Source organism: Carettochelys insculpta, chromosome 2, assembly GCF_033958435.1.
Source record: "Carettochelys insculpta isolate YL-2023 chromosome 2, ASM3395843v1, whole genome shotgun sequence".
Taxonomy (NCBI): domain Eukaryota; kingdom Metazoa; phylum Chordata; order Testudines; family Carettochelyidae; genus Carettochelys; species Carettochelys insculpta.
The window spans coordinates 141,077,839-141,149,927 of NC_134138.1; positions in this window are offsets into that span (position 1 = coordinate 141,077,839).

Sequence of the window (72,089 nt, forward strand, 5' to 3'; positions counted from 1 at the left end):
GGTACCTGAAAACCGCTATCATTTCTTCTCTTTTCGGAGCCCAGTTCTTTCATTCTTCCCTCAAAGCTCATGTTCTTTAGACTATGTAGATTATACTTATTGCTCTTGTCCAGATCTTCTCCAATTTCTCTGTATCTTTCTTGAAATACGGGGCCCAGAACTGGCCAAAATACTCCAACGGAGACCTTAGTAATGGTAAGTACAACAGAAGAATGTCTTGCTCTCAACACTCCTTTTACTGTTTGCTTTTCTTTTTTTTTTTTTTTGCAACAACATCACACTGTTGACTGAAATGTAGTTTGTGGTCCACTAAAACCCCTAAACCGCTTTCAGCACTACTCCTTTCTAGACAGTCACTTCCCATTTTGTATGCATAAAGCTGATAATGCCTTTCTAAGTGGAATACTTTGCATTTGTCCTTATTAACCTTCAACTGTTTACATCAGACCATTTTTCTGGTTTGTCCAGATCATTTTGAATTCTGACCCTATCCTCCAAAGCAGTTGCAACCCCTCCTAGCTTGGTATCATCTTCAAACTTAATAAGCATACTCTCTATGCCAATATCTAAATCACTGACGAAGAAATTAATAGAACTGGTCCCAAAACAGACCCGAGGAGCCCTACTTGTTATGTCTTTCCAGCATGACTGTGAGCCATTAATAACTATATCTGAGAGTGGTTATCAAGCTAATTATGCGTCCACATTGCAGTAGCCCCATGTAAGATGTATTTGTCTAGTTTATTGGTAAGAAAATCCTGCAAGACCATATCAAATTACTTACTAACATCTAGGTATACCACATCAACTGGTTCTCCCTTATCCACAAGACTTGTTACCCTGTCAAAGGAAGCTATTAGATTGGTTTGGCATGATTTGTCTTTCACAAATCTATGCTGACTGTTACCTTTCACCTTATTTTCTTCAACATGTTCACAGATGAATTCCTTAATTACTTGCTCCATGATCTTTCTCAGTACAGGAGTTAAACTGACTGGTCGGTTTCCCTGGTTGTTCGTTTTCCCCTTTTTATAGATGGGAATTATATTTGCCCTTTTCCAGTCTTCTGGAATCTCTCCAGACTTCTAGGAGTTTTCAAAGATGATAGCTGAAGGTTCCTATACCTCCTTGATCACCTTCTCAAATATTCTAGAATGAATTTCATTGAGCCCTGGTCACTTGCAGACATCTACTTTTTCTAAGGAACTTTTAACTTGTTCTTTTGTACTTTATCCTCTAGACCTATCCACTTCAAACTAGCATTCACCATTAGGCATTTCTGCATCAGATTTCTTGGTGAAGACCAAAAAAACAGAAGTCAGTAAGCACCTCAGCCATTTCCAATTTTCCTGACATGTTTCTCCCTCCTCACTGAGTAGTGGACCTATCCTATTCTTGGTCTTCCTCTTGCTTCTAATATATTTATGCAATGTCTTCTTGTTACCCTTTGGCTGTGTCTACACGTGCCCCAAACTTCGAAATGGCCATGCAAATGAGCTCATGGGAATAAGGGGACTTCGAAGAAGGTGGCGTCCTTTCGAAAAGGAGCCCCGTCTGGACGCGCTGCGCGGCGGCAAGGCTTGTCAATTTCGAAGCGCCGCTGCCGCCCGCATGCTAATGAAGCGCTGAATATGCATTTCAGCGCTTCATTAGTAAACTTCAAAATGGCCATTTGCATGGCCATTTCGAAGTTTGGGGCATGTGTAGACACAGCCTTTATGTGTCTAGATAGTTTGAGATCATTTTTGCCGTTGCCTGTCTAATCTTGCCTCTGCATACAGGCATTGCTCGCTTATATTCATCCTTTGTAATTTCTCCTAACTTCATCTTTTTGTATTATGCTTTTTTTTGGAGCATATGCAATATCTTTTGGCTAAGCCAAGGCATTCTTTTACCATATTTTCTCTCTTTCCTATGCAGCAGTATAGCTTGCCTTTAAGCCCTTAATAATGTCCGTTTGAAGAACTGCCAACTCTCTTCAGTTGTTTTCTGTCTTATGTTGCTTCCTTTGGATCTCACCTGTCATGTCTCTCAGTTTACCAAAATCTGCCCTCCTGAAATCCATTGCCTCTATTTTGCTGCTCCCCTTTTCTCTATTTCTTGGAATTATGAGCTCTGTGATTTCAGGATCACTTTCTCCCAAGGTACCTTCCACTTTGAAATTCTCAACCAGTTCCTCCCTATTTGTTAAATTCATATCTAGAACTGCTTCCCCCAAGCAGATCTTTCTACCTCCTGAATTAAAATTTGTCAACAGTGCACTCAAAGCACTTGCTGGATAGTTGGTGTCTTTCTGTATTAGATTCCCAACATACATCTGAATAGATGGAAATTCCCCAACACCATCAAATCCTGTGCTTTGGATGATTTTGTTAGTTTCTTATAAAAAAGCCGCATCCACCTCTCCTACCAGGTAGGTGGTCTGTAGTAGACCCCTAGCATGACATCACCCTTGTTCTTCTACCCCTTTTAACCTAGCCCAGAGCTTCTCACTAAAGCTTACAGAAAAGAGAGAAATGGAGAAATGCGGAGTAGTGTTCTGTTTTGGCATGGCTAATTCTTTGCTTAGGGTTTGAAAACTAAAAGAAATTGTTATTGGGCACCAAACTGACAATAGCCCTCACCCCCTTCATTTTTGTTAAAAGATAGTGAAGAATAAGAGTTTATGAGCATGGAGAAAAAATAGACTTGATGGCATTCCCATTTAAAAATACTAACAAAAATAAATGGTCAAATTTTAACAACCAAAATCCAAAATAAAAATTAACTTCATAAAATAATACGGTATTTTTTTTAAAAGAATACAATCAATTGAAAAAGCACGTGCATTTTCCTTTTCTTAAAAAATACCTCAACTGAGTTCAGGACGTTAACAATTCCAGGTAAATCTCCTGGTTAATAATAATAATAATCATCATCATCATCTCCAGATGCTTTATGACCTAATATTTCTAGATGCTGAACGTCTCCTGAGAATTGCTGTTTGCTCCCCATTAACTTCTCTAGTTGATTGAGGGACTCAGTTTCTTTCAAATGATGCTCAGAATGTTGTGGATCCTTTGACAGAATAAATGGTATTGTTATGTTCATTCTCTCTCTCTCTCTCTGACCTTTAAACTACCCACTTGAAATTTACATAATTAGCATATCTTATGCACCCAGCTTTTTTCATTTAAAAATAATGTACAAAACTATATTGTAGACTTGCTATTCACTACATAAATTGCTTAAGTAATTACTGAATCTGATATTTTCCCATTACACATGTAAATAGTGTTGGGTGGCAAGTATTGCAAATTCAATATGTCTGTGGTATTAATTAATTCTCTTTTAAAACAGGCCATGTTCCAACAGTGTTCCAGCTGAATTAAGCAGTCAGATTGGCTTCTTCAAGAGTGAACATTTCTAGACTTACTAAGGCCTTTTCTACACAGGACACTTCCTTCGGAACTGGCATGCTAATACACGGAGTAAAAGATGCTAATGAGGCACAGATGCAAATTCCCTGTGCCTCATTAGCATAATGTCATGTGATTTGGAGTCCGGAAGACTTTTTTCAGGAAAAAGGGGCCTGTAGAAGAAGGAATTCCTTCAAGAAGCCCCACCGGGGGCCACACTTCTACACAGCACTTTGGAGTCTGGAAGAACAGACCTTCAGAAGTGGCCTCTGCCGAAACAGCCTAACAGTCTCTGAAGTGACCATTGATCTGGGAGTTCAGACAGAGCACTTTGTCTCCCATCAAATAGAGACCCGATTACCTCTAATAACTGAAAACAAAAGCCTTAACATAACAGAGTGTATGTCTACACTACTGTAGTACACCTGATTTTTTTTCAGTTGCTGCAGAAAAAAACATGCCCTCAAAATGCAGTAGCTATATAGTCAAAATAATTTTGCATACTTAGCAATGCCCACCCTGGGGCTTAGCTCAGTTTAAGTATGTGTCACTTCATGTGAATTTTTTGTCATCCCTTAATGACATAGCTAGATTTTAGGTATAGGCAAAACCCAAACATGATAGCTTGAGCCAACATTTTTGAACTTTCGAACTCTTTTGAGCTTTTGAACTCTTGACTGTATGTTGCTGATGCTTCTGTGTTGACAGCAGGCAATGTAGTGGTGTGAAAATGTTTCTTCAGTAACACGCAAACTCTTAAGTCATTAACGGAATGGTCCACTCCATTAAAATGTTGACTAACCGGTTTGTGGATCTGGAGCGTTTTTATGTCTGTTTTGTGCCCATTAACTCTTTGTGTAAGGGAGTTTGAAGTCTGTCCAATATACAAAGCATCTGGGCATTGTTGGGACATGATGGCATATATGATGTTAGTTGAGGAACATGAGAATATGCCCATGATTCTGTGAGCATGTTAATGAGGAATTTCGGGAGATGCTAATGAGGTGCTGCTATGACTATGCAGTGCCTCATTAACATAATGGTGGCTGCACATGATTTGAAAGTGCCACTTTTGAAACACATGCTGCCTGTGTAGCCGGGGGCCTTTTGAAAGGACCCCCAGATTTCAAAAGTCCCCTGTCATTTGACTTTGGGAAGAAGGGGCTTTCAAAATCAGAGGGTCCTTTCAAAAGGCCCCTGGCTGTGTGGGTGCTCTGCATTTTGAAACTGGCACTTTCAAATCATGTGCCGCCACCTTTATGGTAATGAGGCACTTCATAGCCATAGCAGCACCTCAACAGCATCTGCTGAAATCCCTCATTACTATGCCTCTTCTGAAAGAAGATGGGCTAGTGAGGCCACAGCCACTCTGAAATACCTATTTTGAAATATCTTATTTGAAAATAAAATCACACACAAACTGCATTTTGAAATAGCATCCACCTCTTTTGAAATAGCATTTCCAGGCCCATGGAGCTATTTCAAAAGAGTGCTATTGGACACCATTAAGGCTTATTTCAAAATAGCACTATTTTGTGTCTTAATAGCACCTCCTGCAAAATAGCAATTTTGAAATAGGCATTATTCCTTGTGGAACCAGGTGTACCAGAATCAAAATAACACACTTGTTATTTCGATTTTATTTCAAAATAACATATGTATGGTTTAGAGGTTGCCAAAGTTATTTTGAAATAACTGCTGTTATTTCCAAATAACTTTGCCATGCAGACACAGCCTTATATTGTCTTGGTTGACTTTAAGAAAGCATTCAACAGAGTATGATACAAAGCTTTCTTGGCAGCCATGAAGAAGTTGGTCACAAATTTTTCTTAACATTAAATAACAGCATGCCAAGACCAGAAGTATGATTTCATCTATGGCACAATAGGAGAGTGGTTTCACACCACTGTTGGAATCCAGCAAGGGTGCCTTTTTTCCAATCTGCTTGATGCGAATAATGTCTCATGCCATAGAAGATCTCCAATACACAGCACTGGAGGAGGAACAATCTCAAATTTTTAGTTCATGGATGACTCTAATGGCCTGGCAGTGAGTGAAGATGAATTTACCAAACTTGGAAATGATTAGATGACACTCCACAAAATACAGCAAAGAAATCAGTGCAGAGAAAAGCAAACTGAAGACAGACACACATTATGAGATTGGCTGACATATCACTATCAGCAGACAATAGCTGAAGACAAAGAAACAGTTCATGAATTTGCATTACTTAAGAAGAATCAAAGGCAGCAAATCTGGGAAGCACTGCACAAGCAGCAGTGGCAAAGTTAAAGCCAGTTTGGGGGAACAAGAACATCTTTCTGGAATACAAACTGAAACATCAGCGTACTTTGGTCATCTGTATACTTTTTCTGTATGCATGTGAGACATGAACCCTTACAGCAGAACTTGAGCAGAAAATACAGGTAGAACACATGAGATTCTCCCATAAACTTTTGGGCTTCTCTGATTCTGACCATATCTTTAATGAAGAGGTCAGCAACATCATGTGCAGGGCCATATGAAGATTTCCTGATGACCATGGAAAAATGAAAGCTGAAGTGGTACACCCATGTAACAAGATCTGGCCTATCCAAAATCATGCTCCAAAGGACAGTACAGGGGCAGAGACAAAAAGGTAGAAGACATCATAGATTGACAACATGAAAAGGTGGACAGGAATGGACTTGACAGACACCTAAGGCTTTATCTTCCTGAAGTGTTTCCTCAAGAATGACCATCGCTGCCTCATTCATTACAGTATTGACATTTTTGGTTATTCTCAATCTTTCTGTAGTGCAAACCCTAGACAGTTATTTCCCATTTTGTTTATGTGCAACAGATTCTTCCTTCCTAACTGGAGTACTTTGTATTCCTCCATCTTAAATTTCATCATATTTATCTCAGACTTCTCCACATCATTTCAAATGTTCGAACAATCCTCCCAAGCACTTAAAGCATTGTAATACAATTGTCAGAGGTGGAGAAAAGTAGTTGAATACTCATTATTGAAGATTCTCCAATGACCAACGTGATTGTGGGAGTGATGTTGATGAAACTTCAAAATATATTCTCCTGAAGTTACTGTCAGCATGAATGGAGAAACATTAAAAAGAAGTGAGTGATTTTAGCTACGTAGGGAGTGAGATTTGGATGATAATAGCACCATCTTAGATGTTAAGCAACAAATATCAAAAGCAGTAAACAAGCTCCATAAAACTGGAAAAAGATTTGGAGAAAGTAAGTAGCTTGATTGGTTAGTGATAAAAAAACCATGAACTTTGACATGTTCCTTCTCCTTTATGGAGCAGAGTCAAAGAACTCAACAACATAAATTGATGAGGCTTTCAACTAACCTAGGGCAATACTAAGCTAGGGGAGAGGTAGATGCATTGGAAGGTAGGCATAGGGCCCAGAGTGACCTAGATACATTGGAGGATTGGACCAAAAGAAATCTGATGAGGTTCAAAAAGGACAAGTGCAGAGTCCTGCACTTGGGATAGAAGAATCCCAAGCAATGTTAGAGGCTGGGGACTGACTGGCTAAGCAGCAGTGCAGCAGAAAAGGACCTGGAGATTGTGGAAGAGAGGCTGGATATGAGTCAGCATTGTGTCCTGTAGCCAAGAAAGCTAACAACTTATTGGGGTGTATTAGGAGAAGCGCTTCTAGCAGATCTAGAGAAATTATCATTCCCGTTTATCCTACATTGGTGAGGTCACATCTAGAGTACTGTGTCCAGTTCTGGGGCCCCCAATATACAAAGGATGTGGATGTATTGGACAGAGTCCAGCAGAGGGCAATAAAAATGATTAGGGGGTTGGAGCACATGACCTACAAGGAGAGGCTGAGGGATCTGGGCTTATTTAGTTTGTAGAAGAGCAGAGTGAGGGGTGATTTCATAGCAGCCTTCAACTTCCTGAAGGGGGTCCATAAAGAGGATGGAGATAGACTGTTTTCAGTGGTGACAGATGGCAGAACAAGGAGCAATGGTCTCAAGTTACAGAGCAAATGTCATGGGTTGGATATTAGGAAAAAAAATATTTCACTAGGCAGGTAGTGAAGCACTGGAATGCATTACCTAGAGAGGTGGTAGAATCTCCGTTCCTAGAGGCTTTTATGTTCTGGCTTGACAAAGTCCTAGCTGGAATGATTTAATTAGGGTTAATCCTGCTTTATGAAGTTGGCTGGACTCACTGACCTCCTGAGGCCTTTTCCAGCCCTAGGATTCTATGATTCTACAACTCATTCCAAATGAAATGCCTGCCGAAGGTCTTTAAAGACTGTTGGAGAGTTTCTTGTAACAGCAGGAAACCTGAGTACAGCAAACCAAGATAAAATATCAGAAGTGGTCAGAAGGTGAAGATGGATGTGTTTAGGGCATGCTTTTAAAGAGACCACCAAGACAATTTCCTTGTCATGTGATAATATGGATGTCACCTGGGAACAGAAAAAGCAAATCATTAAACTGAATAAAAGAGAAAAAAGGCAGATCCATCAACATGACACTGAGAAACCTGAACAGACCGGAACACAACCAAAATAAATGGCAGAAAGTGATGAATGGGATGGTGCATGAAATAAATAAACAAATAAATAAATAAATAAGAACAATCTGCCCAAGAAGATCAAGTTCAATGTGTAAATGATTTTCTAACTTTCCACCCTACCCCTGTCGTGATGCTCAATTCATTCTGAATAGGTCATCAATTCCTTTCTATTATATATTTTTCTTATGTGTTCTGAGAAAGATTTTACAGGAGGATATAGTTAAGGGCTAGTATTTTCATTTATTATGAAGCTGATGAATGCCAATCACTTATTGATATCCGGGGTAACATTTTGTCCCTGACAATTTTTTTTTATGGTGGAGTTTAACACTTCCATAATCAAAACTTTAATAACTTGATAGTTAGATTGCAAGAGAACTCAAGGGAATCATACTTTTTTCTTTCAAATGTAAGTTTGAAATCATTTCCCCACGGCATTCAGGGAAGCAGGAGTTGCAAGAAGTTTACACCAAAAGTATTGCCATTATGACTGTTTGGTTGAAATATGACCTGGTTGACTGCTAACATTGTATCTTCTGCTAAACATCATCCGTTCATGTGCAGACTTATTTTTCTTAGAAACTAAGCACCACCAGCTCCTAGTGAAGTCAGTGTGAACTGTGGGGCCTCAAGTCACCTGTTTAAAATCAGACCCACCAAAGGCCAGATCGTATGCTGGTGAACACTACCATAGCTCCATTTACTTCCCTGATTTCATTATCCTGAATGCAGCTGTAGGGATTAGCCAGATGAGAATCTCACAGGCTGTGAATCCAGCCTCTTGCCATTAATGTCGGTGGGCCCAACGTAGATCAGCTCACATGGGCTACGCCTACACGTGAAGCCTACATCGAAGTAGCTTATTTCGATGTTGCGACATCGAAATAGCCTATTTCGATGAATAGCGTCTACACGTCCTCCAGGGCCGGCAACGTCGATGTTCAACATTCGACGATGCTCAGCCCAACATCGAAATAGGTGCAGCGAGGGAACGTCTACACGCCCAAGTAGCACACATCGAAATAGGGATGCCAGGCACAGCTGCAGACAGGGTCAACGGGCAGACTAGTGCTTCCGGGGCAACAGCTAGCCGCTCCCTTAAAGGGCCCCTCCCACATACACTCAGCCTGCACAGCACGCGGTCTGAGGAGCCATAGGCACACAGACCCCGGGCGCCGCAGTCATGGACCCCCAGCAGCAGCAGCAGCAGCAGCAGCTAGAGGTCCACCCAGCCCTCCCGGCAGGAGCAGGGCTTTCCCTGACCCATGCCATGTGGGAGGCAGCTGAGCACCTCCTTGCCCCAGGGGAGGAGATGCCCCCAGGGCAGCAGGGCTCAACCCCTACCCCTGCAGCACCCCGCTCCACCCCCCGCCTCACACGCCAGCGGCTGTGGAGCTAACCCACCAGCACCGACAGGTGGGAGCTGCTGGTGCTTGGGGAGCGGGACGACGACCAGTGGCTCAGGAACTTCAGGATGACCTGGCAGACATTCCTGGAGCTGTGCCAGTGGCTCACCCCCGCACTCAGGCACCAGGACACTGCCATGTGGCGTGCCCTCACGGTGCAGAAATGGGTCGGCATCGCTGTCTGGAAGCTGGCCACTCTGGACAGCTACCAATCCGTGGGGCAGCAGTTTGGTGTCAGCAAGGCCACCATCGGGGCTGTCTTCATGGAGGTAAGAGAACCCACAGGGGGAGGCCAGGGCAGGGCAGGGGGGCCAGAGCAGGGCAGGGGGGCCAGGGCAGGGCAGGGCAGGGCAGGGCAGGGCCAGAGCAGGGCAGGGGGGCCAGGGCAGGGGGGCCAGAACAGGGCAGGCCAGGGCAGGGCAGGGGGGCCAGAGCAGGGGGGCCAGAGCAGGGCAGGGCAGGGCAGGGCAGGGGGGCCAGAGCAGGGCAGGGGCGCCAGGGCAGGGGGGCCAGGGCAGGGCAGGGCAGGGCCAGAGCAGGGCAGGGGGGCCAGGGCAGGGGGGCCAGAACAGGGCAGGGCAGGGCAGGGCAGGGCCAGAGCAGGGCAGGGGGGCCAGGGCAGGGGGGCCAGAACAGGGCAGGCCAGGGCAGGGCAGGGGGGCCAGAGCAGGGGGGCCAGAGCAGGGCAGGCCAGGGCAGGGCAGGGCCGGGCCACACACACCCTGCTCACCCCTCATTGGGGCTGTCCCATGTGCTTTCTCTGCAGGTTGTGCATGCCATCAACGCCATGCTCCTGCACAGGCTCGTGAGACTGGGGGACCCAGATGCCACCATTGCCGCCTTTGCCACCCTGGGCTTCCCCATCTGCTTCGGGGCTCTGGATGGGACTCACATCCCCATCCGCGCCCCGCATCACAGTGGCGGACGATACCTCAATCGTAAGGGCTACCATTCTGTCGTCCTGCAGGCCTTGGTGGACAGCTGGGGATGTTTCCAGGACATTTACGTGGGCTGGCCTGGCAGCACCCACGACGCCCGGGTTTTCCGGAACTTGGGCCTGTGCTGCCGGCTGGAGGCGGGGACCTACATCCCCCAGCGGGAGATCACTCTGGGGGACACCACCATGCCCTTCTGCGTCATTGCAGATGCAGCCTACCCCCTCCAGCCGTGGCTCATGCACCCCTACACGGGCCATCTCTCCGCTATCCAGGAGCGCTTCAACGAGCGCCTGAACCGTGCGCACCAGGTGGTGGAGCGCTGATTTGGCCGCCTGAAGGGACGCTGGAGATGTCTCCTGACCTGCCTGGATGCGGGCCCCAACAACATCCCCCAGATTGTGGGTGCCTGCTGCACCCTGCACAACCTCGTGGAGAGCAATGGGGAGACCTTTCTGCAGGGCTGGGCCGCGGAGGCCGGCAGGGCACACGTCCAGCCACCTGCTGCCCCCAGTCGGCAGGTGGACCCCGAGGGGACCTGGGTCCGAGAGGCCCTGCGGGCCCACTTTGACCAACAGGCCATGGGGTGAACTCTGCCCACGCTCCCTACTGCCCGCCCCTTCCTCCCCCACACTCCTGCCCCAATGCCCACACCATGGAGAACCCCACCGCCCCCCCCGCCACTTGTACTGGACAAATGACAGCACGAACTTGTGGCTGAACGTAAATTTTTTTTTTCTGGCCGAACCTTTTTTTTTGGGTGTAAATAAATATGTGAAGCACAAACAGAAAACTAGGTACAAACGTTCAACCAAAGCAATATGTACAAAAATAAAACAATCCAAAGAAACAACTGTGTGCCATACATAATAAAAAGAAAACCAGGGAGGAGAAAGGGGAGAACTATTTACATGGGGGGGACGGGGCAAATGGGGGGACCAAAAAAACAGGGTCCAACTATATACAAGGGGGGGGCCACGTCCCGGGCCCCTCGCCCCTATAGCCCGGCACTGGGCGTGGCCGGCCGGGAGCCCCGCCGCGCTCGCAGCCTGGTCCGTGGCTGGGTGGGAGTGGGCTGGACCAGAAGGTATCGGGGCCGGCGAGTTTCAGGTGGCTCCAGGGGTCCCTCGGTGCTCTGGCCCTCGCGGGTGTGTGGTGGGGCGACGGCGGACGGGCTGGCGACGGGTGGAGCAGCTGGTGGTGGGGCTGCAGGAGCGGGCAGGGAGGGCGATGGGTCGGCTGGAACAGCATGGGGGGCCAGGTAGTCCACAAGCCGGTTAAATGTCTGCATATAGGCCCCCCATGCCTCGTGGCGCCAGGCCAGCGCCCGCTCCTGCAGCTGGAGGTAATGCTCCAGAGACCTCCAGCTGCCGGCGGATGATGGCCAGCAGCTGGGGGTCCGTCGCCGTCGGCGGTAGTAGGTGCGGGGTCCGCCATCTAGCCCTCCGCGGGGCCGGTCGTTCCTTGGCCGAGGGGCTGCCCTGGAGCGATGGTCCCGGAGGGCTCTCCGGGGCAACTGAGGCCTCGCCGGCGCTCTCTTCCGGTCCTTTTGATGGTGCAGGTGCAGGTGCAGGACACAGGAGAGGAGGGGGGAAAGAAGAATGGAGACAGGCGTTAGTGTGGGCCCCGATCCGTGGCCTTTGTCCCCCCCGCCCTGTGCTGCAGGTTCCCCATCCCCGTCCCCAGGAGATGCTGCTGTGATGGATGGGGTTCAGGGGTCCCCCTGCACTGCACCCCGTCCCCTGGTGGGAGCGACTCTCACTTCACCCCGCAGGTTCTGAGAGCAGGACAGGTTTCTTAGGCCACAGATGCCCAGTTTCTCCCAGGAGTGACAGCACCAGCTGTCGGAAGAGACAGTCCTTCCAACCCGTCGTGGGGAGAAGACCCCAAGGGGGGCCCCTCTGGGATGCAGCTTTCCTCCTCCTCAGGCTGGCTGCCTTCCAGCTCTCCCTTCCCCTAGCCTCTACCTGTGGCCCCCGCCCTCGCCGCCCAATTCCAAGCCAGCTCGGCTCCTCCCTCCTCTTTGTTCAGGGCAGAGGTGTCATCTGCCAGCTGTAGCGCCAGGATCCTCCTTTGGCCCTGGGAGCTCTTCGGCTCTTGTGGCTCATATGTAGCCTGAGTCACCCTTTGGCACTCCCCCCACTCCATCACATGCTGCTGCTGCGGGGTGTCCCACCCACTCCGCCCGGGGGCCCCTCGAGGTTCCGCTCCCCCCGGCCCGGGGATGGGGCATAGCACTGTCATGCAGGGTGGGGGGGGCAGGGGCTGATGGCTGCAGTGCTGTGAGGGCCATGGCCCTGGTGTCCTTGGGGCCATGGCCATGTGAGCGTGTGGGGGGCCCTGGACAGATCTCTGTTACCCCCGCCCCTTAAGCCCAGGGGTTTCCACCAGAGAGGGGTACCTACCTGTGGGTCTGCTCCCACGGTCCAGAGATCCCTGGGGGTCGGAGGCCCTGCTGCTGCTCCAGGATGGCAGGAGGAGGATCTGCAGGCTGGATTCTGTGGAGGAGGAGCCCCCCTCCTCCTCCTCCTCCTGCCGCGATGTCCCAGGGATGGCCTCTGGGGGGGGACCCCCCGGGGTGCGGGGCTTGCCTCCGGGGCGGACTCCGGCTGCAGGGCCTGCTCGGGCTCGTCAGCCGAGGTGTCAAGGGTGGCCGGAGGGGAGGAGGTGTGCCGGGAACCCAGGATGTCCCTGAGCTCCCTGTAAAAGGGGAAAGTGACGGGGGCGGCCCCAGATCGGCTGGCCGCATCCCGGGCCTGGGCATAACCCTGCCACAGCTCCTTCACCTTACTCCTCACATGATCAGGAGTGCGGGCAGGGTGACCCCAGGCAGCCAGGCCATCGGCTAGCCGAGCAAACGCATCCGCGTTCCGCCTCTTGCTCCCCATTACCTGGAGCACCTCCTCCTCGCTCCAGAGCCCCAGCAGGTCCCGCAGCTCGGCCTCCGTCCAGGAGGGGCCCCACTGCCGCTTCCCAGCCTGGCTGGCCCTCTGGCTGGGCTGGCTGCCCTGGCTCCCCTTGGGGGGGTCCCCTGGGGGCGCTGGGGGCGCTGCCAGCTAGCCATCACCGCTGGGTGGGTGGCTGAGGGTGCTGCAGGCTGCCTGCATGTGCAGGCTGCAGCCTGCACATTGTCTCAGCTTCCTGCAGAGGCAGGGAGCGGGAGGGGACCTTTAAGGGGCTCTCCACGCGGCCACCAGTGAGGTGAGGGGCTGGAGAGAGCGTCTCTCAACCCCCCAGCTGATGGCCGCCATGGAGGACCTGGCAATTTCGACGTTGCGGGACGCGGATCGTCTACACTGTCCCTACTTCGACGTTGAACGTCGAAGTAGGGCGCTATTCCTATCCCCTCATGGGGTTAGCGACTTTGACATCTCGCCGCCTAATGTCGAAGTTAACTTCGAAATAGCGCCCGACGCGTGTAGCCGCGACGGGCGCTATTTCGAAGTTAGTGCTGCTTCTTCGAAGTAGCGTGCACTTGTAGACACAGCTATGGAGAAATAAAACCATCTCCAGACTAACCCTCCTCCCATTTTACTTCCCAAGCAGACCTCTGTGAATGAGAGAATCTGGCCACAAAAGCTTTACTATATAGAGTGAGGGATACATTTCACTGATCATTTTTTATTGCTCTAGACATATTTTTCACAAATATGAAATGCAGAAAATAATTGTTTTTTAGTTTTTTGTTTTGCGTTTTCCCCCTAAAGCCTGCATTAAAAAAAAAATCCTACTTGACGCAGACTTTCAACCTTCAGCACAGACTCAGGAAAGACATAAATGAATTTTGCAGGTTGGAAAAAATAGCTACCTTAGAACACTTTGAAAGATAAACAAATATTTGGAATACACTGGGCACGATTCTCTTTTCCACACATCCAATGTAATTACATCAACTTAAAACTGCAATAGTGCAGTAGTGTGAACTTTCCCAGTGAAGAATAGAAACCTTTAAATAATAAGATTTTTAAATTTTTGTGTTCACGCTGCAAATGTCTTATGGCACATACAGATTAGGGACAGATAGCTTCACACCACCCTTGCCTTCACTTCTGTTTCTCAGATATAAAATGAATATTCTTGCAAACATTAAAGTGGAGATTTTCAAGCAGACTCTGCAACACTTTCTTGATTATCAATACAGTAAACCCTCAAGTTATGCAGGGGTTGCATTCTTGCAACCCCAGAGTAACTCAAATTTTCACACAAGTCGGGGGGAGAGGGAACCAGGCTACCACTTTTATCCCAGCTCCCTTCTGCTTGTGGGACCGGGAAACTGACCAGCCCACCAGAGCTGGTCAGTTTCCTGCCTGCTTTTCCCTGTGGAATGCAGGCACGCTAAAAGCCCTTTCCCGTCTTCTTCCAGCTGTGCACTTGGGGAGAAGACGGAGGGCAGAATCTTTTAGTGTGCCTAGTTGCTCACAGCTGCAGGCAGCTAAGCAAGCTAAAGTCCTTCCCCCTGCAGTCCCCCAGGCGCTCAACTGTCAGGTTTACAGCCATGTGGTTGGGGAAGACAAGAGGTAGGAGCCACAGAGCATTTTCAAGTTGTGCTTAACTTGCTTTAAAGTGAGTTATGCACAACTTGAAACTGCATATTTCCAGGGTTTACTGTGCTCATGAATCTGAGGTACTCATTTTGGATTTTGAATATCTTGAAAGGGAGAAAATATTTTGTCCTGAATGAAGAAAAATACTTTGGACAGAAGAGGATGGTGCATATACTTCTATATAAGTGACAGCACACCAAAACTTAGAAAGTATTCATGTCTTATTGTTTACATGTGTTGTGTAATGCTAATCTGTAGAAAATAACAACATATCCTATATGGTTGGCTAGAAAAAAGTGTTCTTGGAACATTATAGTTTCCCAAATTATTTTAAAATCAACAGTTTTATATGCCTTTACCCATGTACACTATTCACAATATTCTACTTCAGAACTTCAGAAGAGTCATTCTTTTGCAATTTTCTCCTTTTTCATGTTTATGATTTTGTTACTGTAAAATTACACTTCTGTATTATACTTGCAGCAGTAATGTCTGCCTTTGCTTAAAGAATGAGTATTGATGCATTTACTTTTAACAGGAAAACTTATTTTTTTCCCAAATGTCATCTGTTTTTTATGTTGCAGACTCAACATCTACATGGGGTAGAAAGCACTTTTGGTTAGGAATATCCCCAAGTATCTAAGCTGCAGGGTGCACCATGTTCTGCTACATGAGGTGGAACAGAGAATGTGACAGAAGGACCGGTATGGTGATGGACCCACCCTGACCTGCTTCTTCATCTTCCACAAATGTTCCCTGTTGTGTTTTTTTCCAAGGCAGAGAAGGACCTGCCGCCTTATCAGAGTCACTGGTAAGATTTCACAGCATGGTGGAATTCTCAGAACCAGAATCTGTGCCTGGTGGCATTTGTCCATTTAAAATGTACGGAAGTGCCAAGGGCCTATAGGTCCTTCATTTAATCTCTCTCTATATTTTAGAAATGTGCCTTAATCAAGTTATCTCTGAGTGTATTTGTTCAAAAACTCCTCCTAAATGGTAAGAGTTAGGGCCGCTAAATTTGGTATGCATCTTCCTCACATTGTAACTTAGAGCAAGGACAGGGTTTGATTGTGCCAGAAAAATTAGATGTACCTTGAATGGCATTGTTTTCCATAAAACAAAAGAGAGGGGTCTGCAAGGAGACACAGTTATACAGTGTCTCCATCACATAGGACATCAAGGAACCTGAGAGGGAGACTGGGATAGCTACAATGCCATTGGGGAAGTTGTTTACTGCCTGCTTCCTGCCTGCTGCCCAAGTAAGCAAGAAACCCACTATGGCGAGCCCTGGGCAGTTGCCCCCTACCAAGCACCACTGAAGACAGCCAAGAGAAGCCCCTTCCCCCACCAGAAGCCAGCCTAGGGAGCCACTCTCCAACAAGCATGGCCTCCACTGTGGCCAGCCCTGAGGAGCCATCACCTCATAAGCTCAGCCCCCACTGTCTTCTTCACATTCCATACCACCAGACCTCGTCCTGGGCCCCTTCTCACCCCAAATCCTCATTGTAGGCCTCCCACACCAATCCCATGAATTCTGCCCTTCCTCACTCCCCAAGCCCTCACTCCAGTCCCCCCACAAACTCTATGCCCTGAGCCCTTTCTCATCCCCAAACCCTCCCTCTTGCATCCTTCAATACCCTCAGCCCCTACCCAGAGCTTTTATCACCCGATCCCTGACTCTTGCACACCCCTCATCACTCCTTATCCCTGCCTCCTTCATGTTCCATGCACCCTCCAACCTTGGTTCCTGCACCCTCCAACATCCCCAGCCCCCTGCACTGAGCCCTTCATCATCCCAGTCATGTCTTCTGCACCTCCTACACTCCAACCTCCTTTCCTGAGCCCCTTTTTAATGATCTGACCAATACCTAGTAACTATGCCAGCAAAACAAATATTTGGAAGAGGAGAATGCAAACATTTCAAAATAAAATGGCCCAACAATGAGCTCCCTGTACCATAAGTAAACCCAGGATTGACTACAAGCAGTTAGGAAGCTTCAGTCTAAAGTAAATGCCAAAATAATTTCCAGAGGCAGGAGAGACCAGGGAAGCAAAGTGGACAGGGAGCTGCAGACAGGGAAGTTTAAGAGGGAGTTTGGGAGAGACTGTGACAGAGAGGACTATAATGGTTAGGAAGACCCGCAACACCTGTGCCAGCACTACTGCTGTCTCCTCCACTTGTGCCTGTAGCCAAACAGACTGCCTGACCATGGATATTTCTACCCAGATCCTGGTGTGGTTCTGCAAGGACTGTGGCTTGCCATTCCCACTTACTGATACCCAGGCTGAGGGGAATATTCAGTGTGAAGGGTGCCTGCTGGTGGAATCTCTCAGGCGGCAGGTGGGGGAGCTACAGGAGGAGGTGGCCAGGTTGAGGAGTATCCGAGTCCATAAGTAGTTCCTGGATAGTATTCAGGTGGAGACTGCGGAGGTAACTGTCCCAGTGCACAGGACGGCTTATAAACCACTGGAGGAGGTGGACCAGGGTGGACACTGGCAGCTGGTTACTTCTCGCAGCAGGCAGTGTCCCACCCCTGCTCAGAACCCTCCCACCGTGGTACTGGAAAACCGCTATGCTGTACTCGATACAGGAGACCAAGAATTACCACGTACAGAAGAGGAGAAGCCTTGTACCCCCAAGGCTGGGAAGTCTACTGCCACCTCTGCAAGAAGGAAACGTAGAGTAGTGGTGGTTGGAGACTGTCTTCTGAGGGGGATGGAGGCGCCCATCTGTCCCCCTGACATTTCATCTCAGGAGGTGTGCTGCCTGCCGGGGGCCCGTATCCGAGACATTACAAAGGCATTGTCGAGGATTATCCGGCCCTCTGACTACTATCCCATGCTTCTCATCCATGTGGGCACTAATGATACTGCAAGGTGTGATGCCGAGCCGGTCAAGAGTGACTTCAGGGCTCTGGGGGCACAGGTCAGGCAGTTTGGGGCGCAGGTGGTATTTTCTTCAATCCTGCCTGTCGGAGGTAGGGGCCCAGGCAGAGACAGGTGTATCCTAGAGGTGAATGCTTGGTTGCGTAGATGGTGTCTCCAGGAAGGCTTTGGTTTCTTTGACCGCGGGATCCTTTTCCAGGAAGGACTGCTAGGCAGAGGTGGCGTTCACCTTTTGAGGAGGGGGAAGACCATATTCAGACACAGGCTGGCTAACATAGTGAGGAGGGCTTTAAACTAGGTTCGACGGGGGCAAGGGAGCAAAGCCTGCAGGTAAGTGGACAGCATGGATACCTGGGAGATGAACTTGAAATAGGAGGGAGTATGGGCTACACTGGGAGAGTAAAAAGAGGGCCAGGGCAAAACTGGGAGGCAAGACCAAATCAATGGCTGAGATGCCTATATACAAATGCAAGTATGGGAAATAAACAAGAATTGGAAGTACTAATAAATGAATACAACTATGATATCATTGGCATCACAGAAACTTGGTGGGATAATACTCATGATTGGAATGTTGGTATTGAAGGGTACAGCCTGCTTAGGAAGGACAGACAGGAGGAGGTGTTACCTTGTATACTAAAAATGTACACACTTGGACAGAGGTGGAGATGTACGTAGGATATGGATGGGTTGAAAGTCTGTGGCTTAGACTCAGAGGAGTAAAAAACAAGGATGAGGTCCTACTAGGAGTCTACTACAGGCCCCCTAGCCAGGTGGAAGAGGTGGATGAGGCTTTCTTTAAACAGCTAACAAAATCATCCAGGGCCGAGAATTTGGTGGTGATGGGGGACTTCAACTATCCAGGTATATGTTGGGAAACTAATACAGCAGGGGACAGACTGTCCAATAAATTCTTGGATTGCATTGCCTACAACTTTTTATTCCAAAAGGTTGAAAAAGCTACCGGGGGGAAGCTGTTCTAGATTTAGTTTTAACAAATAGGGAGGAAATTATCGAGAATTTGAAAGTGGAAGGATGCTTGGGTGAAAGTGATCATGAAATCATAGAGTTCACAATTCTAAGGAAGGGTAGAAGGGAAAACAGTACAATAGAGATAATGGATTTCAGGAAGGCAGATTTTGGTAAACTCAGACAGCTGGTAGCTAAGGTCCCATGGGAAGCTAAACTGAGGGGAAAAACAGCTGAGGAGAGTTGGCAGTTTTTCAAAGGGACATTATTAAGGGCCCAAAAGCAAGCTATCCCACTGTGTAGGAAAGACAGAAAACATGGCAAAAGACCGCCTTGGCTTAACCAGGAGATCTTGCATGATCTCAAAATAAAAAAGGAATCGTATAAGAAATGGAAACTAGGACAAATTACAAAGGACGAATATAGGCAAGTAACATGAGCATGCAGGAGCAAAATTAGAAAGGCTAAGGCAGAAAATGAGCTCAAACTAGCTACAAGCATAAAGGGAAACAAGAAGGCTTTGTACAAATACATTGGTAACAAGAGGAAGACCAAGGAGAGGGTAGGGCCATTGGTCAGTGAGGAGGGAGAAACAGTAACAGGGAATTTGGAAATGGCAAAGATGTTTAATGATTTCTTTGTTTCGGTCTTCACTGAGAAATCTGAAGGAATGCCTGACATAGAGAATGCTAGTGAAAAAGGGGTAGGTTTAGAAGTTGAAATAAGAAAAGAACAAATTGAAATTTACTTAGAAAAATTAGATGTCTGCAAATCACCAGGGCCTGATGAAATGAATCCTAGAATCCTCAAGGAGCTGATAGAAGAGGTATCTGAGCCTTTAGCAATCATTTTTGGAAAATTGTGGGAGACGGGAGAGATTCTAGAAGACTGGAAAAGGGCAAATATAGTACCCATTTATAAAAAGGAGAACAAGAATAACCCGGGAAACTACAGGCCAGTCAGCTTAACTTCTGTGCCAGGAAAGATAATGGAGCAGGTCATTAAAGAAATCATCTGCAACCATTTGGAAAGTGGTAAGGTGATAGGGAACAGCCAGCATGGTTTTGTTAAAAACAGATCATGTCAAACCAATCTAATAGCTTTCTTTGATAGAATAACGAGCCTTGTGGATAAGGGAGAAGCGGTGGATGTGGTATACCTAGACTTCAGTAAAGCATTTGACACAATCTCACATCATATACTTATCAATAAACTACGCAAATACAACTTAGATGGTGCTACTATAAGGTGGGTGAACAACTGGCTGGATAACCGTACCCAGAGAGTAGTTATTAATGGTTTTCAATCCTGCTGGAAAAGTATAACTAGTGGCGTTCTGCAGGGGTCTGTTTTAGGACCGGTTCTATTCAATATCTTCATTAACAATTTAGATATTGACATAGAAAGTACACTTATTAAGTTTGCAGATGATACCAAGCTGGGACGGGTTGCAACTTCTTTGGAGGATAGTGTCATAATTCAAAAGGATCCGGATAAACTGGAGAAATGGTCTGAGGTAAACAGGATGAATTTTAATAAGGACAAATGCAAAGTGCTCCACTTAGGAAGGAACAATCAGTGTCACATATACAGAATGGGAAAGGACTGCCTAGGAATGAGTACAGCAGAAAGGGATCTGGGGGTTATAGTGGACCACAAGCTAAATATGAGTCAGCAGTGTGATGCTGTTGCGAAAAAGGCAAGCATGATTCTAGGATGCATTAACAGGTGTGTCGTGAACAAGACACGAGAACTCATTCTCCCGCTCTACTCTGCGCTGGTTAGGCCTCAGCTGGAGTATTGTGTCCAGTTCTGGGCACCGCAGTTCAGGAAGGATGTGGAGAAATTGGAGAGGGTCCAGAGGAGAGCAACAAGAATGATCAAAGGTCTAGAGAACATGACCTATGAAGAAAGGCTGAAAGAACTGGGCTTGTTTAGTTTGGAAAAGAGAAGATTGAGGGGGGCCATGATAGCAGTTTTCAGGTATTTAAAAGGGTGTCATAAGGCAGAGGGAGGGAACTTGTTCTTCCTTGCCTCTGAGGATAGAACAAGAGGCAATGGACTGAAATTGCAGCAGGGGAGGTTCAGGTTGGACATTAGGAAAAAGTTCCTAACTGTCAGGGTGATCAAACACTGGAATGAATTGCCAAGAGAGGTGGTAGAATCTCCATCACTGGAGATATTTAAGAAGAGGTTAGATAGACGGCTTTCAGGGATGGTGTAGTAAGTGTTTGGTCCTGCCATGAGGGCAGGGGGCTGGACTTGATGGCCTCTCGAGGTCCCTTCCAGTCCTACTCTTCTATGATTCTATGATTCATGCTTTCTGTTGCTTAAAAGAAATACCCCCTGAAATAATCCGAAGAAAGAGTCTGCTCACCCTGGGGGAGGAACAGGAGGGAGTTGCAAGTGAATGTGGGCAGAGACATTTTGTGTCTCCTATGAGTTACTGCAGCATACATAACTGTGACTTCTGCTCGAGTTTTGCTTATTATGGCAAATATAGACTATATTTAAAGTATGTTTTATTTAAATATTACTCAACATACCAATGAGCCACATTATAAGCTCCAGTCAGTTCTGCCCTATCATGTCCAGAACTCCACATCCCAAATGAAGGATAATCTTTGATTTCTGCAGCCTTATATAAATCCTTCCATAAGAATAGCCACAACTCCACATGCAACGCATACAATCTGTGTTGGTCTTTGTCTTCTCCTGAGTGGTGATGCAGAATTTCTCTTGCTCTGCTTCATGAGTTGATTTGACTTGAAGAGAGGCCACACAGACTAATCCAATTTCTAGATGTCACCTCACAGTAAAGTCAGTCCTTATGATCTAACACAACAAACTTAGGTGATAATTCGGGCATGTGTTAGAACTTCGTCCTTTTACTCGTTTTATTAAAAGACAGGTTAAAACAAATAAATGCAGTTAGAATTTTGAAAAAAGCACAACAGCTAGTGCTTTTTGCAAAAAAGAACTGAGTATATTGTCAATCACATTTTAAAAAAGCAAACATTTTAAATATGTGATTTTTTTTAAATAGTCTAAATTAGATCTCATATATCATAAATAAGCACAAGTGGGTTTCCAGAATGACTATCAGTATCACATGTGAAGGACAATTCTAGAAGGTTGTATTTAAATGAAGCATTAAATTGAAGTTTCATCTGCCTGATTTTGGAAGTTGCTAAGGATGGTAAAACTCTCACAACTGCCTGCAGAAAGAGGACTTACCTAACATCCTGATTGTCATTCTCCCTCTAATATTCTGAAGTAGAATTACAAATTAATTGACATGAATACAAATGAGCACTGCAGAATACAAAATATTGCTGAGTGCACAAAGGCCCTAACAATTTTTTTTCAGAAACATAATGCATTCCTGTAGGAAAATGCTCTTTTAATGTACCATAACGATACAATTTAATCTCCAGGCAGGTGTGAAGAAAATGTAACTACTTTTCTTTTTCACCTTCAAAAATTTGCATTATTATTTTTGTCCATGGTGAAAATTATTCTGTTTATTACATAAGGACTAATGTGAAGATTAATACTTATATTTTTAATACATCAGTGATATGTGTTACATGTACAAGAAAAATAAGATATCCACCAGTTTGATTTTTCATTTCTGAAGTAAAGTGTCTAGAATAATTGTGTAGAACAGAACAGATGGTTAAATGAGCTGTGCATTACACTGTTAAGCCATAATGGTGATGTAAGAGATATTCTCCAGTCTGCTCATTTCTACCTACTCTTTATTGGAGGTGTGGGAGGAAAGAGGAATGAAGGGAATATTTTATGTTTTATCTGTTAACTATTTCATTATATTTATCTCAATATTGCATTCACATTTTCTTCATAGTCCTTTGGTTATAAAGTCAAATGCTCAGACATTAGACAATCCCAGAAGAAAGATTTTACTTGCAACCAATTCGGCCATACTGAGCCTATGCTACATTCTTTATACTGCCATTTTTTAGAAGATGTCTGTCTCGCATCCTAATTTCCATTCATATCCTTAATTCTAGAATTTAGTATCCTCTAAGGTTTTGACTTTGTAAGCTTAATGTTCTTTTAAAGTTAGTTTTATTATTTTTATGATTAAGCATTTGACTTGTCCAAAAACAATCGGTGAATTGTTCAACTGAATATTGCTAAAATATTCTTGTCATGCCAATAATAATATATTTTATAGTCCAATGTATTAGACCAAAGCAATGATATTCGTATATTGTCTAATAGGTTTAGCCTTAGACACTTACGCCTAATTACAAAAAAAGTTATTTGACTGATATTTTTTTTAGTTCACGCAAAATTAACCCAAAAGGAAATGAAGTTCTAAAGGATGAAATAAATATTGTTGCATTCATAGCAATGCTAGGTTAGCTGTTTTATGTGAATTTTAGTCAAAACTGAACATTCATAAAAGAAAAGAAAATTAAAGTTAAAACAAAACGTACCAATTATGTAAAAGTCATTTTTAAATGCTTGTAGGATAGCTAGGCAGCAAGAAAGAATTTCTGCCAAATTAGCTAGAGCACAAGGAAGACTCAGCTCTCTTCACCATGATAAAGGAGCAAGTTGTTTCGATTCAGTCACAGCATTCTATAACTAAATAGGTTGTTTCTTTCTCTACAGTTTGCTGCCTTTGTTGGAAGATAGTAACCGAGAGGAAGCCGTGTCAGTCTATACACTATCAAAACAAAAAGCAGTCAAGTAGCACTTTAAAGACTAGCAAAATAGTTTATTAGGTGAGCTTTCGTGGGACAGACCCACTTCTTCAGACCATAGCCAGACCAGAACACACTCAATGTTTAAGACATATTAAATATTGAGTCTGTTCTGGTCTGGCTATGGTCTGAAGAAGTGGGTCTGTCCCACGAAAGCTCACCTAATAAACTATTTTGCTCGTCTTTAAAGTGCTACTTGACTGCTTTTTGTTTTGATTTTGTTGGAAGAGTTTGTTTTGTATCTCCTCTAAAATTTACTGCTATGAATTCACAAGTTGAAACTAAACACGAATGAGTAGTGAAGCAGGCCATGCAAGATAAATAATGAGTTGTAGGTTTTGTTCTTAATTATGAGTAGCTATTCCATATGATATAACTATGGCAATGGTGGCTTATAAGCGTATTCACCCTTTGGCTGTGTCTACACTTGCATTCCCCTTTCGAATGAGGAATGCAAATGAGGGAAATAAAAATGCAAAGCAAGCAATGTTTTATATATTCCATGTTTCATTTGCATAATCTCTTTTCAGAAAAGATTATTTTGAAATAAAACAACAGTGTAAATGGGGCTCTTTAGAAAATAAACCACATCTTCAAAAGAACCTTTCTTCCTATTTTGTTTCAGCAAAAGAGATTCTTTCAAAGATGGGGTTTACTTTTGAAAAAGCCCTGCCTGCAATGCTTTTTTCTTTCGAAAGAATCTCTTCTGAAAAGAGATTATACAAATGAAGCACAAGATATTTAAATCACTGCTTCATCTGCATTTTTGATTTTCCTCATTTGCATTCCCCTTTCAAAAGAGGAATACAAGTATAGACACAGCCTTTATATCTACTAGATAAATATTTTTGGTTTAGTGGGCTTGATTCTCCTTTTTCTTATATAGATGCAAATTAAAAGTTTTTCCACTGAAATCAATGGTGTCATGCTGATATAAAACTGGTGCAAGTGAGAGGAGAGTCAGGCTCTGTTCATCTCATCAATACAGCTGATAAGCATGCTGTCTAGGAAATTTATCCACCCTTAATAAAAAGTCCCATCTGTTTCATAGGCCTGTAAACAACAGTGCCTTCTACATAAGCCATCCTTCTGAATGCTTCTTGTGTTTAATTTTTATTTTTAGCTTTCAAAGAAGCCACAACAATAAAATGTAATAAAAAGTGTCTTGTACTTCTTGTTTATTATAATTGCCTAATAATACAGTTTATATCATAATGTAATAACTTTTCAGACAACTTTATTATACTGCAAGCGAAATCTGATAAACTGCACAAATTACAACCACAGCTTCACAATACCACATCTCTCCCTTTTCTATATAAAAGAGCAAAGATGAATGTCTCTGACCCATTTTCCATTATTCAGTAGACAATATACTTAAGAAAGGAAATGCATGTTGCAGTCTTGCTGTTTCTCCTGGGTCACTGAAATGTTTATTTTAGGAGCATCTTCATTTCCAGGCAGGTTATCATATATTTTATTTGTCATTCTGTGACATCACAATATGGGGTGACTCATCTATTACTGCAACTTTCAAACCGCTTTGCTGAAGCTAAAAATCATTTAATTGTGTACATTTAAGATCCCACTATGGGGCCCAGATACTTACATGTGCTGCTGCCTTTGAAATGATCATTCTATGCCTATCTAAAACCCTTCTATGTTGTGTAATTGGGAGCAGCAGAAAGAAGACAACAATGTACTTTAAAGCCACATAGAGACTGTTTCCACTTGTAATGTTAAAGGAGAAAAGAAGAGAGAGATGGAAGCATTATACTCACAGTAATCAAAATAATTTGTGTCAAAAAAAAAAAGGTTGAAAAATATATTACTAACTATACAATGGCGTGAAGACAATAGGCTCTTTAGGGTTGGGTCTTCTTTTCCTTTTCTTCCCTAAATTAAAAATATCAGTCTGCTTTAATGTTAATCAATAATAGGAATAGACAGTAAAACAGTGATGCTACAGTGGTTCAGTCTTGTAGTATGTTTCCAAAACACATGATTAAAATACATGTTTTTGTAATAAATAAATACAAGAGCCTATTTTTCTTCAGGAAGAAGGGTTCTTTCGAAGATGGGGTTTCTTTTCAAAAGAGCCCTGCCTGAACTGCTTTCTTTCTAAAGAAGCTCTTTTGAAAACAGATTATGCAAATTAGGCACTAGGTATGTAAGTCAGTGCCTTATTTGAATTTTTGATTTTCTTCATTTGCATGCCTCTTTCGAAAGAGGAATGCAAGTGGAGCACAGCTAGAGTGAAAGGTAGGACAACTCCTACAGATGTCGTACATGGCTTTTGTCATTCTCTGTATAGTGCCTGATAGCTATTAGATGGCTTTTAAGTATGTTACAGTCTTAAATAACCAGAACAAAAATCTTTCCTTATTAGTGTGTATGGTTCATTGCACTTGATGAAGTATATTTTCTTGTCCCTTTTGTTTACATTGAGATGTTTTATCATTGGTTTTAGGCAATGATAGTTCTCTTTATCTTTTCAGTTAAAGATGCAAAAACAATTCGCATTAACTTACTGTGTTTGTTCAGGTTCATACAATAAATACTGAGTAATGAAACTGTCAAATGGAGACCAATCAAATCTGTTGTATCCATATATTTGAATATCATACTTTAGAAAATTTAATATGCAACACTTATCATAACAAATAGTAAACGTTAATGAAACATGCTGAAGTGAATAAAAACACTGTTTTCTTAAAATAAATTGCATTTTTACTGATAATTAATCCCCAAATATGTCCTCCCCTGGAGTTTTGCCCTATGTGAACATTCTTCTTCTTCTTCTTGCATACACAGCCTAGAGGTGACTTGAAGCCATAACATTTCCTTTTGGATTTCAAATTTGAGAGGTATAGAGAGTCATTCTTGTTACCTTCCTTGTACAGTGGGATAGCAAATTTCCAAAGGAAAAAAAAGTGTAGATAAATGGGAGGCCTTGATCTCAACCTTCCAAGCATCAACATGTAGAGCAGAGCCTGTAAACTCATCACCATCTATGCATGGAGCATCCTGAGGCACAGTCTTTCCAGTGTCTCTCTTGGAATAACCCAGCTGTCCTCCACTAACTAATCAGAACATTGGCATAAGTGCCACTATCTAAGGTGGTGAGTGGCATGCTGAGAGATTTGCACCTTAAAGTGGTATTCCCCCACTTTTTTTCTCCTCCTTTGCCGATATCTGAATTAATCATTGTGGACCACACCTGTGCACTTGGTTATAAAATGCAAACAAGAGACATTTGTGGGGGTTGGTTGGTGGATTTGGGGACTGAATTCAATACCATAGGAGCTTGACATTACTTGGATGCAAAATCTTTCATCTCTAGGTCACTAGCTCAAATCCCAAAAAAGTAAATGGTAACTCAAAACAGTTACATTCTGATGGCTGTTCAGTCTTGTGTGTGGAATAAATTATATGTGTTTCACATGTCTTTGACAGGAGCTGGCTGCGAAGATATAAATGAGTTTCAACATCTTTCAATATAATAAATCAAAAATTTTATTTGGACAGAAAACCGTAAGTTCAATTTGAATAATCATCCTTGTAAGTATTATTCCCTGATATCTCATGCCTTCAACCAGTCTCTAGAGAACAACCATCTCAAAACTAGACTGTATTCTTATGAGTATGGGTTCCCCAGTCTTTGCTCATATCCATTCTTGGGTGGAACTTTTGATCTTCCTGTCAGCTGACTTATAATGCATTACCATACAAATTTCTCAGCCAAAGGAAAAATCACTAATAATGGAATTGTGTAGCTGGCTGCTGAGAAAAAAGTCTGAAATACATCACCCATGCAGTTACAGAGAAATTAAAAGTCTAAAAGCCAAGTAGATCACATAACTTATGTCTACACTACAGAGTTATTTTGAAATAACAGCTGATTTTGAAATAACTTTGCGAGAATCTATGCTACACACACTACTTCAAAATGAAATACAAATAGTAGGTGCATTATTTTGGAATTCATAAGCCTCATTTCAAGAGTAGTAACACCTATTGAAAAATAACTATTTTGAAATAGGTTCTGTTAAGACATGGAATAGCACTATTTTGAAATAAAGCATAATGTGCTCCAATGGCAGTATTTCAAAATAGGCACTATGCATCTGACATGCTATTTCAAAATGCATTTTTGTGTGTAGTTGTGTTATTTCAAAATATGCTATTTGGGAATAGGTATTCTGGAAGGCCATGGCTACCTTACCTCTCCTTTTCGGAAGGGGCACGTAAATTACAACAGTTTGAAAATGCTAATGAAGTAGTGATATAAATATTCAGCTCCTCATTTGCATAATGACAGCCATCTGGCCTGTCAGAAGTGCTGATTTCAAATTAGCACCCAGATTTCAAAAGCACCATTTTCCCGCAAAACATTTATTTTGGATGCCCTGTCTGTCTAGAGAAGGCCACCCAGAGTGTCCACACACCTTTTTTGTCAACAGAATCTGTCATCAGCAGCATTATACCTGATGGCTGAGAGGCAGAACTTTTCAGGTGAAAGTGCTGAGTTTTGTAGACAAACTGTCAACAAAACGCATTTTGTGTGTGGACGTTCCACCGGTTTTATCAACAAACTGACTCACTAGTGTAACCATAGCCTTAATGAAAAACAAAGTCTTAACTGTTGTACATATGAACTGTTGAAATGTATAATTTCATAACTTTTCATTCCCAGCATATAATTTTTGGATCAGGATTTGTAACAATGAAAGAAATGTGAAAGGAGGTGTTAGCCGGTGGCCGGGTGATGTGTGGTGAGGTACTCCCCTGGGTCCTAAACAACCCAGTTTTTTACTGCTAGAGCAGGGAGCTCCTAGGGCTCTCACCTATGGCCAGGCTGTGGTAACGAAATGATTAAAGTTCTTTTTATTGTGCCAGCTGTGTTGCAGTGACAAAGAGTAACAGCAGTCAGGCTTAGATCTTAACTGGTTACAAGTTTATTAAGCTACGGTTATAAGCGTGTGATTACAAAAGGCTATTGTCTACTTCTTATATGCTAGCAAAGTACAGGTGTTAACAGGTTACGTTACAATCCAATACAAAGATATCTGTTACCATCTAACACAATGATATCTTGATACAACGACATCTAGTTACAGAGCTCTAATTCTTTAACTGTGCACAAAAAAGAAGGAGACCTTGCATGGGTGTATCTTACCCTCTCTGTGTCTCTCGATACCAGCGTAGCCAAGCTGGATCGGTCACTCAATTCCGCAGAAAGACGAATACGAGGTTGGGCGTCCCCAGCTGTGGACCTCAGGAGGCAATCACCTGACCCGACCAGCAGGTACTTGGTGGTGGAATGCACTCAGAGTTAGAGTTCTGCTGGGACCACCTTTTATACCCCCTTTTAGGTTACGTATTCTCTTTCTTATCTAAGCTGCCAGATCGTACTGGTCTGTCTTTTGTGACACCAGTTTGTTACAAGGGCATTTCTTACTTAATTTGCACTTGTAAGACAGGAGATAAGCAATTTAGGAGTACAGGACATTCTTTTTGTGTGGGCGGAGACTTCCTCTTCTGGGATGGCTATGTGGTCATCATATCCATCAATGCCAGCTGGGGTGATTTCTTGAGGGTCCCCCCCCCCTTGTTGACAGTTTGGCCTGTTAGCCTTCTATCTGTACTTTCTGTTTCTCAGGGTCACGATGAGCTAGCACATCTGGGCCTCAGTGAGGGGCATCAAAGACTGTGCTGTCAGCAGCCGTTTCCATGCCCTGTGTGCTTCTCAGTGGGGCTGGGGGGGCAGCGAGCAAGCTGGCTTGTAAGGGGGAGACTTTGTCTGGCTACAGGAGGGTTCTGACAAAGACCAAATAATAATCCTGTAATAATTGAATGATTGTGTATTAGATGAACTTACATATTAGAGCTGGTTAACTGGCAAACAGGAGCAAAAACCAAACCAAAACAAATAGACAAAAAAAACCCAAACCACTGAACATTAACTAAACAGGCCTTAAGAGAAATGTAATGTAGAAAACACTCAAAATATTTGATTTTATTTCTGGGAGCAAATTTTCAATGTCTAGGTAGATATAGTCATACCAAAACCAAAATTCATCCATGGTATAATTCCCCCAAAGCCCAGGGCCAAGACATCACTGTTTAATCACAGGACTATAGCAGGGCGCACTGATGCATCAGGTGATTGTGTGTGGGTTGAGTGAAAACTATGGCCTGTGTTTCTCATGGAATTTGTGCTCCAAGGTCGCCATTGAAAGGGGAAGCCTTGAGTTCCTGCCATGCTCATTCATTGTCCAGTCCTCTGCACTCACAACAGGAACTATCACTATACCTAGAAGTCTCCCCCCCCACAAAATCACCTACCTTAGACCCTTGAAAGACCACTGCAAGGATTAACCTTATAACCCTAGATTTACGAGGGCAATGCTTTAACCACTGAGCCATCTCTCTCCCTCACTGCAACCTCAGCTGATGCTTTTTTAACTCTGTGAAGCAAGGTTGGCCCAACTGAGGTAAAAAGTGATGAATTTTAAAACCTATTCTTGTATTGCCTCTTTCTAAATTCCAGTGGAAATGGTCGTATGTTGTGCCGATTCTCCCAATCATCACAGTCTGTTAATAAATAGTCTGTTAATGAATATCTGTAAGGATGCTGGCACACTGGATATCCAGAGATCTGTTTATTTAGGTTGTTGAACTCTGCATTAATAAATTTTAGAATTTCAAGACAAGTGATGCCTAGTGTTATGCTATCAACATGTTCATGAGCTGCAGATGCTCAGAGTTTTGAATATTACTAAACCAAAGACACAGTAATGGAGATATCCCAGCATGTTATTTGCTTCTGACACTCAGAATGAAAAGGATATGATTGCTTAGATGTAGCATGGCCACTGAGAGACCATCACATCAGTTGACAAGGGCTGTTACTTTTAGTACGCATGTCAATTTTTTTAATTATTATTATCTCAAGCTTCATAAGAATCAGGGAACTGAGTTCAGAAAAATTCTGATTCTGCATAAGAATAGCTGTCACTGAAAAATGCAACTATTTGAGCTGTTTGAGTCTCATTGAAACAGTTGGCTTTCAACAAAGAAAAGCGTTCTGCATTTGTGTTATATAGTAGAAACCAATGGGTATGATTAAAAATATTGATCACATAAACATTGCCAGTTATATAACTTCACATTTTCCCGTCCCAGATGTGTGTGCACTAAATTTACAATTGTTGCAATAGCGTGATCTTTATTAACAATCACCTTGTTTCATGCTCTAGTTCAGCAGCCATTTTTTATATAGGTGGTTATTTGGTAAAGGTCACACACTGTAGCTGGTAAATGTTATACACATTCATCATTTTTAGATACAATAAAGTTTCCAGTTATGTAGTTAGTAGTTAATAGAGAACCAATATTTCTGTCCACTTTCCTTTGCCAGGACTTATCAAGCCATCTGCAAGAGCCATAGATATAATTTACTCTTTGTCACTGCAAACTCGGAAGAAGTTTCATCTTCATTAAAGCAGAGCAGGAATGATAAGGTTCCCATCCCTTTCCAAGAAGAAAAGAATGTGTTGTACTTGCATTACACTCCTGATCAACATTTATACCAGGGTGCTTTTGGAAGGCTATTTTTACCTCTGCAAGTCATTTCCAAATGAATATTATTAAAGGTCACATAAAGAGTTTAGCAAATTATTTTTATAGAGCTAATTCATACTCATCGTATCTTCCAAAAAGTTGTGGCACCTTCTTACTGTACCAAAGGGTTAATACCATTTATTATCCCTACATAAATTGGATAGTTTTACCCAACCTAGGCCGAAAAGGATTGTCCAATGGTCAAGGCACTACAGTGAGCCTTGGAAATTGTAGGACCAATTCCTTGCTATGGCCCAGACTTTCTATGTTATCTCGAGTGAGTCTTTTTGTGAAAGTTTTTTGAAGATATTTAGGTACCTAAAGATGAAGATAGGTAAAAGTGGAGATTTCAAAAGCTCCTAGGCCTCCTTCTGATATATTACATTCAAATATTCCACCTCTGGAACTAGTTTTAAAGTTGCTCCATCAGATTATAGTACTTTAGGATAGTACTTTTTTCTAGTTTATGCTTTCCAGTGTCCATTTGTGGATCTCTAACCATTTGGACAGTGCCTTATTGTTCATTAATTGTCTCAAGTGTTCATGGACTTCTGATAGGTGTATACAGACTCAGAAAAGATAGTTGGCCAGCACTGCATGTTTCTGGACTATCTTCATAGGCACTTCCTTAAGAGATCTCCGTTCTTCCACATCTCTCAGAAGTCATCAGATATTTTATGGCTGGGACGTTTGTTCTAAGGGACTTTAGTTTACCTACATTCCATCTGCTACTCCACTTCAACCATTTGTTTGGGAGTTGTCAGAGTTTAGGAGTTTAGTAGTACAATTTTAATTTCTGGCAATCATTATTTCAATGATTCAGTTCAGTTTATACATGATCACCTCTTGCTGGGCAGATGACCAACAACATTCAAATTCATAGTACATGCCAAAAAGATATGACAACTATTGTCTGGTGGGTGAGATGTTTCATCTTGTCATCATGAAGATTAAGTACTGTTCCTAGGGGCTTGTGTATACTACCACCTTCCTTCGAAGGAAGGAAGGTAATTAGGGTCTTGGGAATTTACTAATAAAGTGCTGCTATGCATAGGCAGCATTTCATTATGCAAATTCCCCCTGTGGCAACTCCGAAGTTTTAAAATTCAAAGTACTGGCACGCGTCTAGCTGTGGTGCACCCGCTGGTACTTTGAAGTGCTGGGGCAACTTCAAAGTCCCCTTAAGGGCACTTCAAAGTTGTGTGGGTACTTCAGAGTTCCCACGGCTACACGGCTTGCCAGCACTTCAAAGCTCCTAACTTCAAAGTTCACGCCGCAGGAATTAGGCTAATGAGGTGCTGCATATGCAGCGCAGCACCTGATTGCTATTCCCTGATCTGGCTTGTTTACATGGCCCCTTCAAAGGAGGAAACTAGTGTAGACAGGCCCAAAGTGTCTGAGGTCACTGTATTCAATCACTTTTATCAGCTATTCCACTTTTTCAAGTACTGTTCCTGGCAACAGGAGCTCACTTACATTTCTTGTCCCTCACCATGAGGTAATAAAAAAGCTGTACCTTACTTTTCTCATAATTATACTCCCTAGTTTCTCTGTATACAGACTTAACTCTTGATTCAACTGTTTCTATGGTTGTGCAAGGTTTTTCACCTAGACATTCAGAATTTCCATTAATTTGAGTCCTTACACACTGCCTGATTTTTTTTTCTGTTTCTAATGCTTGCTTTTTCTGTCAGTTAGCCATACTATCGTCTCTCCTGTGGGTCTCATGAGGCTGAGTATTGCCACCAGGTCGCCTTTATTGTGTGCTATACAATAACATGAAAGGAGGGTTCCTCACTTCTAAAACTAAACTGGCTCTTCATTAGGGAACCTATCTCTAGATATGCTGAAACAGCAGTTAGCATTCTAGCCACATGAAAATCTCAAAAGCTGGATAAGTCTTAAAACATCATTCTTCTGAACATATTTAGTTTAGAAATTGGGCTAGTGATCTAAAAGCAAGATTATTTGTGAGACTTCTAGTACAGAATGTCTTTGTTCTGGTCAGGGTTGCTGACAGCCTCACTTGACCCTGTGGCTACATGGGGTAGGGAGTGCCAGTTCCATGCTCCCAGAATGGAGAAGGATGCAGACAAGCCAGCTCTCAGCACTGCCTGGACTGCAGCATGCCCCCCACCTCAGCCCTCAGCACTACATGCAACAAGCTCTGCAGAGCTCTGGCAGCCATTTGAAGGGCCCAGGACTCCAGGATCCACTGCTGCGGCAGAAGAGGCAGCAGCATCCAGAAGCCCTGGGCCATTTTAAATGGCTGGTACCTGAGACAGTTGTCCATTTATCCTCCCGTTCCCTCAATGCTGGAACTCAAAGAGAGGTAACATTCGCCTTTTCTATTCCCTAGGTTAAAGGAGTTATTCCTGTCTGTCTGTCTGTCTCATGCTCTTTTCCCTGTTTTCCTTTTAGTCTCCATGACTAATTTTTGATTCTTTGTCTGTGGGGTAGAAGGAGGTAATTTTAAATTGTTGGCCACGATGTACTTTTACTTTTAAAATGTTAAGTTTAAAGAAACAAGACAAGGTAGTCCAGGTTTTACTTACTGTGGCTATGGCTACACTGTAGCTGTAACTCAAAATAACTTACACAATTACACAAATTATTTCCAATTAACTTACTTCTTGCTATTTTGAGTGTGGTGTTTAGCCAGGGGGCTGCTATTTTGGGATATAAATGTATCTCAAACTAGCAACCACAGTGCAGCCATAGGCTTTTCTTTTCCTACTGCCAGCTCAGGGATGTGATTTCCACTATTTTAGTCACAGAGATTCTTTTGCATGCCTTTGGGAACACCAATATTGAAACACGCAAATAATATTAACCATGGCTATTGGTCCATTTAAGAATTTTGCAATGGAAAACTGGTCTGGCCTGAAAATTTTTCATCATTCTCTAATTAACAGGAAATTCTCATGCTTTAATTTAGATGTTATGATTGACAACTGGATGTTATATAGTCAAACACATAAGGTAATGTTTATACATTTTAAAATCTTAGTACACTTAGGATTCATACATTACAGAGACCTTGCAAAAGAAGCTCTCTTACATCCACACACAAAAAAGTGGATCAAAAGAGTGATCTTCTCTTTCGAAAGTGTCCACAAAGCCCGCACTCTTTCAGAAGAACAGGCCATGAATTGAAAATGAAGCCTGTTCTTTCGAAAGAAGGTCCCTGTGGTGCATCTATACGTGTTTTCTTTCAAAAGAAGCTTTGAGAAAGGGGGTTCTGTTTCTGAAATGGGAAAGGAAGAGTGATTTTGAAAGGAGTAGCACATTCCTTTGATTTACTTTTGAAAATACACTTTTTGTATGTAAACACTCCATGGGCTCTTTCGAAATAGGCCCTTTCTTTTGGAAAATGTTTCAAAAGAACTTTGTAGTGTAGACAGATCCTGTTTTGGATCAGATTCTTTCTCCCTTTCATAGTCAAAATTTTGACTTATGTGATAGGATGAATTTAGGGCAAATTTGGTTGAACTGCCTAGATGTTTTGATTAGATCTGTTGATTTTTATTTTGGAAACGCTGGGGTATATTACCAAACAGAGGTTTACTTTCACTTTTGGTGGAACTATGCATCAACATTTTTGTAGTAGCAAAATAAATTTGAATTCTAGTACTTGCATGTCTAGCTACCTGATTTTCATTCACAGGCCAGGTTGCAGGATGTGAACACAAATGTTGAATGACCTAATTACTCCCCAAATAGCAAAAGTCTACCATGATGTGTGTATATAATGTTTTCTATAAAATGTTTGCTTTGAATATTGGAATTATAGATGATGAAAATGTCAGAGGTGGAAAAGACTCTTCACTCATCCAGGCCATTTCCTTAATGTGGGATTTTGTGCTTAATACATATGATGGATTCTTACCTTCAAAAAAAAATGTTCTCTGGTACTTTAAAGACTAACAATATCATATATTAGGTGATGAGCTTTCATAGGACAGATGCACTTCTTCAGTTTTCTTACCTAGTACACTATAGATTTTAATGCCCAAACAATGAGATTTCTACCCTGCTACTTGAGAGATCATATTGGCTATGTCTACACGTGCCCCATACTTCGAAATGGCCATGCAAATGGCCATTTCGAAGTTTACTAATGAAGCGCTGAAATGCATATTCAGCGCTTCATTAGCATGCGGGCTGCCGCGGCGCTTCAAAATTGATGCGCCATGCTGCCGCGCGGTGCATCCAGACGGGGCTCCTTTTCCAAAGGACCCCGCCTACTTTGAAGTCCCCTTATTCCCATGAGCTGATGGAAATAAGGGGACTTCGAAGTAGGCGGCATCCTTTCGAAAAGGAGCCCCTTCTGGACGTGCTGCGCGGCGGCAAGGCGCGTCAATTTTGAAGCGCCGCGGCAGCCCGCATGCTAATGAAGCGCTGAATATGCATTTCAGTGCTTCATTAGTAAACTTTGAAATGGCAATTTGCATGGCCATTTCGAAGTTTGGGGCAGGTGTAGACACGGCCATTGTTGCATAGTTTAATACGTGTCCCAGGGAGGAAGGTTCCTTTTATATGAAACCTAATTTTCTATTTATAGCCAATCTAAATATCTTACTTTCATTCTATTATTTTCAGAAGGCTATTTCTGTACACCCTGAATAATTTCCTTCCATCTTTGGAACTTACAATTACCAAATATTTATACAGGTTGAACCATTTTAGTCTGACACTCTCTTCTCTGGCAACATTTGTGGTCCAGCATGATTTAACTTAGCCAAACATCCACTTATCATGGGTGTGGCCAAGTTTCCTGTAGTCCCATAAAGTTTGTTTACAGCCACAAGTCCTAGTCCTCAGTGTCTGTGCTTTAATTTAGCTCTGGTTCTAAATGTCTTCCAAGAGCCCAGCAAGCAGTAGAAGTGTTGCTATTGCCACTAGACAATATTGACTTCCTGTGGTCCAGCAAATTATCTCATTCAGCTCCAGTCAGATTCTGAGGGTGCCAGATCAGAGGGTTTCAACCTGTATGTGGACTGTTATCATGTCTCTCCAGCCTTTGTCACTGTGGGGTAAAAATTCCTAATGTATCTCGTGATTTATGTTAAAACCCCTTGTTATTATTCCTATATTTTATAGTCTGGTATGAGGCCTAACTATCTCATAATGGCTACGTCTACACGTGCAGCCAACATCGAAATAGCTTATTTCGATGTTGCGACATCGAAATAGTCTATTTCGATGAATAACGTCTACACGTCCTCCAGGGCCAGCAACGTCGATGTTCAACTTCGACGTTGCTCAGCCCAACATCAAAATAGGCGCAGCAAGGGAATGTCTACACGTCAAAGTAGCACACATCGAAATAGGGATGCCAGGCACAGCTGCAGACAGGGTCACAGGGCGGACTCAACAGCAAGCCGCTCCCTTAAAGGGCCCCTCCCAGACACACTTGCACTAAACAACACAAGATCCACAGAGCTGACAACTGGTTGCAGACCCTGTGCCTGCAGCATAGATCCCCAGCTGCCGCAGAAGCAGCCAGAAGCCCTGGGCTAAGGGCTGCTGCCCACGGTGACCATAGAGCCCCGCAGGGGCTGGAGAGAGAGCATCTCTCAACCTCCCAGCTGATGGCCGTCATGGAGGACCCAGCAATTTCGACGTTGCGGGACGCGGATCGTCTACACTGTCCCTACTTCGACGTTGAACGTCGAAGTAGGGCGCTATTCCTATCTCCTCATGAGGTTAGCGACTTCGACGTCTCGCCGCCTAACGTCGAAGTTAACTTCGAAATAGCGCCCGACGCGTGTAGACGCAACGGGCGCTATTTCGAAGTTGGTGCCGCTACTTCGAAGTAGCGTGCACGTGTAGACGCAGCTAATGTGTATGAGGATTCACAACGCTGTTAGTGTGGGTTTTAAGTTTGAAGACAAGCAAGGCCATAAACTTAGAGGGGGCCTTAAAGTCTGAAGAAAGAGATAGCAGCTGCTGCAATGCTGATACTGGGGTCAGAAAGAGACCTAAAGCGTCAGTAAGGAGATACAACATCTTAACATCCTGTCCTTCCTATTAGATAGCTCCCTTGTTGCCATCCCAGGTGCTAAAAGATAAGGACAAATTGTTACAAATGACTATGTTTGTCCTGTACTTTTACTTTACTTCTACTGTTTTGCTTTAAATCCTTCAGATGTGTACCTGTGGATGATACGTCTCTGAAAAGAGTCATCATTACTCCCAGTAACACATAAATAAAATCTAATGCTTCTGTTGTTTAAGCAAATTGTTGAGAAATATCACGTGTGTGTAGATAAAACAGCATGGCTACGTCTACACTAGCCCAAAACTTCAAAATGGCCATAAAATTGGCCATTTCAAAGTTTACTAATGAAGCACTGAAATACATATTTCAGCACCTAATTAGCATGTGGGTGGCCATGGCATTTCGAAATTGCCGCGGCTCACCACTGTGTGGCTCGTCCAGACAGGTCTCCTTTTCTAGGGGACCCCAGAAACTTCAAAATTCCCTTATTCCTATCAGAAGACTCCTATTCCTAACAGCAGATAGGAATAAGGAGATTTCAAAGTTGCTGGGGTCTTTTCAAAAAGGAGCCCTGTCTGGACGAGCCACGTGGCAGCAAGCCGTGGCAATTTTGAAGTGCCATGGCCACCTGCATGCTAATGAGGCACTGAATATGTATTTCAGCTCTTTATTAGTAAACTTCGAAATGGCCATTTACATGCCCATTTCAAAGTTTTGTGCTAGTGTAGACACAGCCTATGTATGCTATGGGTGAAGTCACTGTGTAACCTTTTAGATTATTGACTTATTGTGTTCATTTTGTCTTGCTGCTAGTGCCTATCTAGTTGCTTCTCTCCACCCATTGACATCCTATATAATCACTTGTCACCTATTACTTGGCAGTACTTCACTGAGCCTGACAGGCAATGTGGCACTCCACCAGATGTGTGAAATAAACCCTCCTGCTTGATGCAAGGAGCAATGGTCTGAATTTATAGAGGGAGAGGTATAGGTTGCATATTAGGAAAACTTACTTCACCATAAGGGTGGTGAAGCACTGGAATGCCTTGCCTAGAGAGGTGGTGAATTCTCCATCCCTTGACGTTTTTAAGTATCAGCTTGACAAGGTCCTGGCTGGGATGACTTAGTTGGGATTGATCCTGCTTGAAGCAGGGGGCTGGACTAGATGACCTCTTGAGGTCCTTTCCAGCCCTATGATTCTATGATTCATAAATGGTGTCCAGACTTTGTTCCAACAGCCACATCACCCTGTATAAATGTAGCTTATTTACTAATTCTGTATGACTCATTTCCTCCCACCCATAATCATTATTCTCAGATGTTGTAAATTAGTGAGCATGGAAGTTGATGGAACTGTGCCAGTTTACATCAGCAGAGGATTTAGCCTTTATTCAACTTGCAGTCACATAACTATACAAAGAGGAAATATTAACCCTTTGTTTCAAAAGGCAGTGTCACTGTGTACAATAAGAAGATGAAAAAATTGCATTGTCTTTTTCGCTTCCAAGACCTAAAGCAAACTGATATCTAATTTATTGTTTATATTGATATACATTATTGGTGGTAAGTTATCTTTTACTGTAGTCTTAGAGAGTATAAAAGCAATTTTAATACAAAATGTTCAGATTCATTTCCTTGGATTTTAGGTATATCATGAAGGTGAACATTGTAAGGTATGTTATTTATAAAAGTAAAATGTACAGTAGAGTACTTAAGATATCACAGGACACTAGGATTATTACATTAATGATTAAACTAATATTAGAAATATATAAATGGTATTATACTCTGTTGAGAGCTACCAGAAGAAGTCATTTACGGTCCCACAACAACCTACAGAACTCAAGAACAAAGCTACGCATTCTTGAGCTACATAATCTACCACCATTTTTACTATTTACCACTGACGTACACACTGTTTCATACATATAAATATAATGCTGTCTCATAATACTTTACACCATAGAAGATCTAGCAATAGTAGACACTCCTGCAAAAGACTCCATGTGAGTGGGTTAATGTACAGATCCACTGATGTTAGCAGAGTTTCGTGAAAGTGCAGGAGACTGGCAGTGCACTTACATGCATATTGGCCCTTAGCCTATATGATTTATAAATTTTTATTTGGTAAAATATTTGGGGAATTTATTGTGATTATGATTATGATTATTTAGTAATAATGGTTATGAAAGAAGGAAACTGGGACATGTAAGAGTTCTATATTTAAATTAACGCTAGAGATCACAAGCAACAGGAGCCCTAACGTCCTTCCGAATTACCATTTTTGGTCCATGTTAGTGCAGTTCAGCCGGTATCATTCACAGCTGCTGGTCAAGGGGAATTTTGCTTTGTTTGCTTTTGCATGTTATATATAGAAGCTCTAAGTTGAACAGAATCCCTTGAAGCTTTTTCTAAAGTTCCAGTGCTTTCACATTTTTCAGAATTCCTAACTGTCTCAGTTACGGTTTGATTTGAAGGACAATTGTAATATAAAACCTAAAATAAAAGTGTTTTCCACTTAACCTGAATATGGTTAGTAAATAGAGATAATCAGTAGTGTAGAAAAATACAATTTAATAAAAATATTAAATTATGTATGTTTTCCTTTTATCATCATAGTAAGAACTTTGATCTAGTGGATATTTTCTGGGCATTTGGGCTTATTAGTAGCGTTGTGAAAAGGCAGAGAGGATGGGAACTGAAGTCATATGAGAGTAGAACTAAAGAAATGTTTACCTCAATATGATTGCCATGGAGCTGTAGAAATGTTCTTATTAGGAAATCATACTAGTTTTGCCTAGCACAGCACTCTGAAAGTTCACAGAGTGAGAAGAATCTCACCGCACATATAAACTGTGAATTAGATTTGGAAATAACTTCCTCACCACAAAACTCAGAATTTCTGAACCGTTTTTTGGTAGCCCCGACTGTAATTGGAAAAAGAGTGCACGGGACCTAGTCAGCTGTGCTTCCATAAGCCTGCATCACTCAGGGGTGTGGAGAAGGCTGGTGTGCTCAGTCTCTCACCACCAGAGTGACACAGAATGACCTGGATGGATAATGGCAGAGTGAAGCAGGCTGCTGTTGCACTCCACTTTCTGTGACTCCTGCCAGCATGGTGACTGCTGGGGTGGCAGCCCTGGTTGCCAGTCCCAGATCCCCAGGTAAGTTACCCCATGCTGCCCTGGGCCTCACAGGCTAACTTTAATGTAGGAGACTGTCCCCTCCATCCCTGTGAACAGGACAAATCTGTTAGGCAGGTCACAGGAGGGATGGAAGACAGTGTCAGGACTCTGTTCTGGGCCACAGGACAAAACTGTATTTTAATTATTATAATAAGTTGTGTACAGTATTCCAGATATCTTCTGATCAGAGGTATAGAAATTGATAAATAAATTAAGGTTGAGATTGCCAAAGCTGACATTTAGTGATACAACTATTAATTTGAAGGAAAGTTGTGTGGCTAAATCTCCACTGCCTTTGGAAATCAATGTAAATTATGTTTTAACTCCACTGTTTTATCTGTTTCTTTTCAGGAATTGAATCCACACTAAACAAAAACAAAGAGAAAAGCTGTTAAGGTCTTCCTAGAAACTCATTTCTTTGCTTTGCAAATTGCCCATTTCCTTATTTCTATCTAATTGTAGTGAGCCTCTCTATCACTTCTCTGTGGTTTGATCCCTAGGTTCTTTCTGCTGGTGATCACTTCAGCAACTTCTGGTTTTATCCTGGTAACAGAGAAACTTATTGCAATGTGAGCTTAAGTAATACCCATTAACTTACTATCTTGATATAATTTACCGCCTTTATGAAGTCAAAATGTGCATTTGACTAAATCATAAAGGTAGTTGGTTGAAAGTTCAGTCTTTACTGGAATGCTGGTTATTCATGTATACATTTTAGTTGTTTCTACCCTCTCCTTTCCCTATTGGTTATTTTTTAATAGTCTTGCCACTTAGATATTGTGTTTCTTATGTTCATAAATTTATTTGATGCCTGGGATTTTCTGCAGTATGCTCCCTTCATACATTGTATTTACTGGTACTTCATTTTCCTCAATACAATAAATGGCTAAGGATATCTTTAGGAACTACACATAAGTATACATTATTTCCACTGGGTTAATATCCATAAAAGAATTCCTTGACCCACCACAAGTAAAGATTTCTCCCTATTCAGCCTGCTTATTCGTCTAAAAATATCCCTGTCTACCACAAATCAGTTCATGTTCTTCAGATAATTAATACCATCATAAAGAGGCTAAAGCTCAATTTTTCAATAATCTCTGCTAATTTGGGATGCTTGTATTTTGTGTTCCCAAACAGAGACACCTGTGTCTTGATTTTCAGTGATACTGAATATCTAAAGATCCCATTCTTACCAATTTCACCTATTTCATTATGGAAATGTCATGTTTAAGTGTTCCCAAAATTATTATTGCGGGGGGGAGGGATTTCATTATATGATAAATTCTGGTAAACTTAGTTTTTTTCCCAAGTCTGAACTAGAGAAACTTTTCATGAATGGAAACACCAAGTTTTAGCCAGCTGTGCTATACAAGGATTTAAACTGTTCATAAGCCTTGCGCTGGCCCTCTGTGCAGAACTGAGCTCCCTATAACATGCAATTGTACCAACAATCAATACTGCTACCTACGGTGATTACAGATGTATATGTACAGCAGCTGGTAAACTTGTCTCACAACTATTAAGAGGAACTACTGTCAACATTCTACAGTTTTCTTCTTTCAAAAGAAAACAACAACAACAAAAACGACAACAATAAATGTGTGCTAGGTTTCGAGCTTTTTATGTTAGGGAATATGAAAAAAGTGAACCCATTATGCTTCTTTTCAAAGTTACGCATTCTTCAATAAAATGATTAATTGGGAACAGTGCAACAAATATAGCATTTTTAAAACATGCTCAATAGTTAGAGCAGAACATCAAATATTCATATTAAAATATAATAATCACACAAAAATCTCACTCATAGGTACTATGGAATACCGTAGTGTCTATTTTTAATAAAATCAGTGTACAAGTAGTCAAATAAGACCACATTCTGATTCCCAAACTCTGGAATATTATGCCATTGTGACAGGGTTATGATAATCACAATATCCCATCACTCACTTGTTACATTTTCAAATGAGAACATGCATGTTTTCCTCTCTTTTACCCTTCAGTCTTATAAGGAGTTCCACAGACACATATGCAAAACAGCCTTAGTATCCTTTTTAAATCCCTGCTCAAAATTCCCCTTTCTTATTATGCTTAAAAAACCCTTTTGCAATAATTAGGCAGATAGTGTGGTAAGACCACAGCCTGTCATTCTCCATCAATATTATCTCATTGATTGTACTCTTCTGTCTGTCTGTCGTCTCTTGGCTTACATTATAAACTCTTTGAGGCAATGACAATATGATGGTGTTTTTTTGTTTTGTTTTGTTGTTTTGTACAGCATCAATCATAATGGAATTCTGGTCTACAGCTGGCCTTGTAGGCACTTCAGTTGTACAAGTTAATAAAAATATTGCTTTACAAATAATTCCATTGACTTCCATGGGACAGTTCCTGAAGGAAGCACTATTCAGTGTGAGTGAGGGTATTGGAATGTCTTACTAGTTTGTGTTCAAATTGTCTTTTGTATGTACCATGCTCATACATATTTTTTGTCTCTTGGATAGGCCTCTAGCTATCCTTTTGAAATTACTAGACTAAACCAGATGACCTCAATTAAATTAAATCCAAAAGCCCACATCATTACAACTACTGAAACCTACTTTTCTGTTCATTGTTGAATGAGCTCAATTACTAATTTTTTTTTCACATTTCATTACATTTAGGAGAAAATATGTATGAAATAAAAATCCTAACTTCAAAACCCATGTCACGTTTATCTCAATGAAGTGGTTATTTCATTTCAAAATGCAAAGCATATCAATAATAAAATAATAAACTACACATGGTCAATTATCTCATGTATAAAAGAAAGGAAAGAAGTTAAAGTACTGAATATGAATATATATTTTTTGCTCTGCCAGAATCACTATGTCACTACAGAAGAAAGAAGTTGCATTAAATAGGAGGGAAAGGGCATCAGTTAAAAAGGTTTTTATTTAATCTTTGCTGGTATAATCTTTGCTTTTTTCTCAGTTTTTGATGAGCATTCAATATCTGACTACTTCACAGTCAGAATACCTATTTATCTAATTTGTCTCTAACGATCTCCGAAACCTATCCTTTACTCTTTGATTCTATCGCTTTTGTTGAGCAGTAGGGTTTATTAAAGCCTTTGTATCCCTCATTGCATGGTACCGCAATCCAAATATGCTGCCTTCCTGAGACTCCACTACCCAAGAAACAAAGTGCTCATGTAGCAATAACGTAAATCTGTGAGCTGTCTTTTAAATAGTCACACTTGATCAGGTTGTCCCCTCTCACATGAATAGCTTTGTAGGGTAGAATTCCTCCCCAATGCTTTGTATTATATAGGCAGCTATTACCTTCCCCAAGAAACAAATGGTTCCAAGGTTGTCATGCCGAGGGCAGTTGTGGGGATAAGCTTCCATAGCCGATAAAATTCCCTCAATGGCGCACATCTCAAAAAGCCTCTGACAACCATGTCCAGCTCCTGGCCTTCTCATGTGCCTTAGTTTTTAAGTCTGGCGGAACCGTTTCTACTGACAGGAGAAGGGGCAAAAGGCGGCTCACTGGTGCCTTAAAACCAGTTGCTTCAGGCAGGTGAGGCTCATTAGCCTTGGTTGGTCGCTCACCTAGGAGAAGGTAAACTCTGATTTCAAACCCCCGCTCCCTTGTGGTCACACCCATTCTAGGAAAGGGCATCGGGAGTTAACCCTGAGGAAAAATTCGGAGTTGGAGACCCAAAGGCAGCCTGATGTTAATTTCGACATCTTCCTGGCAACTCCTGTGATGCTGCTGATGCCAAACTGTACCAGCTCGCCATTCCCTTGGATTCATCAGCAACATGGAGAGGGGGGATCCGCTACATGGGCAACAGCTCATCCTCCATACAAAATTTGCCCAGGCATGCGCCCTGGAGAGGACACTCCAGCGTCTCCCAACAGCATCGGCATAACATGGGAAGCAACAGTATCCCGGTTATAAGTCATAGCTCCTTGGCGAAGAGCTTGATGCCAGGGGTTTCTTCTGACGGTGGGAGGGGTCATCGTAGTCCCATTGCACAGCTACCACCCGCCTCAAACTGGGCAGCCCCCAGCCCATAAGGTGCTGTCTCGCCACAGTCCATTTGCTTCACTGGGTGCGTGGAGCTTAGGGATCAATCCCAACAGGTGGTCTGAAATCTGTGCACCAAACAAAAAGAAAAAAATACAAAAGCACCCGGTTCTTAGACTGGGCACCTGGAATGTTAGAACCGTAATAACTGGACTTTCAGACAACCTTGAAGACATAGATGATATCCGCAAGACAGCGGTTATTAACAATGAACTGAGAAGGTTAAAAATGGACATTGTCGCCCTTCAGGAGACAAGAATCTTATCTTCCAGCAGTCTAAAGGAGAAAGATTTCACTTTTTTCTGGATGGGAAAACCCCCTAGTGAGACCAAAGAGCACGGCGTGGGTTTCGCAATCAAGAATAGTCTGATTGGCTCCATCACACCACCCACAGGATGCTCGGAAAGGCTTATACTACTCCAGGTGCAAACATCTGCAGGCCTGACCAACATCATCAGTGCTTATGCTCCAACATTTACCTCTTCCCAAGAAACTAAGGACAAGTTTTATGATGAGCTCAGCATCGCAACTGAAGAAATTCCAACTCGTGAGCCACTGATCATTCTTGGGGATTTTAATGCAAGAGTTGGTGCTGAGCATTCCAGCTGGCCCACATGCTTAGGGCAATTCAGAGTTGGAAAGTTAAATGGGAATGGGCAGCAACTGTTGCAGCTTTGCTGCCAGCACAGTCTCTGTGTTACCAACACCTTCTTCAAGACCAAGCCACAGCACAGTGTGTCATGGCGTCATCCCAGGTCCAAACACTGGCACCAGCTGGACTTGATCTTTGTAAGGCACTCCTGCATAGGCAACGTCAAGCTGACTCGCAGCTATCATAGTTCAGACTGTAACTCCGACCATTCACTCGTTGGCAGCAAGATCAGGCTTCAACCTCGGAGGCTGTATCTAACAAAGAATGCAGGTAGGCCACGAATCAACATCTGCATGACCAAAGACCCCGAGAGGGTTGCACAGTTTACCCATGCCCTCGATGTGGCCCGTCGTGGCCCAACCAGTACAGATGCCAGCAGAAGGTGGACATACCTTTGGGATACCATCTACAACACAGTGATGTCGACTTTTGGTAAGAAGCAGGCAAAGTCAGCTGACTGGTTTGAAGCATACTCAGAAGAGCTGCTGCCCATCGTTGAGGAGAAGCGGCTCACAGCAACAACATACAAGACATCCCCTAGTGAGAGGAACTTGCAGATACTCATGGTAAAGTCCAAAGGACAGCCAGGTGCTGTGCTAATGACTTCTGGCTTCAGCTCTGCTCCAGAATCCACACCTGTGCAGACAATGACAACATAAAGGGTATGTATGATGGAATCAGGGAAGCCATTGGATCAATTCAAAATAAGATTGCTCCCCTGAAGGCACTCAATGGAGAGATCTTAAGGACTGCTCCAAACAGATGGAAAGGTGGGTGGAGCTTTACTCAGAGTTGTATGCTTCAGAGAACACTGTCACAGAAGTGGCACTGAACACCATTAGGTGCCTTCCAACTTTGTCAGAGCTCGACAACATACCAACAGCGCTGGAGGTCAGTCAGGCACTTGACGCACTGGCAGTTGGGAAAGCCCCAGGTAAAGATGACATTCCATCAGAAATTCTCAAGTGTGGTAAGAGCAGCCTGATTCCAGAACTGCATGGGCTGCCATGTCAGTGTTGGAAGGAGCGGAAAGTACCACAAGACATGAGAGATGCCAACATAGTCACTCTTTACAAGAACAAGGGTGACAGGAGTGACTGTAACAATTATTGTGGTATATCCCTCCTTAGTATCGTTGGAAAGCTCTTTCCCCGGGTAGTATTAAAGAGGCTCCAAGTTCTTGCAGAACGAATCTATCCTGAGTCACAGTGTGGGTTTAGAGCTAAAAGATCTACCATCAATATATTTTCCCTTAGGCAGCTGCAGGAAAAGTGCAGGGAACAGCAAAGGCCATTGTGCATTGCATTCATCGACCTAACCAAGGCTTTTGATCTTGTTAGCAGAAATGGTCCTTTTCAAATTCTGGAAAAGATTGGCTGTCCCCCCACCCTGCTCCATATCATCAAATCTTTCCATGAGGACATGAAGGGAGTCTATGATAGATCCACCTCAGAACCTTTCAGTATCCACAGTGCAGTGAAGCAGGGTTGCATTCTGCCCCCTATATTTTTTGGAATATTTTTTTCCGTCCTGCTCAAATATGCCTTTGGTTCAGCCACAATAGGCATTTACCTTCACACGAGATCTGATGGCAAGCTCTTCCAGCTGTCTAGGCTAAAAGCCAGGACCAAAGTGCAAACAAGGTGCTTGCGAGACTTCCTCTTTGCAGATGATGAAGCTATTAAAACACATACACAGGAGGAACTGCAGCACCTCACGAATCGCTTTGCGGGTGCCTGCAAATAGTTCAGGCTTATCATCAATATCAAGAAAACACAAGTGATGTATCAGGACACTAACCATCCGCTTGCCATAAGCATCAACAATCACCAGCTGGAAGCTGTCCACGAGTTTGTTTACCTGGGCTCCACCATATCTGACAACCTCTCCCTTGAAAGCGAGATTAACAAACGTATCGGAATGGCTGCTACCACACTATCCAGGTTAACAAAAAGAGTATAGTCCAACAGGAAACTCACAGAGCACACCAAAGCACAAGTCTATAGAGCCTGCATACTTAGTACCCTCCTGTACGGCTGCGAAACTTGGACGCTGAGCTCCAAGTATGAAAAGAGGATGAACTCATTTCATATGCGTTTCCTGAGATGCATCCTGGGAATCTCCTGGTGGGACAAGGTGACCAACAACATGGTGCTCGAACGAGCAGGGACTGCCACCATGCACAGTTTGATCAAGCAGAGACGCCTGCGATGGCTAGGTCACATCTCCCGTATACAGGACGGTCGCATACCTAAGGATTTGCTCTACGGTGAACTGGTGACAGGGACCAGGCCGGTTGGGAGACCTCATCTCTGCTACAAAGATGTGTGCAAGTGAGACTTGAAGGCTGCTAACATCAGCACTGCCACCTGGGAGACACTCGCCACCGATCAATGCCTGTGGAAGCAACAGGTGAAAAAAGGACTGTCCCAGTATGAAGACAACCTCAGGCAACAAGCAGAAGAGAAAAGAACCCTGAGGAAGTCCCATCCCCAGTCCATCAACCAGGGCTCAGTGTTCTCCTGTACCCTGTGCAGAAAAGACTGTCACTCAAGAATCAGACTTTACAGACACACTAGACGCTGCTGTCGATCCAACCCTGGGTGCAACAACACACCATAGTCCTCTGGGACTGACGGATGCCTACTACTACCTTCCCCACCATGTAAAATATCCCACTTGTTCACACTTGCTATTTGGTCACCCAACTGGGCAATAGCAATTGGCAAAGACAGCATATTTAAACCGGAAAGAGGAAGTTGTTTGAACAATGAGGTGATTTCCAATTTCTTCTGCATTGGACTCTGATTGTGCCTTCTTCCTGATCCACTAATACTTCACTCCTGCGTTTGTTTCTGTTCACACCATATTTTGAGCCTGGCTTCTCATCCCTTACTCTGCTCTTTCAACAATCAATTACCAATCCTGACTCTTACCCTACCTTCTGATTTGGACTCTGGATTGAATCATGGCTTCACCAGTTGATATCTGGCCCTGGCTCCAACCCTCAGCTTCCATTTCAGACTTTGGTAATCCACAGTTGACTCTGTACTGACCCTTGGATTTGTTCCTCAAACCGGCCAGATGCTCTGCTTATTACACCTGACTTTTGCTCTGTCATTTAAGCCAGATCACCTACACCACTGGTGACATTGAAATGAGACACCACTCGCAGTGCATTTTGGCAGGTTTGTGGCTGACTATTTCTCTCTCTCTCTCTCCCCTTTTGTACCAGAAGATTTAAATATTTAACTAACTCTAACATTTAAATGATCACTGCTCAGCATCTGACTTAATGCCTCAGAGACTGAATGGAGGACTTTACAGCTAATGTTTAAGGCTTGCTGTTGTCTCACATAGTGCTTTTCTACACAAGCACGTTCAAGAAAATTGATCCAAATTAACCAGAGGCATATCTTAAAAGTCGTTAATTAAATTGCATTAAACCCTGGTATGGACACTGTTATTCAGAATTCACTGAATTAAATTAAACCGAATTAAGGATATTTTAATTCTGAATAAGACATTCTGAATTAGCTTTCCTGAGTGTCCCTATGTAGTCAAACCTCAGACTTTCTGAATCATTTACACTCAGGGCTTGTGTACTTGGTGTGGTAATCCATTCTCCAGGGTGCTGATTTCTTATGTGCACTTATGTGTTGTACATTAATTGGTCTGTGTAACCCTGCTGATGCACTGTAACTTAGTGCTTTTTGAAATAGTACTGCACTAAAAAAGCACACTGTGATACCTTTAGTGAATACCATTAGGGTTTACATGGACCAGTGAATGCATAGCATCCATTCAGAGCACATTTCCTCATTTTGAAGGCAATTTTGATGTTTTCTTTCCAACCATTACAGATAGACTTATTTAGATACAAAGAAAGAAGGATGAGGTTCTGGAGACCAAGATGATAGCTACAGAGAAGTGTAAGGGGGGTGTAGTACTCTGTGCTCACCCAAATTGAGCCCTGGTATATAGTAAACCCTTCATTTAATGGACCCTGATATAAGGGACTTTGGAAATAATGCATGCTGTCTGCCAGCCCCACTTCCCGCCCTCCCAGATAAAGGCCAGAGACTCACCAGAACCACCACTGGGGCTGGAGGACCTACCGGAGTAGGAGGAGCTACTGGAGCAGGAGGGCTAGAAAGGTCAGTGCACCATCATACAGTATAACCATTGGGATATAACAGACTTTGGCCGTGTCTACACTAGCCCCAAACTTCAAAATGGCCACGCAAATGGCCATTTTGAAGTTTACTAATGAAGCGCTGAAATGCATATTCAGCGCTTCATTAGCATGTGGGAGGCTGCGGCACTTTGAAATTGACATGCCTCGCTGCTGCGTGGCTCGTCCCAATGGGGCTCCCTTTCGAAAGGACCCCGCCTACTTCGAAGTCCTCTTATTCCCATGAGCTGATGGGAATAAGGGGACTTTGAAGTAGGCGGGGTCTTTTTGAAAAGGAGCCCTGTCGGGACAAGCCACACAGTGGCAAGGCACATCAATTTCGAAGTGCTGCTGCTGCCCGCATGCTAATGAAGCGCTGAATATGCATTTCAGTGCTTCATTAGTAAACTTTGAAATGGCCATTTGCGTGGCCATTTCGAAGTTTGGGGCTAGTGAAGAAGTAGCCCTTCGGTGATAATGGACTCTGCTTCTGCCCTATTAGTAAATTAAATCGAGGGTTTACTGTATATCTCCTTGTTTGCATAACCTCCATGGGGCATTTTATTGACCAGCCACTCTCCACACAATTCCGTTTCCCTGCCTTTTGCAGACTCAAGGACAGGCCCTTTGAACACAGAGATCATATGGCTTGTGCTACAACTCAAAGATCATTGCAATGTAACTTTCATTTATCTCCAATTTGACTTTCAGAATTAGCTTGCGTACTCTATATGCAAATTGAGCCACTACCCCTCAATTTCTATTCTCTGAACAATTCATTTAGCTTTGCTGAGAATTCTGCTATTATAGCTACGTCAAGAGTGTGAAGAGTTGCATCCCTGAACTTTGTAGTTGTGCTGGCAGAAGTCCCTAATGTATGTGCATCTCTATTGGCAAAGCTGTAATTTTACTGTAAGGGTAGCTTGCTTTGCTAATTTAACTACATTGGCACAGATCAGAGCTTTGATATTGTAGCTGCAACTACACTAGGAGCAATCTACTCTTGCAGTATATTGGTATTCTTACATCAGAAAAGTGCTCCTAATGTAGACATTCTGCATCTCCAGCCAGGGTAAAAACTCAAATCTAAAGAGGCCACTGAGAGTTCCAGATTAATATAGAAAATTAAAATTAGTTGACTGAATTATCCAATAAAACATAGTATAAATTAATTTAAACCTGTTTTATCCTAATTGGAAGTATTGCTTATGTCATAGTGACAGAAAATGTACACTGTTGCTACATTTACACTAGCACCAACATTCGAAAAATTTAGCTCTCTGTTAAAAGACTGCATGGAGCGTCTACATACATAATACATTGTTTCAAATTATGTTGGAGGAACACAGGGCAGCTTTCGATGTCACTCCTCCATTCCTGTATTAGGAAGAAGGCCTCCTTTTGAAATGCTCTTTCAAAAGAGAATTTGTGTGGACTTTCCATGTTCTGCTTTTTTGAATGAAGACTGTGGAGACACTCTGCCCAATTTCAGCGGGGCTCTATGGTGTGTGCATCCAATTATGTTCAAAGCCCTATGGTTCCAGAAAGCCCTGTGCAGGAAACTGAGAGTGTGCCTGCAGCAGCTCAAGCATGAGCTCCAGAAACATGCCCCATGATCAGCCCATTGAAAAAAAAAAAGTCAATGGCCAGCAGCCAGCCTCCATAGGAGCCCAAGGCCACCCCCTATCCCCCTCCATGACCCATGTCAGGGCTTGCAGGACTCTGGTTATTCCCCGAAGAAAAGGGCACATTCATGGATGGAGCCCAAGCTAAAGGACCTGCTCAGGCTCTAGAAGGAGGAGGAGGTTTTGAAGAAGATGGGGGGCAAGCAGCAAAATGCTGCTCCTTTTCCCTGCCTATCAAAAGAACTTGCCACCAGAGGTCATCCTTCATGCACCCCTGACCAGGTGCTTAGTAAAGTGAAAGGGTTACAACAGGGGCATACCAAGGTCGGGGATACTGCTGGCTGATCAGGGGCAGGTTCCACAACCTTTTCCTGTTATATGGAGCTCCACTGCTTCCTGTGGCTGAGGCAAAGCTCCCTCCCAGCCGCCCTCCTGGACACCATGGCACAAAAGCCGCACCCCCCTGAAGAGAAGGAGTCCAGAGCAGACAGTCACCTGATGGAAACTGGGATGGAACTGGCCACCAAGGTCTCCAGTGATGAGGGTGATCTCGTAATTGAGATCCCATTCAGTCCTCCAGCTGGGCAAATCGCCAGCCAGGCATCAGCGGATCATTGGCAGTGTCCGTCCAGTAAGTACACAATGGGGCACACACCTCAACACATTGAGTGGTGGCACATCTGCCACCAGCAGGCACCCCCATGTCCAGTGCTCCCATGCTAGACACAACACAGGTTCCCTTGGGACAGCTCCACTAGCTGCATGTGCAGAGAGGTGGATGTGGGGCTGGACCATGAAGAGAGAATGGTGCACTTGGCCAGGCACCCCTATGGAACATGTCATACACCAAGGACGCCTGGTGCTGGAGGGGGGCGGTGCCCATGGGGATGGAGCGCACAGTTCTCGTGCCACCAACAAGAAACTGACTGTCTTACTATCCATTCTTGCAGATGTGCCAGAGAAGGACCAGGAGACCCCTGAAACCATGGTGCTGTACATCCATAAAAAGGAGGAGAGGGAATGGTCACCCTGCCCCACATCTAGAAGAGGGGCTCATGGCCAGAGGTCAAGACAGGAGGCTGACACCACAGAAGCACCCCGTCATCTCATGGAGGTTGGGCTGAGAAGCTTCTCCAAATGGACCATGGCTAGTACACCTGGCAGAAGGAGGCATGGGCAGACCTGGTGGGACAACTCAGGGATGTCACTGAGGTCCTGAGGGAGCACAGTGGGGTCCTCAGATAAATATTTTTGAATCATCCCAATGTCCTGTAATGCTGGTAGGAGGGACGTTGGGGGGAGGATGTGGGTGGGGTTGTGTGTTTCTGGTGGGGTGATAGTGAGGGTTGTATGTGTGAGGGGCCCTGCATAGGTTGACTGTGGGTGAGGGTCACTGAGGCTCATGGGCAAAGATATCCCAAACAGCAGCCTGAATGCAGACCCTGTCCTGTTGGGCCTGCTGGCTTGGAGCAGAACTGGCTGTTCAATGCTGTGCAGAGACTAGCTGTTCGAGGCCAGGACCACACTCTGCCTCCCATCATGGAGGAGAATACTTCACCCTCACCCTCCACAATGTTGTGGAGAACACAACAGGCACACACCACCTGGGGGGAATTTCAACTGCCCCACCTCCAGCCACATTAGAAGGCACTGCCAATGGCCTTTCAGATGCCCAGAGACCCGCCCACCACATTTCAGGCCTCGTTGCGGTGAGAATTCAAATCCTCCTGGAAGGGGTTGAGGTGGCTGGTATAGGGCAGCATCAGCCAGGGCAGCAGGGGATAGGCAGCTTCGACCACCATACAGAGGGGCATGGTCACATTCCTGACCCTGATCTCCTGATGGGGGACAAATGTCCTGTTCTCCATGCAGCAGCAAAGCCTGGAACTATGGAACACACTGGCATCATGTGTCCATCCTGCCCAGTTCACATAAATATCCATGAAGGAGCCCTTGCTGTCCACCAGCTCCTGGAGCACAACTGAGCGATAGTCTTTGCTATTGATGTACTTTCTAATGCTGTGTTCTAGGTGCAGCTGGGGCTGCGCATCCTATCCAAGCACCAAAGCAGTGTGGGAAGCTGAGCACTGCAAATCCTGTGATGGTGTCCACATCCCCCATGTGGGTGATCCTGTGCAGCAGCATCACATTGATGGTGCACACAATGTGCATGGGAGGAAGCATGTGTAGTCTCATGAGGGCTTCAGGGTCATTCCCATCCCCTCTTCCCCATACCTCTGTTCGCCTCCCCCCAACCAAGGTTTCCCCTTTCTTGGGGTATGACATCACACTCCCTGTGGTGAGTGCATGAACTGGGAATGCCTAACCTCCATGATGACCACCCTGACAGTGGCCTTGCCCACTCCAAACTGGTGGCCCATGGACCAGTAGCTGCTCGAGGTGGCCAGCTTTCAGATGTACTGTCGATAGATAAACAGTGCAGACACGTCAGTCGACAGAGAGGGCTACCAGTTGCTGGGCAGCCGTGTTTGGAGAGCTGCCATTCCACTGTCAACAGAAGACAATGCAGTTTGTCAGTTCTCTGTCAACAGAGTACACTGAGTGTAGATGCAGTCTGTCAACAGAGGTTCTGCTGAGATTTCTCTTTCAACAGTAACTTCTGCCAACAGATGCTTCTAGTGTAGATGCAGCCTCTGTGAGGCTGGGTCTACACGGCACGGCTTTCCTGGCAGGTCCATGCTAATGAGCAACCATTAGCTTGGTTCCATGGCTCATTAACATACCCGTGTGAGAGCATGGTCTCAGCAGTGGGGGGTGCCTGCAGTAAAGAGGCCCTGTGGATGTGCACCGGCCAGCAAAAAGCCCCTCTGTTGCCAGAACCTTAGGTAGTGGAGTGGGCCATTATGCATAAGGGTCTGGCAACAGAGGGGCTTTTTGCTGGTAGGGGCACATCCACACGGCCTCTTTACTGCCAGCACCCCCCTCTGCCAAGACCAAGCTCTCATGCAGCTATGCTAATGAGCCACTGAACCTTGCTAATGAGTGTCCATTTGCTATTCCAAGGCTGCTTATTAGCATGGACCTGTCATTAAAACCATGCCATATGAACCCAGCCTGGGTGGCATACTTGAGACCACATAGACCGTGGCTACACTAGCCCCCTCTTTTTGGAAGGGTCGTGGTAATAAGCCACTTTGGCAGATGCTAATGAGGCACTACCATGAATATATGGTCTTTCATTAGCATAATGGTGTCCATGTGCATTTTGAAAGTACCACTTTCAAAACACACACCACCCATGTAGACGGGGTTTTTCAAAAGGACCACCCAGACTTTGAAAGCCCCTTCTTCCCATAACCAAATGGGGCATAGTAATGAGCCACTTTAGCAGATGTTAATGAGGCACTACCATGATTATGCAGCACCTCATTAGCATAATGGCGGCCGCACGAGTTTCAAATGTGCTGCTTTCGAAATGCCTGCAACCCGTGTAGACAGGGGCCTTTCAAAAGAACCCCCTGATTTTGAAATCCCCTTCTTCCCATTTGGTTTGCACCCCCCTCCCAGGTGCTCTTCAATTTCCATTCCCCCCGCAGCCCTGTCTCTGCACTTGGGACAGCCCCCTAAAAGGAGGTAAAGAGACATATTATAGAGTAATTAATGAAGGGAAAATGCCTTGTTAGGTTGTGTTATGATAACTAATGTTAACTATTGAAGTAATTGTGTTCATTTTAATGGGATTTTGTGGTGTTTTAGCATAAATGGGTTTGCTGGGAGCTTATCAACGAGGAACTGAAGAGGCTTAGAGTTGATATCGCTGCACTGCAAGAGACACGACTCGCAGATTCGGGATCTCTAAAGGAAAAGGACTACACTTTTTTCTGGCAGGGTAAAGCCCAAGAGGAACCCAGAGAGCATGGTGTTGGCTTTGCTGTCAGAAACACCCTTCTTCAAATGGTTGATTTAGTCATGGGCGGATCAGAAAGACTTCTTCGGATCACGCTTCAAACTTGCGCTGGTCCTGTCCACCTGATCAGCGCTTATGCTCCAACCCTGTACGCCACACCAGAAGAACAAGACAAGTTCTATGACGTGCTTAGTGCTGCTGTAGCACAAATACCTGCTCGTGAACAACTGTACATCTTGGGTGACTTCAATGCAAGAGTTGGAGCTGATTGGGCCTTATGGCCTTCCTGCTTAGGACACTTCGGTGTGGGAAAAATGAATGAAAATGGACAGCGTCTCCTTGAACTGTGCTCGTACCACAATCTGTGCATCACAAACACATTCTTCCAAACGAAGACACAGCACAGAGTGTCGTGGAGACACCCACGCTCAAAGCACTGGCATCAACTTGATGTGGTCATCGCTAGGCGTAATAACCTCAAAAACATCCTTCTGACACGCAGCTATCATAGTGCTGACTGTGATACAGATCACTCGCTAGTTTGCTCCAAGCTCAAGCTGAGACCCAAGAAGCTGTACCGCTCTAAACCTGCTGGAAGGCCCCGCATTGACGCCAGAAAGACAGCAAACTCGGAGGAAGAAGAAAAGTTCAGAGACACCCTCCAGGAAAATCTGCACAGCGGCCCTGGGGGTGCCGATGCGACATCCAAATGGCAACATCTGAGGGATACAGTTTACAACATGGCCTTGTCGGTGTTTGGAAGAAGAGCTAGAAACACGAACGACTGGTTCGAAGCTAACTCTGATGAGATGATTCCAGTCATTGAAAAGAAGCGCGCTGCACTCCTGGAGTACAAACGCTCACCGAGCCAGAGTACCCATGAAGCATTTAGAGCGGCCAGAACAGTACAGCAGACAGCCAGGCACTGTGCCAACAACCACTGGCTCCAGCTATGCAGCAGCATCCAGACCTGTGCTGACTTTGGTAATCTCAGAGGAATGTACAAGGGTTTGAGGAAGGCATTAGGACCCACCCAGAACAAGATGGCACCTCTGAAATCCAAATCTGGTGAAGTCATTGCTGACAAAGCCAAACAGATGCAGCGCTGGGTTGAGCACTACTCCGAGCTGTACTCACGTGTGAACGTTGTGGTTGACGCAGCCCTCAATGCTGTCGAGCTCCTACCAGTAATGGACGAACTGGATCAAGAACCGACTGTGGATGAACTGAAGAGAGCCATCGACAGCATTGCAGCAGGAAAGGCCCCTGGTCAGGATGGTATACCACCAGAGGTAATCAAATGTGCCGCGGACACACTCCTGGAACCCCTACATGAACTACTGTGCCTGTGCTGGAAAGAGGGTGAGGTTCCACAGGATATGCACGATGCTAACATTGTAACGTTGTATAAGAACAAAGGAGACAGAAGCGACTGCAACAACTACCATGGAATCTCCCTCCTAAGCGTCACTGGTAAACTGTTCACTCACATCATCCTTGGCAGACTCCAGAAGATTGCTGAGAGGGTGTACCCCGAATCGCAGTGCGGATTCCATGCAAAGAGGTCTACCTTTGACATGGTCTGCTCTCTAAGGCAGCTACAGGAGAAGTGCAGGGAGCAGAGAAAGCCACTCTACATAGCCTTCCTTGACCTGACCAAGACCTTTGACTTGGTCAGCAGGGATGGTCTGTTCAAACTGCTCCACAAGATAGGCTGTCCTCCACGGTTACTCAAGATGATCCAGTCGTTCCACGAAGACATAAGAGGAACCATGCAATATGACGGCGCATTATCAGATGCTTTCAGAATCAGGAGCAGCGTCAAACAAGGATGCGTGCTTGCTCCGACATTGTTTGGGATCTTCTTCACACTCCTCCTGAAGCATGCCTTTGGATCTTCAACAGAGGGCATCTTGCTGCACACAAGATCTGATGGGAAACTGTTTAACCTTGCAAGGCTGAAAGCTAAGTCTAAGGTGCGAGAAGTCCTCATCAGAGACATGGTGTTCGCAGATGATGCTGCTGTAGTGTCTCACACAGAAGACCAGCTTCAAAAACTACTGGATCGGTTCTCCAAAGCGTGCAAGGACTTTGGGCTTACCATCAGCCTAAAGAAGACAAACGTACTCGGTCAGGATGTTGCTGAATCCCCATCAATCAGCATTGACAACTATACGTTAGAGGTTGTCCACAAGTTCGTTTACCTCGGGTCCACCATCACTGACACCCTGTCGTTGGATGCTGAGCTAAATAGGAGGATTGGAAAAGCAGCCACAGCTCTGTCCAGACTCAGCAAGAGAGTGTGGAATAACAACACGCTGTACACTCACACCAAAATGCAAGTCTACAGAGCCTGAATCCTCAGCACCCTCCTTTATGGCAGCGAGACTTGGACGACCCTGTATGCCCACCAGGAAAAAAGGCTGAACATCTTCCACTTGCGCTGCCTCAGGCGCATCCTTGGAATATCATGGAAGGACAGAGTGACCAACACCACCGTCCTCGAGCAAGCTGGAATCCCAACCATGCACACCCTCCTCAGGCAGCATCGACTCCGCTGGCTTGGCCACGTCCACAGGACGAACGATGGAAGAATTCCAAAAGACATCCTGTATGGTGAGCTAGCCTCTGGCAAAAGACCTCCCGGATGCCCCCAGCTGCGCTACAAAGATGTCTGCAAGAGAGACCTCAGAGAGGTAGACATTGAGCTGGACAACTGGGAAGAACTAGCAGATGACCGCAGCAGATGGAGGCAGGGGTTACACAAGGGCCTTCAGAAGGGCGAGATGAAGATCAGACAGCTAGCAGAGGAGAAGCGAGCACACAGAAAGCACAATAAGGACTTGCCAGACACCCACTACATCTGCAAGAGATGCAGCAAGGACTGTCACTCTCGTGTGGGTCTGCATAGTCACAATAGACGCTGTAAATGAAGTCATCAATTGAAACTTTAAAGGGAGCGATCCATAGTCTATGCAGACTGAAGGATGCCTACTACTACTACTACTACTAGCATAAATGGGTATAAATTTTGGGGCTCAGGAATGCATACATTTTTTTCACATTGCAATTAATGGTAATTACATTTTTGACTTATGAAAATTCACCCTAAGAGGGATTTTTCAGGAACAAATCAACCTTGTAAGGCAGGGGAAGACTGTAAGTGATTCCTGTAATTTTTCAGAACCCAAGCTTGATTCCAGATGCATGGTGCCTTCCTTTTTAACTTTTATAATTTGTACTTGAGTTCAAGCATTAGCTTTAGTACATTTTTCAAATATGTAATAAATTTAATATGAGACTTTACCTTGGCTGTTAGCAACATTGAAACCTCAGCTATATCTTCAAATATCTCCTCTCTTTACAATAATCAGCATTTTGAGTTTCCTCAGAGCATTTAATCATAGTTAATTCATTTCACATAATTCCAGCCTGAAAAATGAACATGCTTCCTAATCAATTATACTAAACCTATTGTGTGACCCTCCTGATGTATAAAATGATGCCAGAATTTAATTACTGTAATCTGTCTTGTTTAATTATGAAAAAGTAAAGTGTCTCCCAGTGGGGGGTTTATTTTTCTAAAGGAAGAATTTCAAACAAATTCTAGACATTAATCAAAACAAAGGACTCCAGAAAGATATATTAATGGATTGAATGATGGATCCAACAAGGAATGGGTAACTGGAATGTTAACAGACATGGATGCCTTAGTTCAAGAGTTTTTGAAAAAATAACCTGCATTATAACTAACTATTAGCCATGTATAAAAGATACAATATCTGGAAGCTGAAGCTAGACAAATCCATACAGAAAATTTCAGTATAATTAACCACTGGAACAACTTACCTGGGGTACCGTGAGACTCCTTTACTGGCAACCTGTAAATCAAAATTAGATTTGTTTTCTAAAAGATATACTCTATCTCAAACAAGAATTAATTTGGAAGTCCTGTGGCCTGTACTATAAAGGACAACAGACTAGATGACCACAATGGTTTTTCTGGCTTTATAATTTACAAATCAATAATGCCTGTAAGAAAACAAAGATCCAGATCTGAACAATTGACAGTACCATTTTAGATGTCAGACATTGAAAAATTCTACACATTTCTAAAAATTCTACAAATGGTTATTTATTTTCCTGTTTTACCTTCTTACTTTTTTCTTTGGAACAAGTGCTTCCCCTCTTACTCATGCTGAATGATAACCTACTCCATGATTAGATGTACTGATGTCAGCGGCACTACGCAAGGAGTAATTTGCTACATAGGATTTTACCCTGAGAACTTGGCTGAACCTAGCCCTATGTTTGCTATGTTATGTCTTATTTAGCTATGGACACAATTCAAAAGTCTTATATTTTCATTATTTTTGTATGTGGTCAAAATATTAAAAGCTAGTGGGGGGTAATAATTGTGGTATTTTATAAATTTTAAGAAACAAATTATCTCAGGGGAAACAAGACAAATTTTCAATAACAACCCTGTTGAAAAAAATGTTGACCAGCTGTAACACATAAAAAATTGTTTACATCACTTTATGCTAGTCACCTGAAGAATGTTAAATTTGCAATCCTGGCAGAATCCTGGTATTTGCAGTAAGCTTTCCACATGCTGAACATTCCATGTGAGATTCTGAACACCTTCCAGCTCTCCTGACGTCAGTGAGCATTGAGAGAAGTTCAGTACCTCACATGAGATCACCATCACAGTGGATATGGAAAAATGTTTCTCAACATTCTTTCAAGCACAATTTAAGCCCATGTTTATTTTGTTTTTGTTTCCTTCAAGGGATTCAGTTTAAGAGATACCATGATATTTTTGTACCTAAGGAGAAGCCACTGCTGTGTTCTCAGAAGAACACTCCAAAATTTCAACTCCCATAAGTAACAGCGAGTTAGATGTGTTAGTTTATATACTATCAAAACAAAAAAGCAGTCTAGTAGCACTTTAAAGACTAACAAAATAATTTATTAGGTGGTGAGCTTTTGTGGGATAAACTCACTTCTTCAGACCATAGCCATACCAGAACAGACTCCCATAAGGAAACTGCATATAGCATATAGACTTGATGTTGTTAGGTGCTGAGCTCTCTGACGAGACCAGAGAAAGCAAATTAGCACATGCTTCATTTTAAGCATGTAAATAATTCTGTTGATTTTAATGTGTTTATTTACATCCATATATGACAGACATGACAATAGTATAAGTAAGCCTCTTTAAATTAAGGCTACGTCTACACGTGCAGCCAACATCGAAATAGTCTATTTCGATGAATAACATCTACACGTCCTCCAGGGCTGGCAACGTCGATGTTCAACTTCGACGTTGCTCAGCCCAACATCGAAATAGGCGCAGCAAGGGAACGTCTACACGTCAAAGTAGCACACATCGAAATAGGGATGCCAGGCACAGCTGCAGACAGGGTCACAGGGCGGACTCAACAGCCAGCCGCTCCCTTAAAGGGCCCCTCCCAGACACAGTTGCACTAAACAACACAAGATACACAGAGCTGACAACTGGTTGCAGACCCTGTGCCTGCAGCATAGATCCCCAGCTGCCGCAGAAGCAGCCAGAAGCCCTGGGCTAAGGGCTGCTGCCCACGGTGACCATAGAGCCCCGCAGGGGCTGGAGAGAGAGCATCTCTCAACCCCCCCAGCTGATGGCCGTCATGGAGGACCCAGCAATTTCGACGTTGCGGGACGCGGATCGTCTACACGGTCCCTACTTCGACGTTGAACGTCGAAGTAGGGCGCTATTCCTATCTCCTCATGAGGTTAGCGACTTCGACGTCTCGCCGCCTAACGTCGAAGTTGGTGCCGCTACTTCGAAGTAGCGTGCACGTGTAGACGCAGCTTAAGTGTTTTAGGTATTCTTTGTATTAAAAATGCAGATATTCATTGCCATACAGCATCACATAACTTCTTGAAGGAGACGCTGTGGCTGACATAAAATTGAGGATGTTATGTGTTTCACAGAACTCTTTGAAACTATCTCCTCTACAAGCAAATATTTGGATTACTAGAAAAAGCTGGATAAAGGAAGGGTCCCAGATTCATGATTATGCTGATTCTGGGCTTTGCTAGAATGAACTCTTGACCACGGAAAAAACCTTTGCGTGGCACTTGAAGGATTAATCATCAGAGTTTTTGTTGGAGGGATGGAGTGATCTATATTGAGCTTATTAGCATGTGTGTAGATTGTTTTGTTGTTTGAACATGTTTTCTTTGCAATACTGTTGTCTTAAGAATAAATATGCTTGCTGCTAAACAACTGTGCAGTGGCTCCTGCTTCTGCTAATTACACTAGCTAGATATTTCCCAACAAAACTTCTGTTGACAGAGTGTGGCCACAAACAAAAACCAATTGGAAGAGCTCTCCGCTTAGTCGACTAACAGGCTGGACTGCCCAGATGCTCTCTCAACAAAACAGGCGCCCAGAAGCACAGCAGACCAGGCTGCCCCATTGCTCTGGATTCCCTGTCAGCTGAGAGAAGCCCCCTGCCACCATCATCCACACAGCTTTTTTGTTGACAGACTCTGTCAACAGCAGTGTTATGGTTCATGGCTGAGAGGCAGAATGCTGCTGGGGAAAGTGCAGAGTTTTGTAGACAAACTGTTGATAAAACACATTTTGTGTGTGGATATTCCACCAGTTTTATCAACAAAACTGGGGTTTTGTCGAATAAACTCACTAGTGTAATCGTAGCCCATGTATCATCTCTGAAGAGAAGGTAAAATGGGGCTGTTTGGGCAGTCTTTGTTTTGCTGGGGTAGCACAGAAACTGTGCTGCCTAGAGTTGCCGTAACCAGGAGGGAGAAAGATAGAGGTCTCCACCTAAGAGAGGTGGCAGCTGAGTAGTCAGAAGACAGGAGTTAATGCCCTTATTGGATCATGTTGGTGGTAGTCAGGTGTTCTTACCCTGAACAGTGACAGCTTAATTTAAGCACTTGGCTGGGGTAGTGGGGGAGTCCTATGATTGTCTTTCAGCAGTGCCTGGTACTAAATGATTAAGACTTTTTCCTAGACCTCCAGGTTATGGTTCTCTGCAGGACATCTAGGAAGGTATTTTTCCCTTAGCACCATATGTTGGTGCTGGTGCTGGGAGAGGGGTTTCAACTTCCTCACAACAGGTTTCAGGTTTCATGTAGGGTGATGTTCATGTAGAGTATGCTATGTTGCAACTCCTTAGTTAAGTGCAGGGTGGCTGTACAATACAGATACTCAATCGGAAAGACCTACAGTGACCAGAACAGTGACTTGGAAAAGGACTTTAAAAAGGCATTCATTAAAGGAGATAACGGAATCTGGTTGGAGACTCCTATGATTGGCACACAACCAACTTCCCCCATTCTTATTGCCCACCTTAACTCTTTTATGAGGCGGGTGCAGGGCCATGGATGGTAGCATCCCAGAAACTGATCTGCTGGAGGGACAAGAATGGAAAAAAGGGGGAAGTGGTAAAAGCCCCCCTGAGTAATTACGGAGTAAAAAAGGGTGTTATATGCACTGTGCACTGTTATCTGCTGCAGAGTCCCAGACATCACCCGAAGTTGAGGTCTGATTAACCCATTGCAAATGTCCCCTGTCCTTTTGGTATAGCCAGAGAAAACATCCCATTTTACTGGTGTATGAATTTGAAGAATATTTTCTATACTATTATTAGCAGGATACATCTGAAATTAGGGCCTAGATATTAGCTGGAAAATTATTAGTTGCTTCTGTTATACATGGTTAAAATACTTCTACTCCCCCACTCTGGTGAGTGAAATGCTAAGCTTACCATATAAATATTTAATATATTCTTAGCTGAGTCACTGTAGATCAATTATGTGTAATATGAGTGAATGTAACAGAGAGATAGCTGTGCTAGTCTATGTACAATCAAAACAAAAAAGCAGCCTAGTAGCACTTAAAAGACTAACAAAATAATTTATTAGGTGATGAGCTTTTGTGGGAGAGACCCACTTCTTCAGATCATAGCCATACCAGAACAGACTCAATATTTAAGGCACAGAGAAACAAAAATAGTAATCAAGGTTGACAAATCAGAAAAATTATTATCTAGGTGAGCAAATCAGAAAGCAGAGGGGCAGAAGGTAGGGGGGGATGTCAAGAATTATATAAAGCAAAGTATGTAAAAGAGTCCTTATAATGAGCTAGAAAATTCCCATCCCAGTTCAAACTATGTGTTAATGTGTCGAATTTGAATATAAAAGAGAGTTCAACAACCTCTTCTTCCAAACAGCTGTTAAAGTTCCTTTTCAGTAAAACACATACTTTCAGGTAATTAACAGAATGGCCCACTCCATTAAAGTGCTAGCTGACAGGTTTGTGAATCAGGAGTGTTTTTAAATCTGTTTTATGCCCATTAATTCTTTGTCTAAGAGAGTTTGAAGTCTGTCCAATATACAAAGCATGTGGGCATTGTTGACACATGATGGCATATATGATGTTAGTTGAGGAACATAAGAATGTACCTGTGATTCTGTGAGTAACCTGGTTAGGTCCAGTGATGATATCTCCAGACTAGATATGTGGACAAAGTTGGCAAAGAGGCTTGTTGAAAGGAAAAGTTCCAGGATTGGTATTCCTGCGGTACAGTCTGTGGTTGTTGGTGAGAATCCTTATAAGGTTGGGAGGTTGTCTGTAGGAGAGAACAGGCCTGTCACCTAGGGCCTTCTGAAGTGTGGCATCCTGATTAAGGACAGGTTGTAGGTCTTTAATAATGAGTTGCAGTTGTTTGAGTTGGGGGCTGTAGGTAATAACCAGTGGTGTTCTGTCCTTGGCTTTCTTGGGCCTGTCTTGGAGTAGCTGTTCTCTGGGTATGTGTCTGGCCCTGTCGATTTGTTTTTTAAATTTCTCCTGGTGAGTAATTCAGCTTTATGAATATTTGTCAGAGATCTTGTTGTTTTTGGTCTCTGTCAGTAGGGATCAGAGCAAATGTGATTGTACCTAAGGGCTTGATTGTAAACAATGGATCTAGTTGTGCGTGCAGGATGGAAGCTAGAAGCATGTAGGTAAGTGTAGCAGTCAGTGGGTTTCCGGTAGAGTGTGGTATTTATCAGGCCATGATTGATTTGTACTGTAGTGTCCAGGAAATGTATCTCTTGTGTGGAGTAATTGAGGCATAAGTTGATGGTGGAGTGCAGATTGTTAAAGTCTCTGTGGAATTATTCTAGAGTCTCTATACCATGGGTCTAAATCATAAAGATATCATCAATGTATTGTAAGTAAAGGAGGGGAAATAGGGATGAGAGCTGAGGAATCATTGTTCCAGGTCAACCATAAGTATATTATCATATTGTGGGGCCATGGGGATGCCTATAGCAGTTCCACTAATCTGGAGGTATAAATTGTCCCCAAATTGGAAATAATTGTGGGTGAGAACAAAGTTACAGAGGTCAGGCACCAGATTGTCTGTGGTGACATCAGGGATGGTATTCTTGATCGCTTGTAATCCATCTTGGTAGCAAGGACCCCACGACTAACACCAAAAGAAGAAGAACTCTATGTGGACTCCCCCAGCAGTCGTAGTGAAATTCTGGATTTCTACATACAGTGCTTCCGCAACTGTGCTCAGACTGATATTATAGGCAAACAATACCAAATGAGACACAATCTCAACTATGCTGAACTTTATGCTGTCCAGAGTCTCAAAAATAACCCAGAAATTATAATCAAACAAGCTGACAAAGGGGGTGCTGTTGTCATCATGAATAAGTCAGACTACGAACAAGACTCAGCCAGACTACTCTCCAACACCCAATTTTACAGACCTGTCTCTGTTGATCCCACTTTGGAATTCCAAAAAAAAATTACAACAACTACTTAAGGAACTCTCTGCTGCTACTTATTCACTCAGACATACCCTCTGACCCCCTGCCTGGCTTATTCTATTTACTTCCCAAAATCCACAAACCTGGAAAACCCCAGATGCCCTATCATTTCGGGTATTGGCACCCTTACCACTGGGCTATCCAGTTATGTGGACTCCCTCCTCAAACCCAATGCCACCAACACTCCCAGCTGTCTCCGAGATACCACTGACTTCCTGAGGAAATTACAAAACATAGGAAAAGTTCCTGACAACACCATCCTTGCCACAATGGATGTAGAGGATCTGCACACTAATAGTCCACATATTTCTGATTTGTCAACCTTCATTACTATTTTTGGTTCTCTGTGCCTTAAATATTGAGTCTGTTCTGGTATGGCTATGGTCTGAAGAAGTGGGTCTGTCCCACGAAAGCTCATCATCCACTAAATATTTTCATTAGTCTTTAAAGTGGTACTAGCCTGCTTTTTTGTTTTGATGAGTGAATGTAATGAGTTGCATTAATTCCATTAACCCTCTCTTGCATTAATTAAAACAACTGAAAATATCAATGACACAATTTTCTACATAATGTCTGACTGTTCTTTGGCCTCCTAAAACATTTTATTTCATACTCATTCAGATTCTCAATCAAGTAGTATTACCCTTCATTTACACTGGTTAGTCAGCAGATTTTTATAGTTAAGGATTCTGTTCATAATACAGCAGGCGAGATACCGTATCACTGGTAAAAGCCTGCACTATGAGCTTAATGTTGTATTTAATTGCCAGGCTTAATTTGAAAATAATTGTTCACAGCAATTAAGTAAATGCCCCAATTTCATTAACAGGCTTCTTAATTAGGACCTACAATATAAGAGTGCTAAAGATGCTCCATTACGTTTGATTTACTGTACTGAATATTACCTTTTTATTATTCTTTCTCTTTTTTCCTGCACTAGTGTATTGAGGTTAATAATTGTTACTTAATTAATGATAAATGTTGTGGGGAAATTCAGGTTGATTTAATAATAAGGAAATTTTGTTTAAATATTTAATCCTCAGTATAGCCTGTGACTTTAAAAAAAAATCTCGCTCTGACTTATTTGCACAGTTTTAAACAAGCTGGCTTGAATTACAGGAAAACGGGTTTTCCAAAACTAAATGTGGTCATTCACACATGGTATCCAATTGTAATTTAAGAAATGGGAGTGAGACAGAAAAGGCTGCTTCTATAGTATGTATGATATACAATTCTCTGATATACTCATATATATATGAAATATAGTGGTTGCATAGATTAGTATTGGCATTATCACAAACTAAAGAATTGTCAGTAACTGCCTAAGCCATGGTTTCTTGTAGAACAACTAGCGGTCTTTTCTCAGGTCTAGCAGTGTAATACAACAGTTTGGTAGAAGAAACTATCAAAGTGTTTCTGTCTTTTAAAGGTAATATAATAGATACAACAATAGTCATAGCACAATAATTGATGATGATGGTGATGATGATGATGATGATGATGATGATGATGATGAAAAAGATAGAAATTTCAGATCTTGGTATCCTTAAGATGTTTTGTGTGAAAGAAGAAAACATTGTAAGCAGTCCTTTACCTTCCAGTTACTGCTATTGAACGTGACTTACCTATCAGCACTGACATTTGTGAGTAGAGACCATTACAATCATTTCTGCACCTAGTTATTTCAGCATTCAGCACTTCCTTGATAGGATGAAGCTGAGAAGAATATCAAGAAAAGAAAGAATGAAAATTGAAAAAGAGAGTACTGAGCAGAAAAGTAAATTAAATCAACAAAAGCTTAAAAAAGATACCCTGCTTATTAATTAGTTGAGAACTTCCTCTCAGATATATTTAGGACTTCTCAATCCACATGGAACTGACTTAGTTCAAAAAGGGATCAGCAGAAAAAGTATACAGGTATTATACATGCCATGAAAGCATGACATTTTTGTATTAAATTATTCGTAAATATTATAGTTCTATTGAAACTAGTGAAATTATATTCACAATATATATTTATAATTGCTATGTAGAATTTTCTTGTATTAGAACATGACAACTTCATCCTTCTAGGCCTGTATATACAGATAGAGTGAAAATTAAGACAATGAATTACCAAATAATCAACACACTGATAAGAACATAAAAATATATGTACTGGGTGAGACAAACGGTCCTTTCAGATCCATATCTTGTCTTGAAACAGTTGGTGATGCTAAACGCTTACAAGATTATTTCCCTTTGCTGTATGTCAATGCTCTCCTTCCCTGAGGCTTTAAGCCTCCTCAACGACAAAGAGGCTATCAGCCTGAGGATGGGACTGTTCTACTCTCTCCCTCAATGTTTCATTATGCCTTGCAGTGTAGCCATTCTGTTCTCTTGAGGACTGTGAGTTGCTTGCACCCAGTGCCCTTAGGGTAAGTGGCATATGTATGCAGCTAAATCCTACATCATTCAGCACAATAAACTGGATACTTGCCATTCTCCTGCTCAATATCTACCTGTATTATTTTGTCAAGTACTTTCTTTTTCTTTGAGGTGGTTATCAGCCTAATTTTACAGTAAGCTTATTAAGAGTATCTGGCTCTTATATTCTCTTTCTAAACTCTCTCACAAAACCATCCTCTTCCTTAGCTCCTCTGGTAACTTTGGAGCTGGCTTTTTATACCTCTGTTGTCCCTGAGTTAGGAGTCATAAAGGGATGGAGGTTAAAGGCTTTAGCTTCCAAAAGGAACTCTCAGCTTTGTCTAAAAGGCTAGTAGGCTCAGCACACAGTTGATACAGAATACAAATGTACTCTCCTCTAACCAGTCAGTCACACCGAAGTCTGATTGCACAGATCAGTTCTATATCATATGCTAAACTTAGGTTCCATGCAATCGTAGGGCAAGAACATTTCATTTTTGTCATTCCTCTACTGAAAATGTTCTGCTTGCAGCCCTTAAGTATTAATTTTTTTGCTGTTGGTGCTAGCTCATTAGTGTCATGACATTTCATGGGGGACAGATAATCCACAGGTTGCCAGAATTCAAAGCATACAGAGTTGTAATGTTCAATACACTCATCTTGAATTACACAAGTAAGTAAACAGCAAAAATCTCTCTCTCTCTCTCCCTGACATTTATCTTTTAGACTGTTTGTATGTCTGTGAGTTTATCTGTCTGTCTGCAAACTTTTTTGTCAAGAACTCCTCCAAAACAGTGAGAGCTAAGGCATCAAATTTGCTATGCAGCTTCCTCTTGCCCTAACTTAAAGTGATGTCAGGGCTTGGTTGTGCCAGGAAAACAGGAAATGCCTGGAATGAGAATGTTTTCCAAACCATGGAAAGTGAGACAGCAGAGGGGAGGATGCTGTACTGCACAGTGACCACTGGGCATAGGGGAGAGATACAGTGCAGAGTGACCACTGGGGGCAGCCACAATAACAAGAGACAGGCTAGTTGGGGGTGAAGCTCTGTATGTCACTGGCCACTGGATCAGGTAAGTGGCCACCTTGCCCCAATGTTGCCAGATGCAATGGGGAGATCCCCACACACCAGCCCTACCACCCTGCTTCCCTTAGGAATACCGAGGGGCTGAGAAGCACAGCCAAGCCCCACCCAACAGCACCCCACCTCCCAAGCAGAGGCTACAGGCAGGGGAGAGGGCAGCTTCAGGCTGATGCCAACCCCTGGAGCAATGGCCCTAACACCAGCTGCGGGCCATGGGAGTGGTGGCAACTGCATGCCAAGGTACAGTTCCCTTTTATTTAAAAAAAACCCACCAACAACAAAATGAGCTACTTGACTTAAAAACCTGAGCAATGCTAGGGAGATCTGCTGCAGGCTGAACATCTCTCATCCAGGATCCTTGTGCCCTGAGTGGTGCCAACTGAGAGCATTTGCCAAAACAGGGTAGGTCAATATTGTCTAACATTACTGACACTTCCACTGCTTATTGGGCTGTTAGAAGACATTTAGGGGTAAATTACAGCTAAATAGCAACACAGAATACTGAGAGCCAGGACTGGTGTCTGGATGTATTTATTTTTGTATGTCCTATTTACAATTATTTCTGAGACCTGTTAACCATTTTTAATCTATTTAATGTTGGCGCTATTAATTTAAGAGTTATATATTTTTAATCAGACTGACTTAACAGGACTAAGTCAAATTATTTTTACAAGTATAAGTATAGTAATTCGATTACAATTATCAATCAAATATATAAACTCATCAGAATATGTCAGGTGTACTCATCAGGGCTTATTTTCTGTGAAACCAATGATTGACATTAATTTTGTTGCAAACATCAGACTAACCAGCCTGTACTTTACTAACTTTTTACTGAAAAATATTGTTATTGTTAGCTTCCCTTCTTCTCCCACTCCCTGCCACTCAAAATAAAGGTCAAGAAATTATGACTCCAGTACAACAAAGCTATTAATCCTATTCTTAAAAATCCCTCCTTACTCAAAACAGAATTCAAGAATGTTCTGCAGTGCTTTCCTAAATCAGGACCATAGTATTTGACAAATATATAAGAATAAATAACTACAGAAAAAGAAATGAGAATCCAATTTCAATAGTTCTCTAGACATGCAAGGGATAAATGCATGAAAATTACTCTTCATAAGACAAAGTTCAACAAGATACAGTTACAAGCTTGCACAAGTACTAAACCTAAACCAGTTTTCAAATTTTTACTAAGGTTTAAAGGTCCATGTCTCATCACACTTTTACCTATCATTCTTCCATTGTACAATATCTTTCTGTTCATCTGCTCCGTTACCTCCTGCACTTATGAACAGCTTGACATTTTCAGTGGTTCAAGAGCTGGAAATTTGGCATCCTTTTCACATTCACTCTTTATTAATAAGTTTATTGGGTGATTTAAGGTCTGCAATGAAGAGTAAGACTAACAGGTCCATGGCAGCACATGAGATAAAGGTTAGGTCTATGAAGGGACCTCTAAACATCTCATTTTACAACTTGATTTGAACTTCAGAAAACCTTAGGGATGTATAAAAACCTTTATTTAGCAAGAGCCAACCCCCCCCCCCACCACCTTTAAAGCTATTTCTCTACGCTACTTCAGCTCAGGCCATAATCAGTGCAAAGAACTAGGCATATCATCTTTGTGACAAGATGGATTGTTGTCTTAAGCAACATGAAAATGGGAGACGCAGCTGATTAGCAGAGTGCCCTCAGCCAACAGCCGATGTTTTTACTGGTGTTGCACACCCACTAATGTCTCAATGCACATATCGAAATTTATTCTGTGCATGGATGGAAAAAAATCAAGGGAACCTGGTACAGCACCCCAGCAATCACCTAGTTCCTAATGTCCCCTGCCCCTCACTGCCTCCCCCACTCCACACTCCAAGTACCAGCAGTCCCACTCTCCCACTTCTGCCCCCATGTGATACTCACAAGCCTCCTACTGGTAGGTGTGGTTCAGGCTGTAAGACACTGTCTCCTCCTTAGCCAGTCCTACCGCCTGCCAGACCAGAGCGGCAAATTTGGGATGCAGTTGCATGTTAATTAAGCAGTGGGTTGAGAACTGCTGGGCTACAGGCATATTCTGTCCTTAATGATAAAGTATTACATTTCCCATTGGCTACAGTGAGTGGTAGATGTTCAGGAATGCCGATCATCATACCCTAATAACCTTCCCTATATCTCTATGCACCATAATTGACTGTCACAAAGATAGATCAATTCCTGCAGTGGATCAGACTCATGTTAAGGTAATTTGTTTAGTATCAGCCTTGGTTGATATTCCTACATTGCAAAATATTAGATATATTTTATTGTCTTTTCAGGTTGTACATTGCTTGCACTAAGTTGTTCAGGTGTAAGTGTTTTTTCTTACTGGGCTCTATAAAAATTAGTAATATAGATTGCGTTCCAACAGATCATAAATAGCATGCTGTTAACAGAGAGTCTACTGTTAGCAGAGTCTGCATGAAAAGACATTAATTGATGTTAGGGTTACTGCTTTGTAAAATAAGAAATAGAATTTTTTCATCCCTGTATTTCTAATTATCCAGATGATTTTCAGGTTCTTTAAAATCAGTTTATAGACATTAATTTGCCCCCCATAAAAATACAGAATCAAGCCTGCTTTTTCAATGTTTTTTCTTATGTAAACTAGAGTAATAAAGAGCATCTGGTTAACTAAAATGTTTATCAGTTTCAAGTCCATACTTTGTAAAACATTGTGCAAGAAAAAAACATACAAAATTGCACAGATTACTCTTGTCATGTTATTTAGTTTAGCAGCCTTCAAAATCTGACCTTTCCTGAGCTCCTGGTGTGTTACTATTACTTGTCGCTGTGTGCTGTTCTTTCTAATAGCCAAAGAGTTTCTTTGTAAGAGTCCATCAGCGCCTCACAGAGATGTGTTTTATCTGTATATTTGCTGAAATCCTCATGTCCTCACAAAGAGCTCACACTAATTATTTTAGCTTAAAAAGTTTATATTTCTGTCTCCTGCCTTTTGTACATATCTTGGTTTATTTGTTATCTCCCCATCTCCAAACTTTTAAAAACTTGGCTCTCACTGTGTCACTGTTGTAGGTCTATGATTGAGGCAAAGATTCAATATGGAACGACAACTCTGAGAAGCCTTTCAGTGATCCCTTCAGAATCAAAATGACCACTTTTATCTTTTCTTCAGGCCATTTGCAGAGTTATTCTCACTCCTGCTGTTCAGAGCCTTTAGACTTTTACTTACATGAGTAAACACTACTTCAGTGAGCAGTGGTTTGAGGGGTTGGACCCTGTGAATTTGAGCACAATAAGACAGAATTTAAATTGCTTTGTACTTTGCCTTTGTTGATAATTAAATCAAGATAAACAACATTACAAGACAAAGAAGAGAAAATAATAAAAATAAGCCAGATGTTGATGTAATGTTGAATGGAAAGTACAGATTTTAATGTTTTCTTTAGTTCATGATTTAAAAAGAAAGGATAGGAAAGAACTTCCCTCTGAAAAGGTGTGGGTAAAAATTACAGGATATTTAAACATACATTCATATGAAATGGATCAGAATATAATCAGCTTTTCCTAGTTCTCATCTGATTTGCATGAAATTTCAATTTGGATGCTGTGAACATATTTTATTATTAACACTTTTATGGGGCATGCCATTTTCATCTGTGTTACGCAATGTTAGCACTTTGGATATTTTTCCACTCTGGAATCCTAAATTTGTTCAATAATATTTTTTGGTTAATACAAATTAATCTTTTTGGCAAATGACAAAGTGAATTTCAGTTGATCATTCTAGAGTTTGCTTAGGAATAAAGAATGAAAAGTAAATTAAAAACAAATGGTTCCTGTTCCAAAGGGACTCCAAAAGCACACAAATCAGAGCTTAAGATGCTCTCTCCAACACCTGTCTCTGTTCTGTCCTTTTAAAGTTGCATGTTCTATTAACTTAAGTTGGTCATGTAGGGATGAGTAAACCTGTGACCCAACAGCTTTCCCAGCTCACTCCTGGACATAGTATATTGTGAATAACATCAATACTCAGCCCCTTCCTGGGATTTGGTAGAAATTAGATTTGGATTACAAAGAAATTGGGATTATGAAGAAATTATTCACAGGGCAATTAATTCAAGTTATAGTTTTCT